Source organism: Triticum aestivum, chromosome 7B, assembly GCF_018294505.1.
Source record: "Triticum aestivum cultivar Chinese Spring chromosome 7B, IWGSC CS RefSeq v2.1, whole genome shotgun sequence".
In the NCBI taxonomy this organism is placed as follows: Eukaryota; Viridiplantae; Streptophyta; class Magnoliopsida; order Poales; family Poaceae; genus Triticum; species Triticum aestivum.
In genome coordinates this window covers 646,319,292-646,391,380 of record NC_057813.1, presented here as the reverse complement: position 1 = coordinate 646,391,380, position 72,089 = coordinate 646,319,292, and the positions used below count along the sequence as shown (strand labels likewise).

The following is a 72,089-nucleotide window of genomic DNA, read 5'->3' as shown; positions in this document are numbered from 1 at the left end:
GATTGCGGAGGAGAAGAAGAGGAAGATGGAGGAGGAGCAGAGGAAGCGGGACTATGAACGCCTTCAAGGCCTAGAAGCAAGTCAAGCGGAATTGGTAGTCAAATTCCAGCGGCAGCAGGAGCAGATCGACTCACTTACCCAGCAAAGGGGGTCTCAGCAGCTGCAGCAGCTAGCGAATGATCCAGCATTGGATAGCACCGCCCCATCCATGCCGAGAAGCAGCGTGGGTTCCGCCCCGGACGACGCAATGCTGGGTAGATACCCCGTGGATGACATCACGGAGAACACTAGCTGCGAGCTACACGTCAAAATGAAGAACATATCCATGAAGGTGGCGGACGCCGTTGCTTTTACAAATCCCCCCGAGGCAACCTTCCATTGCAACCCGATTCCAGCGGGCTATGCTCGTGTCTTGGTTGATGAGGTGGTGGACCCATATTCGGAGCTAGAGCTTGACTATCCTGGAGGTGACGACGAGCGCTTTCTCGGAGACGCCAAACATCGTATCATCCTATGGAAAAAGGATTGCATCATCTTTCGAAGGCCACCGACACCGCGTCAGCCGACTCCTCGTCGAAGTCCGCCACCGAGTCAGCAGTCTCCCGCTCCTGCAAGTCCACCAAGTCCGGCAAAGTGTCAGGCCACTCCTCCTCCAAGTCCGGCAAAGTGTCAGGCCACTCCTCCTCCTCCAAGTCCGCCACAGCGTCAGACATCCACTCCTCCTCCAAGTCCGGCACAACCTCAGGCCACTCCTCCTCCAAGTCCGGCACAGCTTCAGGCGGCCACTCCTCCTCGTCCAACTCAGCCCCGTCAGCCGTCTCCGCCGCCTCAGCAATCACAGAAGAGACACCCCGCAGCTATGGTGCGTAGCGGTACGAGTCGAGGTAGTACAGGAAGTACAGGCGGAGGCAAGCGATATAAATATGGTCCAAGCCTCACGCCTCTTCCGCAGAGGGCTTATGACAGGTCCGAGGAGGAAATCGCAGCCATATCGAAGTCCGAGGTGGAAGCCCATTTTGCACCGAAACCGCCAACGCCGCCAAGGGAGAAAGTGCCTGAGGAAACGATTGACCACTTCATTCGTATGGCTCAACCACCAGCTCCCAAGCCTGTTGACACAGACTATGAGCGCCACATCAGGAAGTTAAATCGAGCACGTCTACGTAAGGAGGCGAGCTCGGGATCGAGCAAACAAGAAGCAGCTGTCAAAAAATGCGGGAAAACCATTCCCCAGCTGGGAGAACAGGCGGCGCAATCGATCCCCTCGCTTGTTGTGCCAACAACACGTGACAGTACGCGCGCCCAATATTATTGTGGGCAAACAGTTTACGTTCCTGAGGTGGGCAATGTGGTAATAACGGAGGAGCATATAATGCAGGCTGAAGTTCTCAAAATCACTGTTGGACAACTCCTCGAGATCGAGCCCATGCCTGTGCTTAGAGAGGATGAAATAAAACGGAAATATGTCCGGGGCCAACCTTTGGTCGAGCCAGACAAGGTCAAGAACCTCCCAACGAGAATGTATGAATTGCATCAATGGTACATGAACATTACCAAGATTTCCGATCGATTGTCCCTCATGGTGAATGTCAAGGAGGAGCATTACTACCATGAGAAAGCTGTGTCCGTTGAGTATTCTGAACTGTTTCAGTTATACAATCAAGACGCACTCGACAAATCTATCGTCAGTTGCTATTGTCTGTAAGTGATTTCTTTCTGTAATTTAAGTCTCAAGCTAGCTGTAGTGATCCTTTTGATCAATCATTACCTGTAATTATCCTCACTATATTCTTTTCTGTGGTATTATATGCAGGATGAAGATGTATGAAATGAGAAAAGGTGGACGCTATGGCATTGGGTTCATTGACCCAAACACCGTTAATGAATACACATGGAAAATAGATGAACGTCATCAAAAGGCCGTAGAGGACAGCATGCTAGAGTTCTTGAAGCGCCTCAAATACAATGAAGATATACTACTTCCTTACAACTTCCAGTGAGTCACACTGTCTTGTACTACAAATTCTCTGTTTTTGCCTACTAGCTAGCTACATGTTTTTGCTTACATATGCCCGCTTAATTAAGACATGCAAACGTGTGTGCATGCAGATTTCACTGGGTCTTGTGTATCATTAAAGTTGACGCCGGAACAGTTGAAATACTGGACTCACTACTCAAAGAAAAAACTGACTATAACATCTTGTTTGGGATAGTCAACAGGTAATTTCAATCATTATTAATTATATATCTCGGCCTATTTAGTTCGTCATTTCATGATATGAACTATTTAATAACCCCTTTATTCATTTTCTTTGTCGGCGGGCAGGGCTTGGGCAAGGTTCATCAGGGTCACGGAAGGCGAATGGAAAGAAAAGCTTAAATGGGGAAGACCCAAGGTAAGTAATTAAGTAGTACTAGCTAGCTAGCTAGCTGCCATCTCTTTAATTATCATGCTTGATTAATTATTATCTGATCAAATTCCATTCTCGTAAAGGCCCTGAAGCAGGCGCAGGGGACTGATCTGTGTGCATTCTGCGTTTGCGAGAACATTCGCATGATGGCGTCCGAAAGGAGCAGATCTCAAAGACAGGAATGAGTACGCTTGTCAAAACACTATTCACAATTTTTACACCATTATCGATATCTAGTCACACAACTAATACACATGCATATTGATCTCCTTCTTAACAGTTCAGAGAGGTGCGGGCGAAGCTCCTAGAAATGGAGCGCGTAGAAGCACTTCAAGAGGAAATAGCGGGATTTTTGCTCGACCAGGTCATAAATCCGAAGGGAGAATACTATTACCCGCTACCGCCCCCATGAAAACCACTTCCAATTGTCATCGTGCTCCGAAGGCACCAATTAGGCTATAATGCCACTGGCTCCGAAGGCAACATGCATATGTAGGAGAAATTGTATATAGCTATACATGTGTGTATGTGTGAATTAATTAATATGATGGTTTGTGAGATATTGATGATATATATATGCATGATTGGTTCTACTAGAAATTATATATATATATATATATATATATATATATATATATATATATATATATATATATATATATATATATATATATATATATATATATATATATATATATATATATGCATAACGTGTACAATGTGTAGTATCGTAAAATACCAGCAAACGAAAAAGAATTAAAATGGAACCACAAAATTAAATGAAAAAGAAATCATAAAACTAAAAAAACCCCAAACCTTATAGTACCGGTTGGTCTTACCAACTGGTACTAAAGGGCTACAGGCCCCCGGAGCTGGCTCATGCCACGTGGTCTCCGTTTAGCACCGGTTCGTGCTGAATCGGTACTAAAGGGGGGGCCTTTACTGCCCACACTTTAGTGCCGGTTATGGAACCGGCACTAAAGGGCCTTACGAACCGGTGCTATTGCCCGGTTCTGCACTAGTGATATCTAAAAGAGTAGAACTAAAGCGCGAACTACGACATAATTTGCAAAAACCTTTTGACTACGTTCAAGATAATTAAGTTTATCTTATGATCTCCCACTCAGATAGACATCCCTCTAGTCATCTAAGTGATACATGATCCGAGTCAACTAGGCCGTGTCGATCATCATGTGAGACGGACTAGTCATCATCGGTGAACATCTTCATGTTGATCGTATCCACTATACGACTCATGTTCGACCTTTCGGTCTCTTGTGTTCCGAGGCCATGTCTATACATGCTAGGATCGTCAAGTCAACCTAAGTGTTTCGCCTGTGTAAATCTGGCTTACACCCGTTGTATGTGAATGTTAGAATCTATCACACCCGATCATCACGTGGTGCTTCAAAATAACGAACTTTCGCAATGGTGCACAGTTAGGGGGAACACTTTCTTGAAATTATTATGAGGGATCATCTTATTTACTACCGTCGTTCTAAGAAAATAAGATGCATAAACATGATAAACATCATATGAAATCAAATAGTGACATGATATGGCCAATATCATTTTGCTCCTTTTGATCTCCATCTTTGGGGCTCCATGACCATCATCCTCACCAGCATGACACCCTGATCTCCATCATCATGATCTCCATCATCGTGTCTCCATGAAGTTGTCCCGCCAACTTATTACTTCTACTACTATGGATAACGGTTTAGCAAAGAAGTAAAGTAATTACATGGCATTATTCAGTGACACGCGGGTCATACAATAAATTAAGACAACTCCTATGGCTCCTGCCGGTTGTCATACTCATCGACATGCAAGTCGTGATTCCTATTACAAGAACATGATCAATCTCATACATCACATATCATTCATCACATTCTTTTGGCCATATCACATCACATAGCATACCCTGCAAAAACAAGTTAGACATCCTCTAATTGTTGTTTGCATGTTTTACGTGGCTGCTATGGGTTTCTAGCAAGAACGTTTCTTACCTACGCAAAAGCCACAACATGATATGCCAATTGCTATTTACCCTTCATAAGGACCCTTTTCATTGAATCCGATCCGACTAAAGTGGGAGAGACTGGCACCCGCTAGCTGTTGAAAATATGCCCTAGAGGCAATAATAAAATTGTTATTATTATATTTCTTTGTTCATGATAACTGTCTGTTATTCATGCTATAATTGTGTTATCCGGAAATCGTAATACACGTGTGAATACATAGACCACAACATGTCCCTAGTAAGCCTCTAGTTGACTAGCTCGTTGATCAACAGATAGTCATGGTTTCCTGACTATGGGCATTGGATGTCATTGATAACGGGATCACATCATTAGGAGAATGATGTGATGGACAAGACCCAATCATAAGCGTAGCACAAAGATCGTGTAGTTCGTTTTGATAAAGCTTTCCCAAATGTCAAGTATCATTTCCTTAGACCATGAGATTGTGCAACTCTCGGATACCGTAGGAGTGCTTTGGGTGTGCCAGACGTCACAACGTAACTGGGTGACTATAAAGGTACACTACGGGTATCACTGAAAGTGTCTGTTGGGTTGGCACGAATCGAGACTGGGATTTGTCACTCCGTATGATGGAGAGGTATCTCTGGGCCCACTCGGTAATGCATCATCATAATGAGCTCAATGTGACCAAGTGTCTGGTCACGGGATCATGCATTACGGTACGAGTAAAGTGACTTGCCAGTAACGAGATTAAACGAGGTATTGGGATACTGACGATCAAATCTCGGGCATGTAACGTACCGATTGACAAAGGGAATTGTATACGGGATGCTTGAGTCCTCGACATCGTGGTTCATCCGATGAGATCATTGAGGAGCATGTGGGATCCGACATGGGTATCCAGATCCCGCTGTTGGTTATTGGCCGGAGAGGCGTCTCGGTCATGTCTGCATGTCTCCCGAACCCATAGGGTCTACACACTTAAGGTTCGGTGACACTAGGGTTGTAGAGATATAAGTATGCAGTAACCCGAAAGTTGTTCGGAGTCCCGGATGAGATCCCGGACATCATGAGGAGTTCCGGAATGGTCCGGCGGTAAAGAATTATATATAGGAAATCAGGTTCCGGCCATCGGAAAAGTTTCGGGGGTCACCGGTATTGTACCGGGACCACCGGAAGGGTCCCGGGGGTCTACCGGGTGGGGACACCTATCCCGGAGGGCCCCATGGGCTGAAGTGGGAGGGGAACCAGCCCCTGGTGGGCTGGTGCGCCCCCCCCCTTGGGCCCCTCCTGCGCCTAGGGGTGGGAAACCCTAGGGGTGGGGCGCCTCCACCTGGCTTGGGGGGCAAGTTTCCCTCCTGGCCGCCCCCCCTTGGAGATCCCATCTCCTAGGGCTAGCGCCCCCCTAGGGGGGCTATATAAAGAGGGGGGAGGGAGGGCGGCCGCACCCATGCTCTTGGCCCCTCCCTCTCCCCTTGCTACACCTCTCCCTCTCGCAGAAGCTTGGCGAAGCCCTGCCGAGATCACTGCTGCATCCACCACCCCGCCGTCGTGCTGCTGGATCTTCATCAACCTCTCCTTCCGCCTTGCTGGATCAAGAAGGAGGAGACGTCTTCCTCAACCGTACGTGTGTTGAACGCGGAGGTGCCGTCCATTCGGCGCAGGATCTCCGGTGATTTGGATCACGACGAGTACGACTCCCTCAACCCCGTTCTCTTGAACGCTTCTGCTCGCGATCTACAAGGGTATGTAGATGCACTCCTCTCTCTCGTTGCTAGATGAACTCATAGATTGATCTTGGTGAAAGCGTAGAATTTTTTTATTTTCTGCAACGTTCCCCAACAGTGGCATCATGAGCTAGGTCTATGCGTAGTTCTCTTTGCATGAGTAGAACACAAATTTGTTGTGGGTGTAGATGCTGTCAACTTTCTTGCCACTACTAGTCTTATTTTGCTTCAGCGGTATTGTGGGATGAAGCGGCCCGGACCGACCTTACACGTACGCTTACGTGTGACAGGTTCCATCGACTGACATGCACTAGTTGCATAAGGCGGCTAGCGGGTGTCTGTCTCTCCCTCTTTAGTTGGAGCGGATTCAATGAAAAGGGTCCTTATGAAGGGTAAATAGAAGTTGACAAATCACGTTGTGGCTTTCACGTAGGTAAGAAAACGTTCTTGCTAGAACCCTATTGCAGCCACGTAAAACATGCAACAACAATTAGAGGACGTCTAACTTGTTTTTGCAGCATATGATTTGTGATGTGATATGGCCAAAAAGTTGTGATGAATGATGAATGATATATATGTTATGTATGAGATCATGTTCATGTAGTAGGAATCACGACTTGCATGTTGATGAGTATGACAACCGGCAGGAGCCATAGGAGTTGTCTTAATTATTGTATGACCTGCGTGTCAATGATTTAACGCCATGTAATTACTTTACTTTATTGATAAATCGTTAGCCTTAGTAGTAGAAGTAATAGTTGGCAAGCAACTTCATGGAGACACGATGATGGAGATCATGATGATGGAGATCATGGCGTCATGACGGTGACGAAGATGATCATGGAGCCCCGAAGATGGAGATCAAAGGAGCTATATGATATTGGCCATATCATGTCACTGTTCAATTGCATGTGATGTTTATTTTGTTTATGCATCTTGTTTACTTAGAACGACGGTAGTAAATAAGATGATCCCTCATAATAATTTCAAGAAAGTGTTCCTCCTAACTGTGCACCGTTGCGAAAGTTCGTCGTTTTGAAGCACCACGTGATGATCGGGTGTGATAGATTCTAACATTCACATACAACGGGTGTAAGACAGATTTAAACATGCAAAACACTTAGGTTAACTTGAGGAGCCTAGCATGTACAGACATGGCCTCGGAACACAAGAGACCGAAAGGTCGAACATGAGTCGTATGGAAGATACGATCAACATGGAGATGTTCACCGATGATGACTAGTCCGTCTCACGTGATGATCGGACACGGCCTAGTCGACTCGGATCATGTATCACTTAGATGACTAGAGGGATGTCTGATCTGAGTGGGAGTTCATTAAATAATTTGATTAGATGAACTCAATTATCATGAACTTAGTCTAAAAACCTTTGCAAATATGTCTTGTAGATCAAATGGCCAACGCTCATGTCCACCTCAACTTCAACGCGTTCCTAGAGAAAACCAAGCTGAAAGATGATGGCAGCAACTATACGGACTGGGTCCGGAACCTGAGGATCATCCTCATAGCTGCAAAGAAAGATTATGTCTTAAAAGCACCGCTAGGTGAAGCTCCCATCCCAGAGAACCAAGACGTCATGAACGCTTGGCAGTCTTGTGCTGATGATTACTCCTCCGCTAGTAGGGAAAACCCTAGTAGTAGCGCGGGTTTTGAGGCTATCAGCAGCGCGGACACCGGCGCTACCAATAAGGCGCTACAGCTAACTGTTAGTAGTAGCGTTGTCTGTGCCCGCGCTACTACTATTGACTATATCAGCAACGCGTTTTCGGAACACGCTACTATTAGTTAGCTATAGCGATTTCCTGAGCCCGCGCTACTATTATATCTTTCACCATTTCCCCACTCCAGCTTCAATAAACTGCAATTTCCAGATACTAGGTACTACTAGATATCAATTTCATAAAGCATTATAGGTACTAGGTAGTACTCCCTCGGTTCCAAATTACTTGTCGTGGTTTCAGTTCAAATTGGAACTGAAACCACGACTAGTAATTTGGAACCGAGGGAGTACTAGATAACAATTTCATATATACTCAACATTCATCCTCAAGCAGTACAAGGTGACATCGACGACGATCATCATATGTAGTTCTAGATGATATCGACGACGATCATCATATGTAGTTCTACATGATATCAACGACGATCGTCATATGTAGTTCTAGATGATATAGCCACACACACATATGTAGTTCTAGATGATATCGACGATGATCATCATCCTCAAGCCTGGGCGGTGGGTGTTCCTGATAGTAATTAGGATGGCCTGTCCAACACGAAGATTCTTGCCAATGAGGAATCTCTTCCACCCAACCGAGTTTAAGTGTGTGCGACCGTCTGTGTCCATGCGGTAAGTACAGGTGGTGACGGAGCCCCTTGCGGTAAGGCGTAGTACAGCTGAGCCTTCTTCATCAGGCTCGATACCACAACTCACAGATAGGTTCTTTGGCAATTTCTGAATAAGAAAAACATATCAATTAATAAATAGCCTCACACATACTCTAGCAAATATATTTTTATTAAGTCTAGATTTCTAAACTATCAAATAAAGTACTTGTTACATTTCATCTAATTTCTTACCACCGCATGACGAAAACTCGGCTGGAAGTAGATGCCAAACAACTTGCCAGTTGCAAGGCTGCTGGCGCACCTTGACTTGCACAGTCGACATAGTGGTGGTGGTGGTGGCGCCATTTTCCTAAAGCAATATGAGCAAAGGATTAATGATTCACTTCACATGAAAGAAAAACAGTAGCATGTGATATTTTCCTAAAGCAATATGAGCAAAGGATTAATGATTCACTTCACATTAAAGAAAAACAGTAGCATAGTGGTGGTGGCGCCATTTTATGGACATATTAGATGACAAGGTACCACGTACCAAAGCATTTCGGTGGCACCTATTGCCGAAAAAATAACAATAAAATGGTTCATACTAAATCAACTAAATCAACTAGCATACTAATTCCACTAGCATACTAAATCAAGTAAATCAAAATGTTCTAAATCAACTAAATCAACTAGCCTACTAAATCAACTAAATCAACTAGCCTACTAAATCAACTAAATCAACTAGCCTACTAAATCAAATAAATCAGAATGTTGCATATGAACTAGCCTACTAAATCAAAATGTACTAGTGAGGAGGGAGAAGGAGGGGCGACTCGAGGAGGGAGAAGAGAGTACGATGGAGGAGGAAGGCGGAGCGAGGAGGGGCTGGTCGGCGACGAGTGGAGGGAGAATGGAGGAGGAAGGCGGAGCGAGGAGGGGTCGGCCAGCGGCGAGTGGAGGGAGAATGGAGGAGGAAGGCGAAACAAGGAGGGGTCGGCCAGCGGCGAGTGGAGGGAGGATGGAGGAGGAGGCCGGTACCGAGTCCAGCGAGGAGGATGAGGTGACGGCAGCGCAGATCGGAGGAGGGGCGACGGGGGAGGACTGGCGGCGCGGGGGTTTAGGGGGAGAGATCGAGTGTGTGTGTGTGTGTGTGACAGTGATCTGGATCGGATAGGTGAGTGGGAGATGGAATGGCTTAGCAGTAGCGTGCTATAGCAAAATGCGCTACTGCTAAACGACCTATCAGTAGCTCCTTTGGCCGAGAACGTGCTACTGCTATGTTAGACATAGACATAAAAGATACATTGATCATCAATTGTCTTTTTGTGTACAATCTGATTTGTCAATAGGAATCCTTGACGGTTGGTTTAAGAACAGGCGAGGATTCCTAATGCGGCCATAGATCCTACACATAGAGTTCAATGAAGACCAAGTGCTTGTGAAAGTTGTAGAAGTAACATATTTAAGGTGGTACAAACTCTCTTCACAGAGCGAGGTGGGACTAAATTTTTGTAGTAACCTTAGTAGTAGCGATTATTGCGTAAATGCGCTGCTGCTACGATCCGTAGCAGTAGCGCGCTTTGTATTAACGTGCTACTACTATAATTGGCAGTAGCGCGTCCTAGAGTGTGCGCGCTACTGATAAACTTATACCAGCAGCGAGTTTTGATAGCGAGCGCTACTGCTACGTAGCAGCAGCGCCTGATTTTAAAGTGTGCTGCTGGTAAAATTCTATGTATAGGCTTTTCCCTAGTAGTGCTCGTTCAGTGCGGCATGTTTTACAGCTTAGAACCGGGGCTCCAAAAGCGTTTTGAGCAACACGGAGCATATGAAATGTTCGAAGAGCTGAAAATGGTTTTCCAAGCTCATGCCCGGGTCGAGAGATATGAAGTCTCCGACAAGTTCTTCAGCTGTAAGATGGAGGAAAATAGTTCTGTCAGTGAGCACATACTCAAAATGTCTGGGTTGCACAACCGCTTGACTCAGCTAGGAGTTAATCTCCTGGATGACGCGGTTATTGACAGAATCCTTCAGTCGCTTCCACCGAGCTACAAGAGCTTTGTGATGAACTTCAATATGCAGGGGATGGAAAAGACCATTCCTGAAGTATATTCAATGCTGAAATCAGCAGAGGTAGAGATCAAAAAGGAACATCAAGTGTTGATGGTGAATAAAACCACTAAGTTCAAGAAAGGCAAGGGTAAGAAGAACTTCAAGAAGGACGGCAAGGAAGTTGCCGCGCCCGGTAAGCCAGCTGTCGGGAAGAAGTCAAAGAATGTACCCAAGCCTGAGACTGAGTGCTTTTATTGCAAAGGGAAGGGTCACTGGAAGCGGAACTGCCCCAAATACTTAGCGGACAAGAAGGCCGGCAACACTAAAGGTATATGTGATATACATGTAATTGATGTGTACCTTACCAGTGCTCGTAGTAGCTCGTGGGTATTTGATACCGGTGTCGTTGCTCATATTTGTAACTCGAAAGCAGGAGCTGCGGAATAAGCGGAGACTGGCGAAGGACGAGGTGACGATGCGCGTCGGGAATGGTTCCAGAGTCGATGTGATCGCCGTCGGCACGCTACCTCTACATTTACCTACGGGATTAGTTTTAAACCTCAATAATTGTTATTTAGTGCCAGCTTTGAGCATGAACATTGTATATGGATCTCGTTTAATACGAGATGGCTACTCATTTAAATCCGAGAATAATGGTTGTTCTATTTATATGAGAGATATGTTTTATGGTCATGCCCCGATGGTCAATGCTTTATTCTTAATGAATCTCGAACGTGATGTTACACATATTCATAGTGTGAATACCGAAAGATGTAAAGTTGATAACGATAGTCCCACATACTTGTGGCACTGCCGCCTTGGTCACATTGGTGTCAAGCGCATGAAGAAGCTCCATGCTGATGGACTTTTAGAGTCTCTCGATTATGAATCATTTGACACATGCAAACCATGCCTCATGGGCAAAATGACCAAGACTCCGTTCTCCGGAACAATGGAGCGAGCAACCAACTTACTAGAAATCATACATACTGATGTGTGCGGTCCAATGAGCGTTGAGGCTCGCGGAGGATATTGTTATGTTCTCACTCTCACTGATGACTTAAGTAGATATGGGTATGTCTACCTGATGAAACACAAGTCTGAGACCTTTGAAAAGTTCAAGGAATTTCAGAATGAGGTAGAGAATCAACGTGATCGAAAGGTAAAGTTCTTACGATCAGATCGTGGAGGAGAATATTTAAGTCACGAATTTGGTACGCACTTAAGGAAATGTGGAATCGTTTCACAACTCACGCCACCTAGAACACCTCAGCGCAATGGTGTGTCCGAACGTCATAATCATACTTTATTGGATATGGTGTGATCTATGATGTCTCTTACCGATTTACCGATATCTTTTTGGGGATACGCTCTAGAGACAGCTACATTCACTTCAAATAGGGCACCGTCTAAATCCGTTGAGACGACACCGTATGGATTATGGTTTGGGAAGAAACCTAAGCTGTCGTTTCTAAAAGTTTGGGGATGTGATGCTTATGTCAAGAAACTTCAACCTGAAAAGCTCGAACCCAAGTCGGAAAAATGCGTCTTCATAGGATACCCTAAGGAAACCATTGGGTATACCTTCTACCTTAGATCCGAAGGCAAGATCTTTGTTGCCAAGAACGGGTCCTTTCTAGAGAAAGAGTTTCTCTCGAGAGAACTAAGTGGGAGGAAAGTGGAACTTGATGAAGTACTACCTCTTGAACCGGTGAGTAGCGCACCTCAGGAAGATGTTCCTATGGTGCCAGCACCAACTGAAGAGGAAGTTAATGATGATGATCAAGGTACTTCAGATCAAGTTACTACTGAACTTCGTAGGTCCACGAGGACACGTTCCACACCAGAGTGGTATGGCAATCCTGTCCTGGAAATCATGTTGTTAGACAACGGTGAACCTTCGAACTATGAAGAAGCGATGGCGGGCCCAGATTCCAACAAATGGCTTGAAGCCATGCGACCCAAGATAGGATCCATGTATGAAAACGAAGTATGGACTTTGACAGACTTGCCCGATGATCGGCGAGAGATTGAAAACAAATGGATCTTCAAGAAGAAGACGAACGCGGATGGTAATGTTACCATCTATAAAGCTCGACTTGTCGCTAAGGGTTATCGGCAAGTTGAAGGGGTTGACTACAATGAGACATTCTCTCCCATAGCGAAGCTAAAGTCTGTCCGAATCATGTTAGCAATTGCCGCATACTATGATTATGAGATATGGCAAATGGATGTCAAAATGGCATTCTTTAACGGTCATCTTAAGGAAGAGCTGTATATGATGCAGCCAGAAGGTTTTGTCGACCCTGAGAATGCTAACAAGGTATGCAAGCTCCAGCAATCCATTTATGGGCTGGTGCAAGTATCTCAGAGTTGGAACATTCGCTTTGATGAGATGATCAAAGCGTTTGGGTTTATCCAGACTTATGGAGAAGCCTGCGTTTACAAGAAAGTGAGTGGGAGCGCTGTAGCATTTCTCATATTATATGTAGATGACATACTTTTGATGGGAAATGATATAGAACTCTTGGACAGCATTAAGGCCTACTTGAATAAGTGTTTTTCAATGAAGGACCTTGGAGAAGCTGCTTACATACTAGGCATCAAGATCTATAGGGATAGATCGAGACGCCTCATAGGTCTTTCACAAAGCACATACCTTGATAAGATATTGAAGAAGTTCAATGTGGATCAGTCCAAGAAGGGGTTCTTGCCTGTGTTACGAGGTGTGAAATTGAGCTCAGCTCAATGCCCGACCACGGTATAAGATGTAGAAGAAATGAGTGTCATCCCCTATGCCTCAGCCATAGGGTCTATTATGTATGCCATGTTGTGTACCAGACCTGATGTAAGCCTTGCCGTAAGTTTGGTAGGAAAGTACCAAAGTAATCCCGGCAAGAAACACTGGACAGCGGTCAAGAATTTCCTGAAGTACTTGAAGAGGACTAAGGATATGTTTCTTGTTTTTGGAGGTGACGAAGAGCTCATCGTAAAGGGTTACGTCGACGCTAGCTTCGACACAGATCTGGATGACTCTAAGTCACAAACCGGATACGTGTATATTTTGAATGGTGGGGCAGTAAGCTGATGCAGTTGCAAGCAAAGCATCGTGGCGAGATCTACATGTGAAGCAGAATACATGGCAGCCTCGGAGGCAGCGCCATGAAGCAATCTGGGTGAAGGAGTTCATCACCGACCTAGGAGTCATACCCAATGCGTCGGGGCCGATCGCACTCTTCTGTGACAACACTGGAGCTATTGCACTTGCCAAGGAGCCCAGGTTTCACAAGAAGACCAGGCACATCAAGCGTCGCTTCAACTCCATTCGTGAAAATGTTCAAGATGGAGACATAGATATTTGTAAAGTACACACGGACCTGAATGTAGTAGATCCATTGACTAAACCTCTCCCTAGGGCAAAACATGATCAACACCAGAACTCTATGGGTGTTCGATTCATCACAATGTAACTAGATGATTGACTCTAGTGCAAGTGGGAGACTGTTGGAAATATGCCCTAGAGGCAATAATAAAATGGTTATTATTATATTTCTTTGTTCATGATAATTGTCTGTCATTCATGCTATAATTGTGTTATCCGGAAATCGTAATACACGTGTGAATACATAGACCACAACATGTCCCTAGTAAGCCTCTAGTTGACTAGCTCGTTGATCAACAGATAGTCATGGTTTCCTGACTATGGGCATTGGATGTCATTGATAACGGGATCACATCATTAGGCGAATGATGTGATGGACAAGACCCAATTTTAAGCGTAGCACAAAGATCGTGTAGTTCGTTTTTCTAAAGCTTTTCCAAATGTCAAGTATCATTTCCTTAGACCATGAGATTGTGCAACTCCTAGATACCGTAGGAGTGCTTTGGTTGTGCCAAACGTCACAACGTAACTGGGTGACTATAAAGGTACACTACGGGTATCTCCGAAAGTGTCTGTTGGGTTGGCACGAATCGAGACTGGGATTTGTCACTCCGTATGACGGAGAGGTATCTCTGGGCCCACTCAGTAATGCATCATCATAATGAGCTCAATGTGACCAAGTGTCTGGTCACGGGATCATGCATTACGGTACGAGTAAAGTGACTTGCCGATAACGAGACTAAACGAGGTATTGGGATACCGACGATCGAATCTCGGTGTAACGTACCAATTGACAAAGGGAATTGTATACGGGGTTGCTTGAGTCCTCCACATCGTGGTCCATCCGATGAGATCATCGAGGAGCATGTGGGAGCCAACATGGGTATCCAGATCCCGCTGTTGGTTATTGACCGGAGAGGCGTCTCGGTCATGTCTGCATGTCTCCCGAACCCGTAGGGTCGACACACTTAAGGTTCGGTGACGCTAGGGTTGTAGAGATATAAGTATGCAGTAACCCGAAAGTTGTTCGGAGTCCTGGATGGGATCCCGGACGTCATGAGGAGTTCCAGAATGGTCCGGAGGTAAAGAATTATATATAGGAAGTCAGGTTTCGACCATCGGGAAAGTTTCGGGGGTCACCGGTATTGTACCGGGACCACCGGAAGGGTCCCGGGGGTCCACCAGGTGGGGCCACCTATCCCGGAGGGCCCCATGGGCTGAAGTGGGAGGGGAACAAGCCCCTGGTGGGCTGGTGCGCCCCCCCCGTTGGGCCCCCCTGCGCCTAGGGTTGGGAAACCCTAGGGGTGGGGCGCCTCCACCTGGCTTGGGGGGCAAGTTTCCCCCCTGGCCGCCCCCCCCCTTGGGGATCCCATCTCCTAGGGCCGGCGCCCCCCTTAGGGGGCCTATATAAAGAGGGGGGAGGAGGATAACCGCACCCATGCTCTTGGCGCCTCCCTCTCCCCTTGCTACACCTCTCCCTCTCGCAGAAGTTTGGCGAAGCCCTGCCGAGATCACTGCTGCATCGACCACCACGCCGTCGTGCTACTGGTTCTTCATCAACATCTCCTTCCCCCTTGCTGGATCAAGAAGGAGGAGACATCTTCCTCAACCGTACGTGTGTTGAACGCGGAGGTGCCGTCCGTTCGGTGCTAGGATCTCCGTTGATTTGGATCATGACGAGTACGACTCCCTCAACCCCGTTCTCTTGAACGCTTCTGCTCGCGATCTACAAGGGTATGTAGATGCACTCCTCTCTCTCGTTGGTAGATGAACTCATAGATTGATCTTGGTGAAAGCGTAGAAATTTTTTATTTTCTGCAATGTTCCCCAACACTAGCCACCTTATGCAACAAGTGCATGGTAGTCGGTGCAACTTGTCTCACGTAAGTGTATGTGTATGGTCGGTCCGGGCAGCTTCATCCCACGATACCGTCGAAACAAGATAGGACTAGTAACGTTAAGCATATTGAACAAAATCAACGCCCACAACAACTTGTGTTCTACTCGTGTATAGAATCTACGCAATAGACCTAGCTCATGATGCCACTGTTGGGGAACATAGAAGAAATTTAAAATTTTCCTACGAGTCACCAAGATCTATCTATGGAGAGACTAGCAACGAGAGAGAGGAGTGCATCTACATACCCTTGTAGATCGCGAGCGGAAGCGTTCAAGAGAACGGGGTTGAGGGAGTCGTACTCGTCATGATCCAAATCACCGAAGATCCTAGTGCCGAACGGACGGCACCTCCGCGTTCAACACACGTGCAACCCGGTGAAGTCTCCCGTGCCTTGATCCAGCAAGGAGAGAGGGAGAGGTTCGGGAAGACTCCATCCAGCAACAGCACAACGACGTGGTGGTGATGGAGGAGCGTGGCACTCCAGCAGGGCTTCGCCAAGCACTGCGAGAGACGAGGAGGGAGAGGGGTAGGGCTGCACCAGGGAGAGGAAAAACTCATGCTCTTGGCAGCCCCAAAACCCCCACTATATATAGGGGAAGGGGAGAGGGGGTCGGCCCCCTCCAGATCCCATCTAGAGGGGAGGGGCGGCGGCCAGGAGGGGGGGACTTGCCCCCCAAGCAAGGTGGAGGCGCCCCCTCCCCTAGGGTTTTCAACCCTAGGCGCCTTGGGCCCTGGTGGGGGGCGCACCAGCCCACCTGGGGCTGGTCCCCTCCCACACTTGGCCCATGCAGCCCTCTGGGGCCAGTGGCCCCACCTGGTGGACCCCCGGGACCCTCCCTATGGTCCCGGTACGTTACCGATAGCACCCGAAACTTTTCCGGTGACCAAAACAGGATTTCCCATATATAAATCTTTACCTCTGGACCATTCCTGAACTCCTCGTGACGTCCGGGATCTCATCCGGGACTCCAAACAACATTCGGTAACCACATACAAACTTCCTTTTTAACCCTAGCGTCATCGAACCTTAAGTGTGTAGACCCTACGGGTTCGGGAACCATGCAGATATGACCGAGACAACTCTCCGGCCAATAACCAACAGCGGGATCCGGATAACCATGTTGGCTCCCACATGTTCCACGATGATCTCATCGGATGAACCACGATGTCAAGGATTCAATCAATCCCGTATACAATTCCCTTTGTCTAGCGGTATAGTACTTGCCCGAGATTCGATCGTCGGTATGCTGATACCTTGTTCAATCTTGTTACCGGCAAGTCTCTTTACTCGTTCCGTAACACATCATCCCGTGATCAACTCCTTGATCACATTGTGCACATTATGATGATGTACTACCGAGTGGGCCCAGAGATACCTCTCCGTCACACGGAGTGACAAATCCCAGTCTCGATTCGTGCCAACCCAACAGACACTTTCGGAGATACCCGTGGTACACCTTTATAGCCACCCAGTTACATTGTGACGTTTGGCACACCCAAAGCATTCCTACGATATCCGGGAGTTTCACAATCTCATTGTCTAAGGAAAAGATACTTGACATTAGAAAAGCTTTAGCATACGAACTACACGATCTTGTGCTAGGCTTAGGATTGGGTCTTGTCCATCACATCATTCTCCTAATGATGTGATCCCGTTATCAATGACATCCAATGTCCATGGTCAGGAAACCATGACCATCTGTTGATCAACGAGCTAGTCAACTAGAGGCTCACTAGGGACATGTTGTGGTCTATGTATTCACACATGTATTGCGGTTTCCGGTCAATACAATTATAGCATGAATAATAGACAATTATCGTGAACAAGGAAATACAATAATAACCATTTTATTATTGCCTCTAGGTCATATTTCCAACAACAAGGTGAATATATATCCTTGAGTATTTTAGATGTTGATATTTTTAATATAAATTTGATCCAAATTTATAAGTTTGACCATCGATAAATTTTCCTATATATGCAAGGAAAAAAGATAGGATAACCGAGGGACTACTGAATTCAAGATTTTTTTTGAAGTTACCTTGGAGCTTTTTCAAACAAAAGTGTTTGCTGGACAGTCAGCCATGAGGCTGCTAACCAGAAAACTTGGAGTTTCAGAGAGCCAGCTCTTGGTTACAGACTCGTTACATGCCCGCTGCGCACAGAGGTGTGCTGGACCGTTCGCTAATCTGCTTACATGATTTATTACAAAAGAATCAAAACTAGCAGAAAGCTCCTCGATTTCATAGAAGACTGGTGCCACAACAGAACGACTGTTGAGGCGAGTGTTCCAGAGATTAACGATCTCTAGACAGTCGGTTTCCATCATCACCTGAGCATAGCCCCGTAGATTTGCAAAGATAACACCATCCCGCAAAGCTAGTGCCTCGGCAATCATCGGGTCGGTGACCCCATGCAAGGGTTTGCACCATGCGCCTAGGAGCGCACTTTGAGAGTGAGCTACACCCCCTGCACCGCTCATCTCAGCCGAGTGCCGAATAGCGGCATCGGTGTTGATCTTCACTTGGCCAAATTCAGGTGGTCTCCAATCATGGCCTGGCAGTAAGAATGCCTGCTGTTTGGGAACATCGAGCAAAGCCAGGGCCTCTCTGGTAAGTCTAATTGAGATCACCTGGTCATACTTTTCGCTGTCGTGAGTCCACCTGTTGTGAGAGCTCCAGATAGACCATATGATGGTGATTATTGTTGCGCGTTCCTTTCCATTGAATATGGAACCACATAAAATGTCACTTGCCCAAGAGGATGGATGAAGCCTTGGCAGTTTGATATCTAAGGCCAATCTCGCTTCTTCCCAGAATTGTCGAGCATGTGTACAGTGTATCAGCGCATGCTCGAGATCTTCCTCTTTTGCTTGACATACTTTGCATAAACTGACATCTCTGATGTGTCTATATTGCAGCGTCTTCTCGTCAGGTAGGATGCCCGGAAGGAGTCGCCACCAGAATACACGCACCTTTGGGACAACTTTGAGAGACCATAATGCTTTCCGCAAATGTGTTTGATCCACTGAAGCTCCTCTACCCTGCCCCTCACCTAGAGATAAATGCTTGTTGCGGTTCATAAGAGCTCGGTACGCTGTTTTCACACTATAATTGCCTGATTTCTCATATGCACATGCTAGAAAATCTGCGCCACCACCTCGCCGCAATGGAATATTTAGTATAGCTTCGGCATCTGGTGTAATGAAGGTTTCCCTGACCAACTCCCTCTTCCAGGTCCAGTTGGCAGTGTCAATGAGATCGCTAACCCATTCCACATTAGTATTTGGAGGTTTTAGCATCGAGGTTCTGGGAGCCGTGGTGTGTATCCACTTATCCGTCCAAGCGTTGATGGTGGTTCCATCACCCACCAGCTGGACTAAGACTGTACTGAGAGCCTCGCGCCCAGCCACTATTGCACGCCATATTGCCGAGGCAAAATGGGGTATATTGGCATGCATGAAATCAGTGTCTGGGAAATATCTTCCCTTCAAAACTCTAGCACATAGGGAGTTCGGATTTGTCATAAACCTCCAGACATGCTTTCCCAGTAATGCGAAGTTATAAAGATGGTAGTCAAGAAAGCTCATGCCACCTTTGCATTTTGGTACTGTGAGTCCTTTCCATGATATCCAGTGAAGAGACCTTCTATTTATAGAACTGCTCCACCAATATTTGGCCATACTGGAAGTCAAACTGTTGCACACTTTCTTTGTCACTAAGAAACAACTCATACTGAATGTGGGAATCGCCTGGAGTATGGATTTCAATAACGTTTCTCTTCCCGCGCATGCAAAGAGCCTTTCAGACCAGCCCTCCATCTTGCCCTTTCATCGGTCCCCAATATGCTCGAATGTACCGCTTGTAATCCTTCCAACGGCAGTTGGGAGACCAAGGTATCTCTCGCAAAATTCAAGATTGATTGGTGGTTTTCCTGTTACTGATTGTATTGTACTCCTACCCGCAAAAGAAGATTGTATTGTACTCCAAGAAACGAGAGACAATCGTCAGAACGGACGGAAACACCGGAAAAAGGAGGCTTTGGTCGTATCTCCGGCAGGTCTTTTTTAACATTCCTTTTGTGGCCCTGGGTTAGACCCCCGGGACACGTTTTTGGTCCTGTATAAGTAAGCATACCTTCACCGGAGCAAAATAAAACGCGACGAGTCCCCCAATTTGATATTGATATTTCCCCCACGAAATCCTTCTGAGCAGATCCAATCCAACTCGATCGACCTTACAGCCCGAGGCAAGATCGATCGCGACCCCAGAAGACCAAAATACAGGCTCACCGTTCACGTGCGATCGACACGCGCGACAATGAGCGTCGCCGGCTCACCAGACGCCGCCGGCACGCGGACCGTGTACATGGCGCTCAAGATCCCGGCGACGACGGCCAGCGGGGACAGGAACCAGGCCTACACCATGGCGCGGAGGTTCCAGTGCTCGGCTACGAGTGGCAGATCGACTACCACCCCGACAGCCACTACCCCTACCACCGCCGTAAAAGCTGGGTGAAGCTCCGCATCAGCCTCGTTCGCACTCCCTCCCCGGACGCCGGCGCAGTCACGGCCTCCTTCACCTTCTGCCTGGTCGATCCCAGCCAGATGCTCAAGCCCTTCCGGGAGGTGGCGGCCCATTGCCCTAGGTTCCGTCAAGGGACATCCCAGGAGGTCCTGCTTGTGTCCCGGGCCGCGCTGGAGGCGTCGGGCTACCTCGCCCGCGACGGCAACTGCTTCGTGCAGTGCGAGGCCGTGCTCTCCCGCGAGACGTACACGTATGGCGGCGACGGAGCCGAGATCGCCGCCCATCTCCGTGACCTGGGCCATGACCTCGGCGACCTCCTGCGGAGCCAGAAGGGCGCGGACGTCACCTTGTTCATCGGCGCCGAGTCGTTCCGCGCGCACAGGTGCGTGCTCGCCGCGCGGTCGCCCGTGTTCGCGGCCGAGCTCGCCGGAAGCCTGATGAACGAGGCGCAGGAGGTAAAGGACACGGACGCGGACACCTTCCGGGCCCTGCTTCGCTTCATCTACACGGACACGCTGCCGCCACAGCTCGAGAAGATGGGCCGCTGGCCGGAGACCGGGAAGGAGGATAAGGAGGCGCTGTCGATGGCGCGGCGTCTGCTCGAGGCCGCCGACCGGTACGGCGTGGAACGGCTCAAGGTTATCTGCGAGGAGAAGGTGTGCGACAGCATCGGCGTGGGCACCGTCGCGAGGGATCTGGTCTTGGCAGAACGGCGTGGATACAAGAAGCTCAACGACAGGTGCATGGAGTTCCTGGTGGCCGGCCCGGCGGACATACTCGCGGTGGCGGCGGCCGGGGGTTGCAAGCTTCTCGAGGCGACATGCCCCTCGGTTTTGACTGAGATGCTCACGGCTGTCGCCGCTAGGAGCTGCCAACTCGCACTGGGAGGTGGTGCACTTGTATTGGGTGCAAATTGTGAGAGCATGGGGGAGGAGGTGTCTGTTTTCTATGAGCACTAGTAGATGTCTTGAATAATTACACGGAGCAATTTTGTCTGTTTTTTCCTCTATCCCTTTTTTTCATATAAGTGGTGTTTGACGTGTTTGTGCCCCTTGTGATGTAGACTTTATTGCGTTTGTAGTATTTTCAGCCTTTTCCTGTTTAATTATTTATTTAATCTTTTTATTCCTTTTTGTAAACTATTTTTTGCTAATGGCATGCTTAATTTTTGCTATTCTTTTTCTCAAATGATAAGTGGCACTAAGCAATTCGCACCGAATGCGTCAATCGCCGTCCATCGCAAGTCATGATTTTTAAAGCAGTGAGACAGTGCCACGTCACTTTTTCTAGCGTTTGGGCCGAACGGTCTCACAACTGAACGAGTTATACAGTCCCACATACTTTTTCGCCGCTCACTTTCTCTCCCCTCCATCTCGACGCCTCCGCTCCTTCCACCGGACCCAACATGGGGTGTCGTGTGGATCCCCGGTGATTTCCTGAGGAGGGCCCGCAAATCCTCGGTGATTCCGGTGAGGTCCAGGTCTCGAGGCCCATGAGATGCACGATGACGCCGGCAAGGGTAGCAACTTTTGCCAATTAGGTCCGGGGGCCACTCTCCGCTTGGTGCAAGGGTGCAACGCCGCCAGAGACGGCGATAGTGGGATACTGTGGGGCAAGGAACTGCCGACGGCCAACGGAGCAGGCCAAGCGGGGAGAAGAGGTGGCGGAGCCAGTTCAGGAGAAGGAAGGATGCGAGCGCTTGCGTGTGAGGTTGTGGTGCCAGTACGTCGCAGGGGCACCCTCCCATGCCCCTGCCCCGAACAACAACTTCTGCTATAGGATGGCAAGGCTACAGTAAGGAGATAGTCGTGTCAGAAATCAGATTAGTTAGCTAGTTTGCTATTTACTGAAGATAGTTCAGTTCATGTGTACCCAAGGTTCGACTCAAAATGAATTATTAATTGTAACTACAATAGTTACCATTGTATTAGATATATATTTGCCATTTTATTTAGCAAAATATTCTTCCAGAATAGACACACAACTAATATACATCTTGTTCAGTATAGAAATCTGTAAACTGAACTAACTTCAGTAAACTGCCATGTCAATTACTATGTTCTCTTGCCATGGCACCTCGTACTTATTTTTGCCATGTTACATAGTCGTGATTTTCCGGAGACAAATTTCACCCAATTTTACAATCTGTAAACTGCCATGTCAATTAGTCACGATTTGTCATCATGAGACTTGTGATTGGATTAGTTGCCAGGAGTATCAATACAGTTCACGCATCATCATGGAAAATTTTAGAAATCTTGATAGTTACACGGCAAATTCACGGAAATTTTTTTCACTCACGGCAAATTACTCACCTAAAACACGGAAGTTTTAATTAAAATACAATGGCAGGTTTTGTTACGAATGTGCCATGGCAATTTTTCTTTTTCATACTTTGCTTTTCAACCTTTTGTGTCTTATTCACACTCGGCAATTTCCTCATTCAGAACATGGCAATTTAATTTAAAATACCATAGCAATTTTGATATGAATCTGCCATTGCAATTTTCTCATTTTCGTACTTGATTTTCACCTTTTTGTGTTTTTTTCACGGACGGCAAATTCCTTATGCAAAACACGACAATTCTTTATATGAATCTGCCATGGCAATTTTCTTGTTTTCATAATCGATTTTCAACTTCTTTGTGTTTTTTCTCACAAACGGCAAATTCCTCACTCAGAACACAACAAATTTGATTAAAATACCATAGTAATTTTTTATATGAATCAGCCATGGCAAATTTCTTGTTTTCATACTTGATTTTTAACTTTTTGCTTTTTTTCGCACACGCCAATTTTATTACCCAAAGAATGTCATTTTTTATAAAAATAGCATGGCAAATTTTGAATGTCCATTTGCCATGGCATCTTTGAATCATTTGGTTTTGCGTTTCAATCACATACATGGCAAGTTTTACCCAAAAGATGCCAATTTTAATAAAAATAATATGGCAAAACTGGAACACGCATTTTTCATGGCAATTTTGAATCATATGTTTTTTTGGTTATTATTCACATACATGGCAATTTTATTTCCCCAAAGATGGGAACTTTTATTAAAATAATAGAAATAGCATGGCAAATTTGAATATGCATTTTCCATGGCAATTTTGAATCATTTGTTTTTTTTGTTATTACTCCAATACATGGCAATTTTATTATCCAAAAGATGTCATTTTTATAAAAGTAGCATGGAAAATTTGAATATGCATTTGCCATGGCAATTTTGATTCATTTGTTTTTTTTGTTATTACTCACATACATGCCAATTTTATTACCCAAAAGATGGCAATTTTTTTAAAATTAGCATGGCAAATTTGAAACTTTTTGGTTGAAAATACCATGGCAAAATTGAACATGTACTTTTTGCCATGGCAATTTTTGATCAACTTTTTTAGTACTTCACATTCCTCACAATTGTTCTTTCATAAAGCATGGCAAATTTGATAAAAAGTACCACGACATTTCTGAATATGCACTTGCCATGGCAATTTTGATTTTTTTGTTGAATATGCACTTGCCCAGATTTTTCAAAGTTCATTTGCATTGCCACTTCTTCTTTGGTGTTTTTCAACATGTTGCTGCCATGGAAAATTTCAGTCCAAACAAAAATTATTAGATTTTCAACATCATTCTCCATTAGCACATCATGCCATGTGTTTCTTCTGCATGGTGTATATATATGCATGGCAATTCATATTTAAGTGCCATGGCAAATCTGCCATGTAGTTATCCATTCATCGCACTTTTTACTATACAAAGCATGACACTTATAATTAAAACAGCATGGTAAATTTTAATGTGCATTTTTTTTGCCATGGCAATTATGTTCATAATATGTGCTACTTCACATACATGGCAAATTCCTCACACACAAACATCACAATTTTTATTTGAAATAACATGTAATTTTTCTTGTTCGTAGTTTCAATTTCAACCTTTTGTATTTTCTCACACATGGCGATTTTCGCATATATTATATGGAAACTTGATTAAAATACCATGGCAATTTAATATATTTTTTGTATGATGGGAATTGCCATATTCTAGTTTCTTTTGGGTCAACAAAAAAAATTCACCCACGGAAAATTTTCTGCTTTTTATAGTTGATCGCATTTTTTTCATATCATAGCAAAAATTGGGCTTTAATATTTCAAGAAAAATGGGACTTTTATTTTGTTTTGTTACTGGGCTTTTTTTTTCTTTTTCGTGATACAGGGAAACAACCTATAGGGGCGACCGGGATGCCGTTCAGGCGTGGGTCTGCTCGTACCGAACGAGATCGTTAGGTAGGAGGCACTGCTCGTTCCGAACGAAGCGTTCGGTCGGCACCTGCCACACATGACGCACTACTAGGAAAAGGGCTATAGATGGGATTGACACTAATGGCGCACCAGAAAGATGGTGCGCCATTAGTATATACTAATGGCGCACCACAATCTGATGCGCCATTAGAGTTTAAACTACTAATGGCGCACCATGCTACGGGTGCGCCATTAGTATCAATTTTTTTTAACTAGTGCGCCTGTCCAAACATACTAATGGCGCATCCGGGCAAAGTGCGCCATTAGTAGTTGTAACTACTAATGGCGCACCAGGCAGCAGGTGCGCCATTAGTATAGAATTTTTTTTTGAACTAGTGCGCCTATCCAAACATACTAATGGCGCATCCTGCCCAAGTGCGCCATTAGTAGTTGTAACTACTAATGGCGCACCAGGCAGTGGGTGCGCCATTAGTATAGAATTTTTTTTTGAACTAGTGCGCCTATCCAAACATACTAATGGCGCATCCTGCTTAAGTGCGCCATTAGTAGTTGTAACTACTAATGGCGCACCATGCAAGAGGTGCGCCATTAGTAAGTGGGCAGCAACAAGATATTTGGGACAGCCTCTCCTACCCACACACTCACTTTCTCCCCACTTCATTCTCTCCACCTCCTCCTTGTCTCGGGTGCCTCCTCTTTTTCACCTCATTTCCACCATAGATTCATTCAAATTAAGTGGTTAAATTACCTTGTTTTAATAGGTAAGTAAGGGGGGAAGCTATATTTAGGTTGTTCTCCTTACAACAATGTGCACATGCACTTTTTACGGCCTAGCTAGATCTATGTATGTTCGTGGTGTTGCATATGTTTGTGGTGTTGCATATGTGTTTGTGTTTGGAGGTGTACCGGTATTTGATATGCGATAGTTGCCAATATTTTGCCGGAATGTTGATTCATTTCCGTTTCGGCGAGAATTTTGGCATTAAGCATTCTTTTTGGTCCTATTTTTAGGGAAAGTCATGCCAAATTTTTGTTTGGTTCTAAAATATCGTTTTGCTCTACCCCGCAGGCGACCATGGTCCGCACGATGACCGAAGGCATCGTGAATAGGTTTTTGAGGTCCGCGAAGGCCGAGATGCTTCAAAAGAACGAGACGGAGATAAGATGTCCGTGTCGAAGATGCAAGCTGAAGAGCCTTATTGCGGACCCGGATTCCGGGCAGGTGCGGGACCACCTGCTGTTGCGTGGTTTCATGGATGGCTATCGGTGGCAAGGTGATGAAGATGACTACGAAGTCGTCCATGCGGGCCGGGCAAGAAATGAGGAAGGGCAGCAAGACAACCACCGCGGCTCGGGCGGGCGAGAAGACGAAGAATCCCCAGGAGATGATCACGACTGTGATGCTGTACACAGTCATCATGTAGAAGATGCAGGACATGATGATGAGGAAGATGCCGGAGCAGGCGACGGGCATGATCATGAAGATGATGATGCCGGCGGAGCAGACGACGCTGGACCATCGATGGGCTGGGTGCAGGACCCTCATATTCAAGAGCTGCTTCTCAAGCAGACGGATAACGCAAGAGCTGCCGCCCGAGAGAAAGCCAAGATGGATCAACTTGAGTTAGACGCGGTTACTCCATTGTATGAAGGATGCAGGCCCGAGGATACCCGCCTGAAAGTAACGCTCATGGCCCTGGAGATGAAGGTAAAACACAAAATGACCGACGCATGCTTCGACGAGAACATGTCATTCTGGCACGAACGTCTTCCCAAGGGGAACAAGTGCCCGACCAGTTTGGAGGAGGCGAAGAAAATCGTGTGTCCTCTGGATTTACCGCACGTGAAATACCATGTGTGCATGAACAATTGCATCATTTATCGGGACGAGCACGCGGAGTCTACAATATGTCCGGTGTGCGGTGTCACTCGATACAAGAAGAGGAAGAAAGCTCCTCGAAAAGTGGTGTGGTACTTTCCGATCACTCCTCGTCTGCAGCGGTATTTCGCGGATCCTAAGGTAGCAAAGCTCCTGCGTTGGCACGCGGATAGGGAGGAGAAGAAGCGAGAAGATGACGCAAATGATCCGGAGATAGATAAAAAAGACAAGATGCTGAGTCACCCTAAGGATGCGAGCCAGTGGCAAGCATTGAACTTCGAATACCCAGAATTTGGGAACGATCCAAGGAACATCGTGCTGGGCGCGAGCACCGATGGAGTCAATCCGTTTGGCAGCCAGAGAAGCACACATAGCACCTGGCCTGTGTTTGTGTGGATGTACAACCTTCCCCCCTGGTTGTGCATGAAGAGGAAGTACATTCACATGAGTATGCTAATTGAAGGGCCGAAACAACCAGGGAACGACATCAATCTGTATCTGGGGCTGCTGAAAGAGGAGCTTGACACGCTGTGGAAAACGCCAGCCAATACGTGGGACGCCGCAGAGAAAGAATATTTCCCTATGAGAGCCGCACTGCTCACGACGGTGCACGACTATCTCGGTTACGGATATCTTGCGGGGCAGGTAGTCCACGGATTTTCTGGATGCGTAAGGTGCATGGATGACACAACGTATCGCCAGCTAGATAGAGATCCCGGGTCTTCGAAAACCGTGTTCATGGGACATCGAAGGTGGCTTCGCGACGATGACCCGTGGAGGAAACGCAAGGATCTGTTCGATGGTGAAACCGAACCCCGAAAACGCCCGTGTACGAGGAGCGGCGAGGAAATAGACAAGCTGTTGAAAAATTGGAAAGACTGCCCACTGCCGGGAAAGAAGCAAAAGGCGCCAGAGCCGGGAAAGAAGCGAAAGGCGCCAGAGCCGCTGCTGAAGGTATGGAAAACGAGGTCTGTTTTCTGGGACTTGCCGTACTGGAAGATCCACCGTGTGCCTCACAGCCTTGATGTCATGCATATCACGAAGAACGTGTGCGAGAGTCTGCTTGGTACCCTGCTCAACATGCCAGAGAGGACCAAAGATGGGCCGAAAGCAAGGGCAGACTTGAAATCAATGGGCATCAGGCAGGAGCTTCACGCTATATATGATGATGATGATGATGATGATGATGATGATGATGATGATGATGATGATGATGATGAGGCGAAGCAGGACACAGAAAGTCGTCGCAAAGGCAAAAAGGCCAAGAAGACCGGAAATGACTACCCTCCCGCGTGCTTCACTCTAAGTCAGGAGGAGATCGAGCAGTTTTTCACCTGCCTCCTAGGAGTAAAACTTCCTTACGGTTACGCGGGGAAGATAAGCAGATACCTAGACCCAGCGAAGCAGAAGTTCAGCGGGATGAAGTCTCACGACTGTCACGTGCTGATGACGCAGATACTTCCAGTTGCAATCCGTGGGATCATGGACGCGCACGTCCGTGAAACGCTATTTGGCCTATGCAACTTCTTCGACGTCATCTCTCGGAAGTCGATTGGCGTGAGGCAACTCAGAAGGCTACAGGAAGAGATCGTGGTGATACTATGCGAGCTTGAGATGTACTTCCCGCCCGCATTCTTCGACGTTATGGTGCATCTGCTGGTCCATATAGTGGAGGATATCATCCAACTCGGGCCGACGTTCCTGCACAGCATGATGCCGTTCGAAAGGATGAATGGTGTCATCAAAGGATACGTTCGCAACATGTCACGTCCAGAAGGAAGCATAGCCAGGGGCTTTCTGACCGAAGAGTGCATCTCCTACTGCACGAATTATCTAGGCATCGAGAACCCCGTTGGTCTGCCCGTCAACAGGCACCTCGGCAGGCTCGCTGGATGGGGTCACCGTGAGGGTCGCCGCGAAATGCATGTCGACTTCGAGGGTCGACTCGCCGACTTTGAAAGAGCAAACCTAGTCGCGCTACAACACATAGACGTGGTCGATCCTTGGGTGGTAGAGCACAAAACCTTTATTAAAAAGACGTACAATGACCGAGGCCAACAGAGGACGGACGGAGATACACTCAAAGAGCACAACTCATGTTTCACGCGTTGGTTCAAGCATAAGCTTCTGTCGTACCCTTTACATGAGGATTCTTCCGCGGAAGAACAACTCATATTCGCCTTGTCACAGGGCGCCGAGCACAACCTGATGACCTATGAGGCGTACGATATCAATGGCTACACATTCTACACCGAGGCCAAGGACATGAAGAGCGATGGTTATCAGAACTCCGGGGTAACGATGGAATCCTACACCGGTAACGACAAGGACAGATACTACGGAAGGATCGAGGAGATCTGGGAGCTGAGCTACGCTGGAGAGAAGGTCCCGATGTTCCGTGTCAGATGGGCCAAGAACGTCATAAAAGAAGACCGGTATTTCACCACCATGGTTATACCCGAAGCCAAATCCAAGACCGCGGGCGCAAACGTCACCGCGAAAAATGAGCCATGGGTACTGGCTTCCCAAGTGGACCAATGCTTCTTCATTACCGACCCGCCAAAGCCCAGTCGTGTTGTCGTGAGGAGAGGCAAAAGGAAGATCATCGGAATGGATGGAGTAGCCAATGAGCAAGACTTCGACAAGTACGGCGACCCGAGGATCGAACATGACGACGATGATGAAGTAGCAGCATACACCACAAGAAGAAGCAGGACCACCCTACCTAAAGGACGTCCGTTCCACAGAAGAACTCCATTTGCGAAAAAGAAGGGCAAGAAGATTGTGAACAGATAGCTAGCTAAGATCGATTGTATTTAAATTGTAGCCTTCATTTCTCGATTGTATTTCATGGGTACTTTTTGAACTATCATGAATATTTTTAAATTTCATGGACACTCGATCTCGATCCCCCTCCATCTCGATCGCTATCCCACCTCGCCAGATCCGGCCCCCCTCGCCGCCGAGCACCCCCCAGTCCACCGGCCGCCGCCGCCGACCCCCCGCACCCTCGATTCCCCTACCCAACCGCCGCCGCCGACCCCCCGCACCCCGCGCACCGTCTTATAAAAAAAATTAGTATCAAACAGCTTTTTAAATGCTACTGTCTTATAAAAAAATATTACTGTTATTATTTAAACAAGTTTGAACATATTTAAACACAAATAAGTATCAAACAGCTTTTTAAATGCTAAAAAAAAATTTGTGGAGCCCACCTCGATCCCCCTCCATCTCGACCGCTATCCCACCTCGCCAGATCCGGTCCCCCTCGGCGCCGAGCACCCCCCAAGTCCACCGGCCGCCGCCGCCGACCCACCGCACCCTCGATTCCCCTACTCAACCGCCGCCGCCGACCCCCCGCACCGCGCGCACCGTCTTATAAAAAAAATAAGTATGAAACAGCTTTTTAAATGCTACTGTCTTATAAAAAAATATTACTGTTATTATTTAAACAAGTTTGAACATATTTAAACATAAATAAGTATCAAACAGCTTTTTAAATGATAAAAAAAATTTGTGGAGCCTGGGAGTCGAACCCAGGACCTCCTGGTGTGAGAACTGGCTGCTGACCAGTCGAGCTAGTAGAGTGGGCTTGACGTGGATAGGTTCTGGTAGTACATAACCTTTTGGCTCGAGTTGAAATAAAAAAAATACTAATGGCGCAACACGGTGAGGTGCGCCATTAGTATGGACATGCTAATGGCGCACCACAGTGAGGTGCGCCATTAGTATTGTGGCCCGATCCCCCTTCGCCCGATCCCCCCTTCGCCCGATCCCCCCTTCCCTCTCCCCCTCGCCAGTTCTCTCCCTCTCGATCCACCGCCGCCGCCGCCGCTGCCCTCGCCCTCGCCCTCGCCCTCTCCCTCCCTCGCCCTCTCCTCGCCTTCCCTCTCCCTCGCCCCGCCTCCCTCGACGCCACCGTCCCCGCCACCTCGACGCTGCCCCGCCGCCTCGACGCGACCCCCGCCGCCCGGACGCCCGCGCCCGACGCCGCCTCGACGGGACCCCGCCGCCCCGACTCCGCCTCGACGCTGCCCCGCCGCCCCGACGCCGCCTCGACCCCGCCCCGACGCCGCTGCCCCACCTCGACCCCGCCCCGTCCAAACCACCGTCGCCGGGGCACCCGTCCTCCCTCCGCGGCCTCTCCGGCTGCTACGAGTGCCGCGCCATCAACGTCGAGCCCGTCTCAAGGTCTGCCGCCTGCCTGCCTAGCTAACCCCTCTCATTACTCATTAGCCATCAACCAGCTCCATGGATGTTAACCATGGTTAGTCTTCGCCATTAGTACTAATCATCGTGTTAATTGGCCATCAACCAGCTCCATGGATGTTAACCATGGTTAATCTTCGACACATGACAGTGCTTTCGCTCGTGTACGTAATTCAGTACAGTTCTTTATGAATAATAAACGAATTATTAGTTTGCTCTGCAATTCTCTGTTTCTTCCATGGGATGACACATGACAGTGCTTTAGTTCATGTACTCCCTGCATAAAGAAATATTAGAATGTTTAGATCGCGTAAAGAAATATAAGAGTATTTAGATCACTAAAGGGGAGTATATAATTAAGGGTCGGTTCTCTTTGGGCTAGATCACGTCAAGAAATATGAGAATGTTTAGATCACTAAAGGAGGGAGTATATATTAAGGGTCAGTTCTCTTTGGGCCTCTGGATGGATATAAGTTGGGTAGAGCCAGTTCTTTCAGGGTTATTGGGTGATTGTCAAAATAAACTTAACTACTTTTTCTGTTTTATTTACTCTGCATATTAGTTTGACCTAAGTCAAATTTTATGAAGCTTCGCCATTAGTCTTCGATATTTTTGTGGGATTATATAGAATTTTTGCAAAACATATATAGGAGATCAACATTATATATGCATGTGGTGAAGATTTTTCTGGTGCAAATCATGTAATAAAGAACTGAAAGGGAGTCAGTTAGTATGGCCACCTAAAGTTCGGTCCAGGATGGACGAAGCTCCAAAAGTTTGAATTTGAGATCGAGGGAGAACTTCTGGGGTTCTGTTGTGGGTTATGATTCCTCGTACAACGCTCACAACCTGAATAGATATGATTTTCTGTTGTGAGAAGTTGAAGGATTTGAGGTTGGCTCCTGTTGAAACTTGGCTAGAGATACAACTTTGTTTTGTCATTGGGAAGTGTAAAGCATTGGAGAAGATTTATTGTTGATGCTCACACCTCCAGAATATTTAGTTAAAACCTTCTGCTGAACTCATTAAGTTGTTGACTGCGCATTATGGAGAAAATTGTATTTCTGCAACCAGATTCAGCTACTGTCGTTACAACACTGTCTTTTGAGTAAATTGAGACTCCACATCATCACTGACATCGCAGGGCCATTTCTGTCAGATCCGTTGTCGAACTCCTCTAACTTGGAAACTTGGGTTATGTGTTACTCTTTCTTCTGAAGTTGTGCTTCTGTGTTATAAATCTCTGAAGTTGTGGTTCTGCAAAAATCGTGCCGCTGAAGTTGTTTGTTAGTGCTTCAAGTTATTTATCTTCTTTTAGGTTATTTATCACTTGTGTTATTATTATACATCTTGTGCTTCTGGGACAGTTAGAGTATCCATCGATCATATTTGAACCTAATACCAATTCATTCATCTCCATACCACTGCAGACACAACAGAACAGAGGCACTTCATCACCCACGGCTGAGAAAGCAAGGTAGAATCACCACTGCATACATACTATTTCTCTTTTTTTTCTGTTCTTTTCAGATCAATATTGTTGTGATCTTTCATGTCTTTTATAACAGGGAAAATGGTTGTATATGATAGACATCGAACCGTTTCTGTAAACTGAGTACTAACTGAGTTCCCTAAAAAAAGAACCTTAGTACTAACTGAAATATGATGGAACAGAAAATACAATGAAATCAATACGGAACATGCTAGATAAATATTGCCATGAAACCAGATGACACTGATAATTTTAGTGGAAAACAAAGGACTCTTCTGTTATTTTTAGTGAAAAGTTGGTCCACCGACCACTCACATATCCAATTTCCATGATCCTCAACGGAAGTCAGAAACACAACATATCCATGGACTTCTCATTGTTCAAAATCTTCTCTTAGGATTAACCACAACAGCATATCGGGGGTTCAGGAATCAAAATATCAGTTACATCAAGAGTTAGCAATGACCAAACTGGCATGTAACAGAGACACTATAAAAGATAGCCAACATCCAGTTAGGCCAACATAACAGTGAACAAAACTACTGTCAATCAGCTCAGTTCTAGTGCTGTTGGATTTTTCTCGATTGTATTCTTGCAGTTTTGAAAATTCAGTTTATTCGGTTACTGAAAATTCAGTTAATTCAGTTAGGCACACAAATTTCAGAACTTTTGTGTGCCCTAGTACTTGGTGTTTGTAGAAAACCAGGAGTGTCAATGGGACTAGAATTCACTTGTTCTTATATGGGTTTGTAAAACTTGTTCATGTACTGAACTACTAATGCCTTGTGATGCTCTGAATTACTTGTGATGCCTCTGAATTACTTGTGATCACATTGAGAAAGACTTGTAAAGATGATGATCATCTTTAACAGAAAACAATTTGTGATGATTTTGCTAGTTTGCTGGGTTTTGTCTCCGACCATCGTGTCGTGATGATTTTGCAGGTACCCCGAGAGGCCCTTGAGTTTGCCGGAATGTCGATTAACTTCCGTTCCGGCAAATTCGGGTACTCCATATGTCCTATTTTCAGCAAAGGTCATGCTGAAATTTTCCGTGAATTTTAGCATGACTTTGCTAAAAATAGGACATATGGGGTACTTGTGACTAATGCATGGGCCGGGGTATCTTAGTAGTTAATTAAGTAGGATCAAGTGCCCCGGCGTACTTGTGACTAATGCATGGCTTTTAGGGTGCCTCGGTGTCGATAAAAACCGAAATGATGAAAAGTTAGGCTTTTAGGGTGCCTTGGCGTCGAAAAACCCTCAATGATAAAAGCTTAGATTTTAGGATGCCTCGGTGTCGACAAACCCTAAATGATGAGACCATGATCTTGTTCCTTGACAATAACCAACTTTTTGACCAAACTTTGTTTCTATTTAGAGAGAAACATGGCCCACAACGATGAGGCCGGGGGTTCGGGCGGCAAGGCATTCTGGGAGCTGTCCCAGGAGATGGAGGAACAACCTCACTTGTATGAGGCCGCCGCCTTCCCCACCGATCCTGAGACCACGGATGGTGCCGCCGAGGATGACCACACTGATGCCACCACTGATGGTGCCGCCGAGGATGCCACCACTGATGATGGCGGCGCACGCACAGATAGCAGCCAGCCGAAGAGGCAACGGAAGGACCGGCGCCCGATCGTGCTCCGCACCCTCAAGGAGGAAGTTACTGAAGTGGACTCCAACGGGAATCCAACGGCGCCCGAACGAATAGTCAAGGGGTACTCGCTTCAGCTCGGGTGCATTGTCCGGAGCACCGTCTCGATCAACACCGAGAACCTGAGGCATCCTGACCGGGGGAATTTGCGCCACCTCCTCTTCACGAAGCTGCACGAACGATACAAGTTCCCCGCTGAATTCGAAAACACAAGCCTCAAAGGGAATAAAGTGAACAATGCTGCCCTCACGAAGATGAGCAAGGCCCTGTCTACTTGGAAAAGCAATGTGAAGAGAATGATCGAGAAAGGTGAGAGTTATGAGAAGATCAAGGAGAAAAATCCTTCGATCACCGAAGATGACTACAACGACTTCAAGATCAATTGCTCGAGCACCGCAAGCTCCCAATCAAGTGAGTGGGGGAAACAAATGCGGGAGCTGAACATAGGGGAACACACACTCGGTCCCGGCGGTTACAGAGTGGCGGAGCCTATATGGGACAAGGAGGAGGCGGACCGTGCCGAGCAAGGCCTACCGCCCCTCTTCGATAAATACGGTGACAAGCAGACCAGGAACTTTGTCAGGGCCCGGTACAAGAAGGACCCGAAAACAAAGGAGCTTACCACGGATCCGAAGACCAGGCGGCTTGAGCTTGTTCTGGTAAGGAATACACCCCCGCGTAATTAGCTCCATATGGTTGCATTCTAATTAATGAAGCCGAATTTCTAAATGGTTCACATTCCTTCCGCAGGCGACTGAAAGCAGTAGCGCGGGGTCGACTCAGAGCAACCCTTGGGACACCACTCTAAATAGGGGGTTGAATATAATGAAGAACAAGGATAAGCTCAGTAAGCCGACGTCAGCTGGTCGTGTGGCCGGCAAAGGCTTGTCGACAAAATGGGGGTCATACTATACCGCTGGTGTGCGGAAGGAGAAAAAGACCAGCTCGGAAAGCCAGGCGCGAGAGGTTCAAGAACTCAAGGCACAGGTGGCGCGGATTCCGGAGATTGTCCAAGAGCAAGTGGAACAACGACTCGGAGCGACGATCACCGCCCTTGTGCCTACCTTGATCTCGGGGTTGAGTGCGTGGATTGCGGGCGGCCAACAGGGGCCGCCCCCGATTCCTAGCTTCACGGCCAGCAACTCGCATAATGCGATGGCGGGGCCATTGGTGCCTCCGGCGGAGGCGGCATTGGTGTCTCCGACGCCGGCACGGGAGCTTAATGCACCCGGGTGTACGCCGGCCGGCACCTCTTCAGCAAGCGGCCGCTCCGTCAACTGCACGCCCGCCGTTGGCGGTGCCTCGACATTAGCCGAGCTCGACGCCATCATCACGGTAACTAATTAAGCCTCTCTCGGCCGAGGACTTCATCTCCTTGCCTTTGACTGGGCATCCCTGACGCCCTACATGTTTTCGCAGGGCGCCGCCGACGTTCCGTGCACTCTCCTCCACTTCGTGAACAACGAGTTGGTCGATGTCGCCAAGGGCAAAATCGTTCAACCGGGCAACCCCTTGTTCCACGGTACCCAGATGCCACCCAACTTGTTTAGGGTTCAACTGGTTCGGGTGCTGCCAGGCTGCGACGACTTGTTACCTCCGATTCGACCCGTCGGGGCCGACGATGATGACGTGATGACCCTCAGCGCCTGCCTGAGCTGGCCCCTGCTTTGGCCGAAGAGCCAGATTCGTTTGGGGGCGGGGGACACCACCCCAAAGACAACACCGCCAGTCGTGCCGGCGCCAAGTCGGCCCCATGGCAAGACCGCCGTAACGGTGCCGGACATCCCTATGCCACTGGATCCAAACATGCATATGGCACAGGATCAGAACGACGACGACGACGATGATGATACATTTGGCAACGTCGATCAGTACTTTGCCGAGCATGGGTACGATGGCGACTTCATGGGGCCTCCTTCTCAAGAACCAAACCCAACAAAAGACGTGTGCGATCTAGCTCGTACCGCGGAGAAGCCAAGTTGCAACAGGCGCCGTCTGGCGTTCAGCTCTCAGGAGACGCCTCCAGCTGCCGACTTCACCGAGCCTCAGATAGGCGAGGTGCGAAATATTATCAGCCCCAACACACTCAAGAAGGCGGTCTGTGAGCAGAACTCGGTCCCATTACAGGAGAAGAAGAAGGCACGCAAAAGAAAGACTAAGAAGGGTGCGAGCCAGCCGGCACCGAGTACGATCCGTGCTCAGGACGGGCCACCTTCACCGCAGGATATCTCGAGGAGGGTGCATGTGGCGGGTAGGGCGATGCTACCACCAAATATGCTCAATGCTGCAACCGGTGCTATGCGGAGTCTGCACGACAGTGTTCTTTCTTTGGAGAAGCGGCGTCTCAGAGAGAAGGATGTGGCATACCCGGTTTTCGTGGCCAAGGTGCCAGAGGGCAAGGGCTTTGTGGATGGCGACATCGGGGGTACGATCGTCCTGCGGTTTGATGACATCTTTGCTATGTTTAACCTTCATCCGCTGCACTACACCTTCGTTCGGCTATTTTCGCTGAGTATGGAGATGCGGATCATTCGCGACAAGACCCCGGACATCGTGATAGTCGACCCCTTCTACATGCGTGCCAAGATCTTGGGCAGCGCTGGGGACCGGCAAGTCGCGAGTTCTTACCTCGAAGGCGTCATTCTGGCAAACCAAGATAAGGATAACTTCCTCGTGCCTTACTTTCCCGAGTAAGTCCTCCCCTCAACCGGCCCGTAACATATGAATTCTTACTTTTCGATCGTTTTTCTTTTAACATTCCGTGTTTTCTGCAGTGACACACGTTGCACGCTCATCCTCCTAAGCCCCAAATATTCCATGGCCACGTATTTCGACCCGGACCGTCAGTCGAACGTAGACTACACAAATGTCAAGAAGGTTCTTGATGATGTTCTCCCCGGCTACGCCCAATCTGGAGGCACCTTCACCAGGCCTATTCGTAAGTACGGCAAGCACGTGTTCTCCCACAATACGACGTTCTGCTGCGTCAAGCAGCCGCCTGGCGGTCAGAAGGGTGCCTACTACGCCATCCATCACATGCGGGCGATCGTACGGGACCATCATCAACTTCTGCTACCGAGTAAACTCCAAGATTGGGCCGCGAGCGTGTCGGCAATCCAGGACGCGGACCTCCGACAAGAATTCTTTCGCATCCAGTCGGAGTTTGCGGAAATCATCCATCAAGATGTCCTTCGTACCTCGGGGCAGTTCTACCTCAGAAATCAACCGTCCAACAGTGACATCGACACAATGCTACAAATGCAGGATGACAACGCCCGTTCTTTCATGACTCCCACGATAGACGGCGGCTTCATCCACGCTCCGGTCCCTTGAGTCGAGTTGTCTAGTTCTGAAACATCGATTGGCTCATGTTGTAATTAAACTTTAATGAACTTGTAGTATGTCTCTTTGGTTTCGAGAGTCGTTCAACTTAGATGTAATCGATGCTATTAATGTCTTGCTTTTCTCTTCCGATCGTTCTGTTGCATAATTATATATTGCTTATGTATTGTCTGTGAATTGGTACTAACGTTTCGTTTGGCTAGTGCATAGCGATGCCGACGTATGTCGTGTACAAGGGTAAGGTTCCCGGAGTCTACGATGACTGGGAGGAGTGTCGGAGACAGGTTCACCGATTCAGCGGTAACAGTTACAAAGGGTACACCACTAGGGCCGAGGCCGAATCTAGATACGCCCGCTATCTAGCGGGAGAGGGGAGGGAGCGTTGGAGGAACCGGATGAAGACGAGTTTCATCGTGATGATGCTCATCGTGATGACCGCAGCTCTCTTCTATGTGATGGTAGTTTAGATGATCGATATCGACTTGTAATGCGAAGACAAACTCGCTACTCGCGGTCTCGAGACTTGTAATATAATGTTCTATCTTTGTTCGGTCTTTTTAATTCGGAGACTAATATGATGAATTGTATTCGGAGACTAATATGATGAATTGTATTCAAAGACTAATCTTCTATTGTATTTGATGAATCTATTGTTGATGTGTGCTGTCTATATTTTGTCAAATTATACATTTTGTAACCTGTGCAAAAAACAGAAAATAAAAAAATAAAAAAAACCTAATATTCATACTAATGGCGCATCACACGACAGTGCGCCATTAGTATGACAGTGCATACTAATGGCGCATCACCGGGTAGTGCGCCATTAGTATGCTGCGGTTACTAATGGCGCATCCAGAGGTGGTGCGCCATTAGTATGCCAAAGCACCTGGGTATACATGCCCCCTGGGAGGCATACTAATGGCGCACCCTCGCATATACTAATGGCGCACCAGGTGGTGCGCCATTAGTATACCAGATACTAATGGCGCACCAGGTGGTGCGCCATTAGTAAAAATTACTAATGGCGTGCTATCAATGGCGCACCAGTGATGCGCCATTAATGGCCATATTAGGTGCGCCATTAGTAGTGGTATTTCTAGTAGTGACGTTTGGCGGTTATCCGCATCCTTTTTTATATTAAAATCAACTTTATTTAAAAAAAATTAGAAACCATCTCCCCCCCCCTCTCTCTCTCTCAGGTTGTGCTCCCATTCCCCTTATTTCTCCCGTCATTTTTAATTTTATAAGAGATACTTGTGCCTCAGATAGATATAAGCAAACACTAGTAGAAAAGGGGGCATTGGTCCAGGCCGGGTCAGCCCATTAGTCCCGGTTCAATCCAGAACCGGGACCAATGGTGGCATTGGACCCGGTTCGTGAGCCCCGTGGGCCGGCCGGGCCACGTAGGCCATTGGTCCCGGTTCGTCTGGACCTTTTGGTCCCGGTTGGTGGGACGAACCGGGACCAATGGGCCTCGCTCCTAGCCCACCACCAGTGGTCCCGGTTGGTGCCACGAACCGGGACCAAAGGCTGCCCTTTAGTCCCGGTTGGTCCCACGAACCGGGACTAACGGGTTGGTCCTCGTTACGGTCAAAGTTTAGTCCCACCTCGCCAACCGAAGGGCGCTCACACCCGTTTATAAGCCCCTCCCTCTCTGCCTTGTTGTGCTCCTCTCAAAGTGAAAATAGATGCCCTTATATAGGGAATTTGACCTAAATTCATATTGAATTTCTCTGAAGTTAGTAAAAATTTATTATGAATTTAGGTCTAATTCTCTCTATAAGCGCAACTATGCTCATTTTTTTAGTAAAGTAAATCACAACTATTTTTTCTTCTATTTATTTCTGAGTAGTTTTTATATAGTTTTTTTCTTTTCAGCTATATATATTTTTTTCTATTTATTTCTGAGTTGTAATAAGTCTTTAAAAATAAAAAAGAGGCACAATGCTCGTTAACTAGCTTTAAGCCTTTTGGAATAGTGTAAACTGCACTGCACATAGCTCTGTGCAATCTACCCTATTCCTCAAGGTTTAAAGCTAAGCAACGTGCAGGTTAGCATTGAACCTCTTCTGCATCTCTCTGCACTCGGGGCTTATAAACCGCTGCGAGTGCCTCTCGCTTGGCGAGGTGGGACTAAAAAACAGCTGCAGAAAGAATCAACTACAAATCACTTTTACCGGTTCATGTCACGAACCGGTACTTAAAGGTGCTCGTGGGGCACCAGCCTTAAAACATGTACCAAATAAAATGCCTTTGTAACAGCCTTAGAACTGGTACTGAAGGAATCAACTAAAAAGCTTTTATAAACCTCTAGTACTATTGAAACTAAAATTATATAGAATTTTGTTACAAACTTTAATAGCAAAAAGGATTATCATAAAAGAAAATAAATAAGTAATTAGAATTCTGTTCAAAACATTAAAAGCAAAAAGAATTATCATAAAAGAAAATAAATAAGTAATTAGAATTCTGTTCAAAACATTAAAAACAAAAAGAATTATCATAAAGAACATAAATAAGTAATTAGAATTTTGTTACAAACTTTAATAGCCAAAAAAATATCATAAAAGAAAATAAATAAGTAATTAGAAAGATTATAATTAATCTGAGCTAAAAGAAAAAAATAAAAAAAAGCAAAAATCAAAAGAAAATAAATAATTCAAAGAAAAAAATAAAATAAGTAAAATAAAAAAAGTGCCACCTAAAGGGCTACCACGGCCTGAATACGACTAGAAACCCAATAATGGGCAGGATTCAGGCCCGTAATAGGCCCAATAGGCCCACAGGCACATATAGTGAGTTTAGGCCCGTAAGCCTACATTTGAGAGGAGTTCGAGAGGGCAGCGGGACTGGGGCTTATAAACCACTCTCGAGCTCCCTCAGCTAGCGAGGTGGGACTAAACTTTCGTGTCGCGACGCGGGCAGCACAGGGCCTTTAGTCCCGGTTGGTGGCACCAACCGAAACTAAAGGGGTGCATTAGTACCGGTTCGTGGCACCAACCGGTACCAATGCCCTCCTTTAGTCCCGGTTGGTGCCACCAACCGGGACCAAAGGCCTCTGCTTCCCGCCCTTTGAGCTGCTGAAAAGAGGCATTTTGTCCCGGTTGGAGGAGCCAACCGGGACTAAAGGGGTGCATTGGTCCCGGTTGGTGCCACAAACCGGGACCAAAGCCTTTGCTGTATAAGTAGCACTTAGGAAAATTTAAGAACCGCCCATCCCCAGTTCAATCTCTTCTCCGTCCCGCGCCACCCCGTCGTCGCCGCCGCGCCGCCCCGTCGCCGTCTCCGTGCCGCCCCGTCGCCGTCTCCGCGCCGCCCCGGCCCGCGCCGCCCCGACGCCGTCGCCGCCCCGCCCGCCCCGCGCCGCACCTCGCTGTCGCCGTCGCCGTCGCCGTAAGTTAGATTCTTTTGTAGTTTATAGATTTTTTTGTTAGATGTGTAGTAACTTAGATGTGTAGTAATTTAGATGTGTAATAATTTTGTTAGATGTGTAGTAATTTAGATGTGTAATAACTTTTTTGTTAGATGTGTAGTAATTTAGATGCGTAGTAATTTTGTTAGATTTTTTTCAGATTGTGTAATTAATTTGTTCATATTGTGTTAGATTTTTTTATGATTTTTTCTGTTGTAATTTAGATGTCAAATTTTTATGATTTGTTTCTGTTGTAATTTAGATGTCATTTTTTTTCATATTGTGTAAGTAATTTAGATGTCAAATTTTTATGATTTTTTTTGTTCATAGAATTTTAATGATTTTTTTTGTAGTTCATTGATTTTTTTTGTTAGATGTGTAGTAATTTAGATGTGTAGTTCATAGATTTTTCTGTTAGATTTTTTAATGATTTTTTTGTAATTTAGATGTCAAATTTTTATGATTTTTTTCTGTTGTAATTTAGATGTCAATTTTTTTTCATATTGTGTAAGTAATTTAGATGTCAAATTTTTTAATGATTTTTTTCTGTTCATAGAATTTGTATGATTTTTTCTGTTCTAATTTTGTTCATAGAATTTTAATAATTTTTTTGTTCATAGTATTTTCTTTGTCAATTTATTGTGTATGTATAGTAAAATTAGTTAGAAAAATAATATAACTATAGTTAAACCGGTTTATTTTTAGTAAGTAGTACTTAATAAAAGTAGTTTATTTTTAATAAGTACTACTTTATTTATTTATAGTATGTGCTTAGTAGTTGAACTAGTTGATTTAATTAATAAAAACTACTTTATTTAACTATATATAGAAGTAGTTACCGCATCGACGTCGATGATGCCTATCCCGCATCCTCGTCGTCGTCGACTCGGCGGTGGTGGAGGCCTGCTTGATCAGGGCCTTGTTTGGGACTGGGCTCCGCCGGGCTGGTATTGGTAGGTGCTACCTTCTGGGGGATGTAGGTTGGTGAGTAGGCAGCCCGTTGTTGACCCGATTCTTGTTTGGTGGCGGTCGCGTGAGCCAGTGACGGTGCCGACGCTTCCGAACACCGCGGAGGTGGTACATCACCGTGTTAGCGAGGAGGACGAGCACGTATGTCGCTACATGGTTGCGTTGGAGGGCAGGTTCGACAATACCTGGCAAGTTCTTCAGGGGTCTCACTGGAGCTATAATCCTGTGATCGTTCCTTATCTTTGGGTGTCCACCGCCCGCGACGATACCCGTCGGGCGCTACGGTTCTAGCTGTATTAATTAGTGATGCTATATGTATGATAGTATTCGAAGAGTATTCGACGATATACGGACACAAGAGTTGATGTACTTTTGGTTATAATTGAATGCATGCTAATTTGAATACTACTTTATTTTACGATTTGGTTTTGCTTATTGAATGCTCATATTGGAAAAGTACTCCTACTTTGAATGCTAAAATTGAAGAGCACTCTATATGCACAAATCTAGGAGCCCCCTCCATCATCCACGCCGTCGTGGGGGTAGTTTCTCCTTCATTCCCGTGTGCTAGACAATTTGTTGTAATAATGCACTCGGGAATGAAAGGAGGAGCTACGTACCATCACCGATAGTCAATCCCTGATTAATAATAATGATCTAATTTAGGTTTTTTAATACATATATTTAATATTTGAATTATGAACTTAGGCCGGAAATGTCGTACTCGGACGACGAAAACCGTCCGGGGGAGTGCGACTGGTGCCACGACGACCGAGGTATGTGCGACAAGTTAATTGAGCTGGACGAAGATCGGCGCTTCAGCATTAAGCTCGAGGAGACCTTCGATGTTCATACGGTACACAACGACGACAATAGTTTTTTTCGTAATTAAGCACGACTTCAACTATTTTAACGTGTATTTTTCCTCTTTTCCAATTCGTCTAGCTTATCCCATGCTATGCAAGACGCTATGTCTTGGCGATGATGGATTTTGAAGACCATGAAAGTATGGAAACCAAAAAAATTCTCCTAAGGACCCATCATGGTGTGGATTTTCAAGTAAAGCTGTACAATGCTGAGAGTGTAACCCATTTTGGTTTCAAAAATTGGGAAGCACTTTGCAAGATGTATTGTTTTGATAAGGGTATGCTTGTCACCATGGATCTTGGTGATCCTAAAATCCAGCAAGACAATATGGGCATTTGGGTCCTTGTGGATACACCTCCAATTCTTCCCCCATGTGAGCTTAACATAGTTATTAAGTAATTTATATTGTTTATTTCAAAATAGTTGAAAACTTGTTTCCATTGACAGCTTATTTTCATTCTTCAATGAATGTGCGGAAAATGATAGACAAAACCCACTACACCGATGGCTCCAAATTAACTTATAAGGAGAAAAATTATCTGATCGCATTTTGTATTGATCTTGAGAATTACAATGTCTACAATCGAACTCCTCAACATTATGGTCAATACGTGCCACTAGTGCACGTGTTGAACTACGGTAACTACCATGGAGATACCCTGGTAAGATTTTTTACTATTACGACATCATTGCATCTTTTTTTAAATACTTCTAAAACTAGTACATCATTGCTAACTACGAAGTTATTACTATGTTTTTCAACAGATAATCCCGAATGATTGTGTGCCTCATCTGATGTATACGCACGGTCGCCTTGATGTTTTGAACATAGAACCAGGTCATCCTACGAATCTCAATTGTCCATACCGGATTTCTAAAATAAGTGGAGACATGACAATCAAAGAATGGAAAAAATGTATGGACAGTCGTAAGGAGCTTCTTGCAAGCAAAAGGAGGCGAAGCGCAAGAATTGGAGACAGGATGATCTCCATTCTTCATAATGGAGACTCAGGGTCTATATTGTTTTATGCTATTTTACCTTAAGGGTGTTTAGGTCCTACCTGATACTGATGATCATGTGCTAAGAACAGTTATGTAGGGTTAGGTTCGATGACTATGAGGATGATGATCGTATGACTTGTTATTAATAACGAGTAGAAGTTGTATGATGATGCATGATTAGTAGGACTTGTTATTATATATGATGATGTATGATGCGAGCATGCATAGTTATTATATATCAGCGGGTGAAATGAACATAGCAGTATAAGAGAGGACACTTGTCTCTATTAGCTAGCTAATAACAACCTAAAATTAACCCCCAAAACCCCTAAACCAGCCACTTTTTTTTAAAAGAAAAATCTCAGCTGCTGACACGTGGAAGCCTTTTGGTCCCGGTTCAAGTCACCAACCGGGACCAAAGGCCCCCTTGCCTGGGATGCTCGCAGTGGCCACGTGGAGGGCATTTAGTCCCGGTTCGTGTTAGAACCGGGACTAAAGGATGGAGGCATTAGTCACGGCCCTTTAGTCCCAGTTCAAGAACCGGGACTAAAGGCCCTTACGAATCGGGATTGATGCCCCCTTTTCTACTAGTGAAAGTAGAGCATGATGTTTGCTTGTTGGTGTATGCACACAAGGTGTTTGATGAAATGCTTCAAGTATTTAACTTACTTTGGTCGCCTTGTTTGATGGAATGCTTGTTGATATGTTGGCCTTCAGTGGTTAGTCTCGGCAATTAGGATGTCAGCCAGACGCGGCGACAATGATACGAGGGCGTTCATCTTTTCATGATGACCTTGTTGCGGAAATTACTTGTTATATTTTATTCATATCTTGTAAGGAGACTAACGTGGTTGCCTATGTTTTGTACTTCATTTGTTGATGTTTGTCCTCATTGTCTTACATCAACTATAATAAAAGTGTCCGTGTGCATCACAATGATGCAGAGGTAGGGGGATCCTACCCAGAAAATTGTCACAAGGATCCCATATGACAAGTATGATGGCGACCCTAATGTTAGGTTTAGCATGATGCTTACATATAATGGCCACCACACTTACAAATTTGGATGAATCAGTTAGGTAGATCCTTGGAATGTCGTAGCAACGCAGTTGAGGACGACCCTAAAGAAAGACTGGCGTCGTCGGTGTTGACCAAAGAAGAGTGAACACAACTAGAGCTCGAGGTTCTCGCAAAAAAAAAAACTAGAGCTCGAGGTCGAGCTATCAATGGAGAAGGCCTCATATGGGCCAGAGGATGATGTGGGGTCTCACACAATCCACATGTCCAGCGCGAGTGCTGGTAGCCTCACCTCGTCGGACTGCAGGACGTGCATGGCCTGGGCAACAGATGGCCGCTTGCTCCGGTCCAGGTGCGCGCACCAGAGCCCAACAACGAGCACCAGCACCATCCACCGGTCGTTGGCCTCATCACCCCTCAGCCACTCATCCACCGCGTCGAGGATCACGTCCCTGCCGTACAGGCCCCACACCCACCTTACCAGTGTGAAGGATTTCCCCACAGTCTCCATCACTAGCCGCCGGCCGGATACGATCTCCTGGAGGACAACACCAAAGCTGTACACGTCCGACTCGGTGCACGGCCGACGCGTGTTGACGAACTCCGGGTCGATGTAGCCGACGGTGCCGAGCACGGCCTTGGTAGTCTGCAGAAACCCCGTGTCGTGGTCCACGAGCCGGGCTAACCCGAAGTCACCGAGCTTGGTGCTCATGGACGAGTCAAGGATGATGTTGCTGGGCTTAATGTTGCCGTGCACGATGCACTGCTCCCACTCTCCATGGAGGTAGTGTAGCGCCGATCCCAAGCCAAGGATTATCTTGTACCTCTGTGGCCATGTCAGATACCTACCGTCCTTGCTGTAGAGGTGCCTGTCTAGGCTGCCCTCTCTGACGAGCTCGTAGACGAGCAGAAGACCCTTGCGGCTGTCGCACCAACCCAACAGTTGCACAAGGTTCCGATGCTTCAGTCTGCTGATGATCCTCACCTCAGCCTCAAACTCCTTCCTCCCCTGCGCCGACAGCTCCGCCGACAACATCTTTACCGCCACCGCACTATGGTCGGCGGTTGAGGGTGTGAGCGTGAGGTGACCCCGGTAAACGCTACCGAAGCCGCCTTGCCCGAGCTTCTCCTCCTCGGCGAAGTGTTTCATTGCCGCAACCAGCTCTTGGTAGGTGTACCGTTTGGGACCGCCGGCAGCCACACCTCTCTCGAGGTCAGCTCTGTTGACACACCGTTCTTGGCTGTCCTTATTTGTTCTCATTTTCTTGTGGCGCCGCCATAGCACCACGGCCGCACACACTAATAAAAGGAGAAATGGGACTAGTACGGATAGTAGGATAATTACTAACTTTTTGTGGTTGTTCCTAGTCGGAAGAGGAGGTAGAGTGGAGCTAAATGACCATGACAATATTTGGTGCAGCTCGGAGGCGTCCCCGGTCGCGGCGGAGAAGCCGACAGCAACCTCCTCCGGTAAGCATCTGCTGAGATCGATGGTTGCATTGACCTGGTACAAGGCATCGTCGATGTTAGACTGTATTTACATGTGTATATTGTAACGTTGTATACCACCTCATTATATATATATGTGATAGGCCACCCCTAGAGGGTTGTGCCGGTTTCCCCCAAAGCCTATTGTCTTACATGGTATCACGCTAGGTTACGTCCGCTTCCGCCTAAAAACCCTAAACCGCCGCCGCCGCCGCCGCGCCTGCCGTCGTCGTCGCCCGACTGCTATGACGTCCGCCGCTGCGTCCGGCTCCACCGCCACCGGTTTTCTGCCGGCCTCCCTCGCGGCACTTCTCTCGAGGCCGCTGGATGCCGCCTCCCTTCAGGCGCCGATCGGGACACGGAGCGTCGGCTCCCTCTTCGCGCTCCCGCCGGCTGCTACTTCGCCCGGGCAGGCGCTTGTGGCCCACACCGCCGCCGCCCCGTCAACCGCGGCTGTCGCGCCCTCGGCCACTGCGCCGCTGGTGGCGGAGGACGTCGCGCTGGCAGGCTTCGCGGCGTCAACCGCGGCCATCGCGCCCTCTGTCACCGCGCCGGCTGCCCCTCTGACTGTCTCCACGGTGGTCTCACCTCAGCCAGTCTCCTCGATGGGATCGCAGCCGCCGCCGCCATTTCACTTCGGCCATCTCATCACCATCAAGTTGTCGTCCGACAATTACATGTTCTGGCGCGCGCAGGTTCTTCCGCTTCTTGGGAGTCACTATCTGCTTGGCTATGTCGACGGCTCTCTCCCTTGCCCTCCTGCGCTGGTTGACAGCGTGCACGGTCCGGTCTATAATCCGGCTCACCGTGTCTGGACAGGGCAGGATCAGGCGAACCTCTCCTCCATCCAGGGGTCGCTCTCTCCGGCCGTTGCTGGGCTTGTTGTCTTCGCCAAGACGTCCCACGAGGCATGGACTATTCTTGAGCGCTCGTTTGCGGCACAGTCGCAGGCTCGTGTATTTGGGCTCCGTCGCCAACTTGGGGAGTGTCAGAAGCTTGACTCCACCGCCACTGAGTTCTACAACAAAGTCAAGAGTCTCGCCGACACGCTGGCCTCCATTGGACAGCCCCTCACCGACTCCGAGTTCAACTCGTTTATTGTCAATGGTCTTGATGAGGAGTATGACGCCCTAGTCGAGATCATCAATGAGAGGGGCAACTCCACGCCCATGCCAGCACACGAGGTCTTTTCACGCCTCCTGCTTACTGAGCAACGAGTCGAGACGCGCCGATCCAGGGGCAACGGCGCCCTCTCGGCAAACGCCGCCACCAAGGGTGGTCGCTCCTCTGCTTCATCCAGGGCTCCTTCGGGGCAGTCACCACCACCCGCCTCGGCCCCTCCTCCTACTGCGACGCTACCAGGGCTGGCGGTCCATGTGTGTGCCAGCTTTGTGGTCGCGATGGGCACTGGGCCTCGAAGTGTCACAAGAGCTTCCAGCGGGGTTTTCTTGCTCTCGGCAATGACGGGAAGGATACACGCAACTTTGCTCGTCAGGTCGCCATGGCTAATCGTCCGCCGCCGCAGAAGCCACAGGGACACACTCAGTCCTACTCCATTGATCCCCACTGGTACATGGACTCTGGGGCGACAGAGCACCTGACCAGTGAGATGGGGAAGCTTCACACTCGTGAACCCTACCATGGCTCCGACAAGATCCACACCGCCAATGGAGCAGGTATGCACATCTCTCATATTGGTCAAGCATCACTTCTCACTAGACATGTCAATAGGAGTCTTCAACTTCGCAATGTTCTTCGAGTTCCATCTGTGACACGTAATCTTCTTTCCGTTCCTAAACTCACTCGTGATAATAATGTGCTTTGTGAATTTCATCCTTTTGATCTTTTTATTAAGGATCGGGGCACGAGGGACATTCTTCTTAGTGGGCGGCTCTGCCAAGGTCTCTATCGTCTGGAGCATCCTGGCGTCGCTCGCGTCTTCAGTGGAGTTTGGGTATCTCCGTCACAGTGGCATGCTCGTCTTGGTCACCCGGCCACACCTATTGTCCGGCATGTTTTGCGTCGTCATGAGCTTCCTAGTGTGTCTAGTAATAAAGATGTAGCAGTGTGTGATGCTTGTCAGCAGGGGAAGAGTCATCAACTTCCTTTTTCGGAGTCCAGTCGTGAGGTGAAACATCCTTTAGAACTTGTGTTTTCAGATGTATGGGGTCCTGCTCAGACTTCTGTTAGTGGTCATAATTACTATATCAGTTTTGTTGATGCTTACAGCCGCTTTACCTGGCTTTATCTTATCAAACATAAATCTGATGTGTTTGACATTTTTGTTCAGTTCCAAAAACATGTTGAACGCCTTCTCAAGCACAAAATTGTTCATGTTCAGTCGGACTGGGGTGGCGAGTATCGCAACCTCAACTCCTTCTTTCAGTCGCTTGGGATCACTCACCGTTTAGCATGTCCATATACACATCAGCAGAATGGTTCAATAGAACGTAAGCATCGTCACATTGTTGAAGCTGGTCTGACTCTTTTGGCCCATGCATCTATTCCGTTTCGTTTTTGGAGTGATGCTTTCACCACTGCATGTTTTCTCATCAATCGTACTCCCACTCGTGTTTTGAATATGAAGACTCCCATTGAAGTTCTCCTTAATGAACAACCGGACTACACCTTTCTCAAGGTGTTTGGGTGTGCTTGCTGGCCCCATCTCCGTCCATATAACAAGCGTAAGCTCGAGTTTCGTTCCAAGAAGTGTGTTTTTCTTGGTTATAGCTCTCTTCATAAAGGATACAAATGTCTTCATGTGCCCACTAATCGTGTCTACATCTCTCGGGATGTTGTGTTTGATGAGCATGTTTTTCCCTTTGCCAAACTCCCTGTGTCCACTACCGAGCCACCTGTCATGCATTCATCCTCTGTTGCTTCTGACCAATTTGATGATGTTGCATATTCTCCTCTATTGTTGCCTAACCATGGTGCAGGCACTGGTCGTGGGGCTCGTTTGGAGATTCTGGAAGTGCCATCTTCCTCTTCGTCGCCATCGCCTTCATCCTCGGCACCTTCTGTTGTGCCTGAGGAGCACATGGCGCCCCTGCATGGCCTCGGTTTCCGTGCTCATGCACGGCCGATCGACGTCCTGGCTCGGTCGCCTCTGGCTTCTGGGCTGCCTTCGCCATCATCGCGCCCTGCAACCCCGCCGACTGGGCTGGCCTCCTCGGTCCCCGTCTCGCCCAGGGTGTCGGGGCAGTCATCACCAGGCCTGGCCTCGCCCGCCCCTGCCTCGCCCAGGGTGTCTGGGCCCTTCTCACCAGGGCCGGCCTCGCCTGCTCTCGCCTCGCCAAGGCCGTCTGGGCCGGTGTCACCGGAGCTGGCCTCGCCCACTCTCGGTTCTCCCATGGCCTCTGAGCCCCTGTCGTCGGGCCAGTCTTCACCATGCATCCCGGAGTCGTCTGTCCCGAGCTCGCCTGAGGTGATTCCTGCATCTCCGGCGACCGTCACGTCTCCGTCACCTTCGCCTCCGCCGGCTCCTGCTGCTGCTCTACGTCCACATACGCGCAGTCGGAGTGGCATTTTTCAGCCTAAGCAACGTCACGATGGCACAGTTGCTTGGTTAGCGGTGTGCATGTCTGCTGCTCTCGCAGATCCATCCTCTGAGCCACGCACGTATCAAGCTGCTATGCGCATTCCTCATTGGAGAGAGGCCATGGAGCAGGAGTATCAAGCGCTTCTTCGCAATCAGACATGGACTCTTGTTCCTCCACAATCACGGGTAAATGTCATTGATTCCAAATGGGTTTTCAAAGTGAAGAGGCATTCTGATGGGTCCATTGAGCGCTATAAGGCTCGTCTGGTTGCTCGTGGGTTTCGACAGCGTTTTGGACTTGACTATGAAGACACCTTCAGTCCAGTGGTCAAGCCTACTACCATCAGACTTCTTCTCTCTCTGGCTGTTACTCGAGGTTGGTTTCTTCGTCAGCTTGATGTTCAAAATGCTTTTCTTCATGGTGTCTTGGCGGAGGAGGTTTACATGCGCCAGCCTCCGGGTTTCTCTGATCCGGATCGCCCTGATCATATCTGTCGTCTGTCCAAGGTAATTTATGGTCTGAAGCAGGCTCCTCGTGCTTGGCATGCTCGTCTTGCAATGGCTCTTCGTGCTCATGGTTTTGCATCATCAACTGCTGACTCCTCATTGTTTCTTCTTCAAAGGCCTGAGGTTACTATGTACTTGTTGGTCTATGTAGATGATATCATTTTGGTCAGCTCCTCTCAGTCGGCTGCTACTGCGCTTGTTCGCTCACTTGGTGCTGATTTTGCGGTCAAGGACCTTGGGAAGCTTCATTACTTTCTTGGTGTGGAGGTTACTTCTCGTGCTGCTGGCCTTGTTATGACGCAGAAGAAGTACTCTCTGGATTTGTTGCAGCAAGCTGGGATGCTTAAGTGCAAACCGACGACTACACCCATGTCTACCATTGATAAGCTCAATGCTGTTGATGGTGTGCTTCTTTCTTCTTCTGATGCGACAGAGTACAGGAGTATTGTTGGTGGGCTCCAGTACTTGACGATCACGCGACCAGACATTTCCTATGCTGTTAACCGAGTCTGCCAGTATCTGCAGTCACCCCGTGACACTCATTGGTCTGCTGTTAAGCGGATTTTGCGCTATATTCGTTTCACGGTGGCTCATGGTTTGCATATTCGGCCGTCTGACTCTGGTTGTCTTTCAGCATATTCTGATGCAGACTGGGCTGGCAATCCGGATGACAGGCGATCCACGGGGGGTTATGCTGTCTTCTTTGGCTCTAACCTGATTGCCTGGAGTGCTCGGAAACAGGCTACTGTCTCGCGTAGCAGTACTGAGGCTGAGTATAAGGCTGTGGCCAATGCCACATCAGAGATCATCTGGGTACAGTCCTTGCTTCAGGAGTTAAGTATACCCCAATCACAGCCTCCTGTTCTTTGGTGTGATAACATCTGTGCTACATACCTTTCTGCAAATCCGGTATTCCATGCCCGAACGAAACACATTGAAGTTGACTATCACTTTGTGCGTGAACGTGTCTCTCAGAAGCAACTACAGATCAAGTTTATTTCTTCCAAGGATCAACTTGCTGACATCTTCACCAAGCCATTGCCTTTGCCACAGTTTGAGACTTGTAGGCGCAGTCTTACCCTTCTAGATTCATTAGAAAGTGGCTAAGATTGAGGGAGGGTGTTAGACTGTATTTACATGTGTATATTGTAACGTTGTATACCACCTCATTATATATATATGTGATAGGCCACCCCTAGAGGGTTGTGCCGGTTCCCCCCAAAGCCTATTGTCTTACAGTCGATGAGGAGATCAACGGCCAGCATCCGGGACTCGTTATGGTACCTCACACTGGCCACCATAACATAGGACGACGTGAGGTTCCTGCCCGGCCTCGTCGTCGTGTCCGTGGACGCCACGGAGGTGACGGAGCTGACGTTGATGCCGACATGGTTGCCGTTAATGGCATAGTGCAAGTTGCGGAGAGTGTCGAACTCCACGGCCACGACCCGGGTGCGGCCCGTCCCGTTGGTGAAGGACGGGAGGAGGCCGAGGCCGCCGCCTTTGCTGCTGGGCGGGATCTCCGAAGGGAAATGCACAAGGAAGAAGGCCATCCCGTCGCCTCCTGTCCCATTCAGGCCGGCCTTCTCCGGCATGATTCGGAAGGAGAAGTTGGTGGCAAAGCTGGCCATCTCGCCGATGGCGCCGTTCCACAGCGGCACTTTGTGTCGGAACGATGCCCGGCCGATGCTGCTCAGGACGTTTTTCGTCAGCTCGAGCCTTGGCGAAGCGATGAATGCATCGCCGTCCAGGTCGACCCACGAGCCGGCGCTGGGGTCGGAGAAGTTGAGGTTGAAGGAGAGCGAGAAGGCCCAGCGCGGCGCGTAGTAGAGGTGTAGCAGCAGTACCAGGACTAGGGTGGTAGGAGTAGGAGACGGCGGGAGCTCATGGCTTGTCCTTGGTACGGTGCTTGCTTCGCAGCTTGGGAAGGAGGAAGCTCGAGGAGCATTAGTGCACCGCGCGAAACGACGCGCGCGCGGGGTAAACGCAGCTTTTAGCGCGCGCGGGGCGTTTTGCCGCGCTCCAGCGGTGGCGGGATAATCGCGCGCGCAGGAACCGTTTGCGCGCGCGCGAAAAGGCGCCAGCTCGCGCCTCATTTTTTGCGCACCGCTTCCGGCGTGCCTATAAAGTGCGGCGCGCGCCACGCGCCTCTCCATGCCTTCTCTTCTCTTCTTCCACTCCCTCTCTGCCACGCGCCGCTCCAGCGCCCCGCCACCGACGCGCCTCCACCGCCCCGCCATGCCGCCGCGCCGCCGAGGAGCGTCCGGCTACCGCGGCGTTCGCCTGCGCCCCAACGGCGGTTACTACGCGGAGATACGCTCCGGCGATCTCCGGCTCGGCCTCGGCACGTACAGGGCGGCGCGCGAGGCCGCCCGCGCGTACGACGCGGCGGCGTGGCGCCTGCGCCGGCCGCGTGGCCAGATGAACTTCCAAGACGTGTACACGCTCCAGCAGGCGCTCGACGCCGCCCCGCCGCCTCGTCTGAACACGGCACAAGACCGTGCGGAGCACGCCGAGCGGCAGCGCCGCCTCCTCGTCGCCCAGGAGGACGAGCGGGTCATGGCGGAGTGGCGCCGCCGCCACCCGGAGGACGTCGCCTACGAGCAAGGCTACTGGGCAAGGCGTCGCGAGGAGGACACGCGAAGGCACCGCGAGGCGCGGTTGGACAGGTATTGGTGGAAGGCGTTGGCGAACGCGGAGACCGATCTCGTTGCAGCATGTGGGAGGTCGTTCTTCACGTAGAACGATGATCGTTGGTTGGACATATGGCTATCAACCTCGGACGACACCGCCGAGGATGATAACGGTGATGATGATGATAGCGACTTAGAGTAGTTTTTTATGCTATCTATTTAGTTTTTTATCGTTTGTCGTTTTTAAATTATGCAATCTATGTTTCCAATGTAAAATTTGTATCGTTTAAAATCCTATGCAACCTATCTAGTTTCTATGCTTTCAATGCCTATATCCTAGTTTGTAGAATGAGCGCGCGCTGCAATTTTTGCGCGCCTGCTGGAGCGGCGCGCACGCGCTGCATTTTAGTGCGGCGACTGGAGCTGGCGCTGTGCGTCGCACCAAACCAGCCGAAGCGCGTGCGGCAAACAGGTTTTTTGCGCGCGGCGCGTTCAGCGGCTGTTGGAGATGCTCTTATAAAGTAATAGTGGGAAGTGTATATCCCATCGACATTTCAAATTCAAACCGGCGACCGACGACGCAGAGAGTTCAATGGAGACAAGAGTGAGTAGCTTGGACCTGTGAACGTCATGGAATTCCCCCGCAAAAAAAACGTCATGGAATTCGTTAGTAGTTGTCACGGTCAATTTTGAACTGGTCGAAAGCAAGAAAAAAATCTAGAGATCGAGCCAACAGTGTCGTTGTTGTTGAAATTTTCTAGCCATGCTCCTCTGACTGAGCTGCAGCTGCGTCTGGAGTTTAACGGTCGTCCACACAAACCAGTTGGGTACAGCTTCGAGAGCGAGAAAATTTGACGACTTCGCTGGATTCTCGCGACTGTTGGGGCGATGAGGAGGGTGACGCGATCAGGGAGGCCACTTCGCCGGAGTTTCGAACCTCACGTCCCAAGCAGACAGTTCTGGTTTCTTTCGGACGACGATTGGGAGCCAGACGGAGAGCACGTGGGCGGCGATATTTCATCGGCCTCTGGCGGACAAGGCAACTGTGGTCAGATCTGGCCACCAGTGCTACCGGTGGCGCATGCGTCGCTGCCATCTCTCTCCCATGGCTGCATCGGGCTTGAACGACAGCAATGGCCGCCACGGGACGTGCTCTCCCTGCCTAAAGTGACACCTCCGTCGAAAGGAGGGGAGTCGCCACGCGGGAGTCCGGCAGTACCGACGGTCTAAATCCCGTAAACCACACGGATGAGCATGCGAGGAGGGTTGCAGCTCCACCTCGTACCGCCGGTGCCGACACTGAAGCCGCACGTGGCAGCGTGCGCTATGGGCTAGCCGCCACCGCTCATAACAGGCTCCAGGAGTACGACACAGCCAGCATGACTGGAGAAAGAGACCACGGGAGGATGATGTGATTGCCGGTGGTCGTGCAGCTGACGGATAGGAGACACTTTAGGTACCGTAGCTTGTTCAAACCAAAAGTATTGAGAAAAGTCCATTTTTCGTCCCTCGATTCTTCGATCTGGTCACTTTTGGTCTCTCAACTCTAAAATCGGATAGGTTGCACCACAAACTCTCCAAACTAGTCATATTTCGTCCCTCCGCAGACGCGACGCGGTTTCGCTGCTGACTCAACCCGGGTTTGACAAGTCTTTGCCAACGTGGCGCAACTCTCTCTCTCTCTGTCCAGTCAGCTAAAAGACTTGACTGAACCGGTTTGACGGGCCATTCGATCCCCTTCTTCGGCCCGTGCCCGAACCCTAGCTAGCTCTGGCGGCGGCTGTGGCGACGCGGGCGGCAGCAGCGGTCAGCGGCGGCGGCGGGCGGCGGTCGGCGGCGGTGGTGGCGGGCGGTGGTCGATGGCTGCTGCGCACCAAAGATCTGCTATCTTCTGCTGCTGCGGAGCTCCGGCTAGAGTAGAGTGGCGGCTGGAGACAAGAAGAAGCTCCAAATCGAGGTCAGTCGGTGGATTACTAGGTTGATTTTTGATCCGTGGTCGGTTAGTTGTAGTAGATGGCCAGTTTGTGGATTACTAGGTTGATTTTCGATTTGCTTAATGTAGGGATGTGAGATGGATCCTCTGGACTTTCTTCCTATACGATTTCATTTTGGTGGGCACTTTGTGAACGATGGCCAGTATGTACACTATGTTGATGGCGCTGTTGGAATGTTGCATTTGGAGCGAGACAAAGTGTCACTTCCAGAGATAGTTGGTGGCTATATCCTGAGAAAGAACTACATGATGGGCTTGGTTTGTTGCATGATGATGCGTCCTGTTTGAGCATGGTTTCTGCAATTGAAGAGGGAGGAGTAGCTGAAGTATATGTAGAGAACATTGCCGAATATCATATATTGGCACGCGCTCTGCCATCAGATGTAGAAGAGGTGGAAAATGAGCAGGGACAGATTGTCCCGAAGGAGAAAGTAACAACAGAAGTGGTACAGGCATCCGCACCGGCAACCGAAGATGATACAGAAGAAGAAGATAGTGACTATGTTCTTGGAGATGAGAGTCCTTCGGAAGAAGATGAAGAAGGAATTGAGATAAACAAGAAATATGTAGAATACAAGAAGAAGATGAAGCAAGGCCAGATACAAGTGCTGGATGATGTATATCTTCTACAGCCTAGACACTACTAGAAAAAGGGTCAAATCTGAGACACATTAGTACCGGTTTGCATATGAGCCGGCATTAATGTGTCCATTAGTGCCGGTTCAAATGACTAGGCCGGAGGAGATCTTTAATACTGGTTCAATGCGAATATTTAGTACCGGTTCGTGCCACGAACCGGTACTAAAGGTGCTGGCCGGGCAGCAGCATTTTTAGTACCGGTTCGTGGCAGGGCTATTTTTAGTCCCACCTAGCTTTCCTAGCAAGATTTTGACCACCTTAAATATGTTACTTTTCAAACTATCACAAGCATTTGGTCTTCATTGAACTCTATGTGTAGGATCTGTGGCTGCAATAGGAGTCTTCGCCTGTTCTTAAATTGGTGGTAGATTCCTATTGACAAATTAGATTCTATACAAAAAGATCATTGATGATCAATTTATTTTTTATGTACTTCTTTGTAGCAGTAGCGCGTTTTGGCTGAAAGGCGGTACTGATCAATGTATTTTTTTTGCGTTCAGATGCACAATTTAAATATGTTACTTCTCAAACTATCACAAGCATTTGGTCTTCATTGAACTCTATGTGTATAATTTGTGGACTCAATATGAGTCTTCACCGGTTTCTAAACCGTTGAGGACTCATATTGACAATTTAGATTGTACACAAAAAGATCATTGATAATTAATGTATTTGTGATGTATATTTTTACATGTTTACGCCCTCACTCTCTCCACTCACTCGGTCTCCCCCTCAATCCCCCGTGACGCCATCAATTTTCAACACGTTCTGATATCATTTGCCATTTTTCACTAACCGATTTGTTTAGATCAGAGCTAAATAACCGTGAAACTAAAAATCACTGCAAAAAAACTACTCAGAAATAAAGCAGAAAAGAAAAAACTATATAAAACAATTACTGCAAAATAAATCAAAGAAAATAAATAATGCAGAAAAGAAAAAAACTATATAAAGCAAAAATATTCACAAACAAACTAAATACAACAAAAAATCTACCCAGAAATAAATAGAATAAAATAAATAATGCAGAAAAGAAAAAAACTATATAAAGCAAAAATATTCACAAAGAAACTAAATACAACAAAGAAAACTACTCAGTAATAAATAGAAGAAAAAAATAAAGCAGAATAGAAAAAACTATATAAAAAATTACTCCAAAATAAATAGAAGAAAATGAATAATGCAGAAAAGAAAAAAAACTATATAAAAAAGAGTTGGGACACTGCCCGGTGGGCCTGCCAGACCTAGGGTCTGCAAATTCAGACCCAGAAGGGCCGGCAGACTCACAGGGCAGCGCGCCCTAGTTAGGCCTAGAAGCCTGCTATATAGAGGAGTTCGAAAGAGCAGCCGCGGCTGAGTTTATAAACCAGTGCGGCTGTCCTTCGCTTGGCGAGGTGGGAGTAAACATAGTGCATCGCGGGTGGCAGCGCACAACCATTAGTACCGGTTAGTGGCTCCAACAGATACTAATGGATTGTCCTTTAGTACCGGTTAGACACACCTACCGGTACTAAAGGCCCTCGTTTCCCGCCGCTTGGTCTGGCCAAAATTGGCCTTTAGTACCCGTTGGTGGCTCCAACCGGTACTAAAGGCCCCTCCTATATATATGGCACTTACGAAAAATCAGTTCCATCGACACTTCTTCTCCACTTCTCTCGCGCGACATCTATCGCCGACGCCGACGCGCCGTTGCGCCATCGCCCCCGCCACCCTCGATCGCCGCCCCCGCCGCACGTTGTCGTCGTCCCCGCCGCCCCCGTCGTCGCTGCCCCCGCCGCCCGTCGTCGCCGCCCCCGCCGCCCGTACGCCCGCTCGATCGTACCCACACACACACACACATACACACACACACTACACATACATGTACATACACACATACACACACAGTACTATACACACATATTTTTTACTTATTTACTTATTTTCTATTGTTTAGATGAATTAATTAATATAACTAGTTTATATTTAGAATGTTAGAATGTTAATGTTAGATGAATTGGAACTAGTTTATTTTTAGTAAGAAAATTTAGGTATATGAGATTATTTGAACTAGTTGAATTAATATAACTAGTTTATTTTTAGTAAATGCTTAGTTGAACTAGTTGAATTAATAGAACTAGTTTATTTTTAGTAAGAAAATTTAGGTATATGAGATTATTTACTAGTTGAATTAATAGAACTAGTTTATTTTTAGTATGAAAAATTTAGGTATATGAGATTATTTGAACTAGTTGAATTAATAGAACTAGTTTATTTTTAGTAAATGCTTAGTTGAACTAGTTGAATTAATAGAACTAGTTTATTTTTAGTAAGAAAATTTAGGTATATGAGATTATTTGAACTAGTTGAATTAATATAACTAGTTTATTTTTAGTAAGAAAATTTAGATATATGAGATTATTTGAACTAGTTGAATTAATATAACTAGTTTATTTTTAGTAAATGCTTAGTTGAACTAGTTGAATTAATAGAACTAGTCTATTTTTAGTAAGAAAATTTAGGTATATGAGACTATTTGAACTAGTTAAAATTTAGGTATATGAGATTTTAATAGAACTAGTTTATTTTAGTAAGAAAATTAATAGAACAATTTTTTTTAGTAAATGCTTAGTTGAATTAGTTGAATTAACAGAACTAGTTGAATTAATAGAAGTAGTTGAATTAGTTGAATTAATTGAATTAGTAAGTGTTTAATGTTTCGCCTATATGAACATAGGAAATGTCGTCTGACGACGAAAAAGATTTCATTATGTGCGAATACTATGAAGACTAGCAGGGCCTGTGCGTCAGAAATTTCCTTGTTGATGATAGGCTCAGCAGCAAGCTGGATGAGACCTTCGAATTCGATACAGTAAGTCACAACGACAAGTCTGTTTTCGTAATTAAGCATGACTTATATATGCTTCATTTTCCTAACTTATAATTTTTAATTTTTATTATTCTACTAACGCATCCCCTGCCATGCAAGAATTTTTGTCTTGAATAAGATAGGTTTCAATGCTATGAAAACTATGGAGGTAAAGAGAGTTTACCTGAAAACTGAGCATGGTTATACTTTCAACGTCAAAGTATACAATGCAAACACGTACACCTATTTTGAATGCAAAACTTGGCAAGCACTATGCAAGGCTTATGCATTTGAGTCTGATATGGTTATCACCTTTGATATTCGTCCAGAAGATGATATTGAAGGTAATAGAGACATATGGGTCGATGTGTAGACGCCTCCAGTTCTACCATTATGTGTGTTCTTCTCAACTATATTTTTGTCTTTGATATTGCTTATTCAAAAATAATTGACAGCTAATTTCTATTGACAGCTTATTTCCATTCAAGCACTACAAAAAAATATACTTCCGTGATGATACGTGTTTGTCATAGTAGGTCGCGTTTTTTGTCATGCATGTACATCCATGACGATTTTATGACAGAATCAAGATAGTCATACCTGTGCTGTCGTAGAAGTGTTCCATGTCATTACCAAAATTATCATCACGGAAGTGTCCACTTCCATGACGATAAATCGCGCGTCACAGAAGTGCTTTCGTCAAGGGTGACCGACACGTGGCATCCACCATAATGGAACACCGTTAAGCTATCGGGTCGGGTTTTGGATCCGATAACCCGTTAACACCCCCGACCACTGGGATTTTCCACGTGTAAAATCATCATTGGCTGGAGGAAACACGTGTTGGCTCATCATTGGGACATATGTCATCCACTCACTGGACAGAAGGCGCCTATGATCCGTCGACACGTGGCATGGCCCAACAGTGGCCCATTCCTGTGAAAAGGCCGGCCCGTTTGACTTGGTCAAAAGCTGGCGGGCCGGCCCATGGAAAGCCTGTCAACGGCTTGTTAGCATACATCCCACTAACCCAAGGCCCTTTACGCCCTATGCGAATTAGGCCCAGTAGCTTCATCTGGGCCATCCAATATGATTCCAGCCCGTTTTCACTTCTGGCCCATGTATGGCCCATGACGTCTTTCAGCCCATATGAGGCCCTTTGTAACTCTTGGCCCATTAGCGGCCCCTGCTGAAACTAGCCCGTAATGAACAGTGTATTACTTTACACCCATTAACGGCCCGTGGTGAAACTGGCCCGTAATGAACAGTGTAACACTTTATACCCATTAACGGGCGGTTATTCCGTTGGGCCGTTTCCAGCCCAAGTTATCTTTCAGCCTTCTGAAGGCCCATTTATTCTTGGGCTCATTTGCAGCATTCGGTTACTTACGGCCCGTTACTGTCATTTTCTGCTTGTGGGCCAAATTCCGCCCGTCGTTACAGTTGGCCCGTTTGTGGTCCGTTAGTCTGTTGGGCCATTTTCATAGCATCACCAAATACGGCCTATTAACGGCCCATTATGGTCAGCCCATAAAACGTATTATTTCCATTATAGGCCCGTCTACGGCCCATTAAAGGCCCGTACAAGACCCATAAATGAGTCGGCAGCCCATGGATCCTACGTGACGTAGAAGGCCCATGGATCCCGCGAGACATAGAAGGCCCATGGATCCTGCGAGACGTAGAAGGCCCATGGATCCTGCGAGACGTATAAGGCCCATGGATCCGACGGCCCGTGAAGGGCCATGGTCGAGCGAGTTGGGCCCCGTTTGAACGATATAGCATATTCAAAGAATTATCCTACTCAATACTATCACCTCTAAAAAGCATCACACTATACAACAAAGAGATCAAGGCATAGAAAGGTAGAATACTCGTACACTATACAATAAAGAAATTACAGCCGATTATACCCACTAGGCATTATGGTTCGGCACAGGTGATAATAAAGCATACACAAACAGCAAATTACATACACTGGGCAAATACAGCTCATACATCATGGACGCGCATCAACTTAACTCCATTTGAACTATAATCTCTTCAGAAAATAGGATTGGTCGGATTCAGATAGCACAATTTTCAGTCTGCAAAATCTCCAATTCCTTCATGGTTACCTCGGTGTCTTGTTTCATTTTTTTGACTCCTGCATCTAATACCTGCATGTCCAGTCTCAACTTGTTAATTATACGTTGACAATCATGTACACATTGTCTTGCCACCTCTAGTTGATGCTCGAGAATATCAGCACATTCCAATTCCAATCCATAATCATTCAGTAACGGCCATGCCGCACTGCTTGCAGATTTTCGTGTTGATGTCACTTCATCCTGAAATGTTTCTGTAAGTACACATGACTAGGGCAAAAATATAGTTACAAGAGTGAAGCGAACAAGACACTATTTTGTACTACATGGCAAAACATGACTAACAATAATGTTACGCGTCAATTTTACAAAAAAAATGTTACACATCATGAAGCATAAGCAGGTGATATTTTAAAAATTATAAAAAAGATAGTCTGTGCAGCCTGCATACAGAAATCCCTCTTAGCTCACCAGAGGAGCATGATGTTGGGGCTCAATCGAAAACACAGACAAGTTACAAATTTAGACAACACGTTGCGTATAAGTAAGCAAGCAGTTGGCCATTCTGTACCTCAATTAAAGTCTTAGGGAGCATAATGAACAGCAGAGGGTTTCATACAAACATACTACAGTAGGCAAAACTATGCAATCATTAGCGTAGTATAAACTAGATTGTGAGCCTCATGCAATAATAGTTGGTTAATAGACTTCAAAGCTTCAGGCATACTTCGGCAGAGTAATTAAATGGTAACACCTTTAATTATTTCAACTAATAGTGATACAAGTACCAGACATCAAGCATAATTATTTGGGCATCTCATTAAGTGGGGACAAATAAAGCAATTGAAAAGAGAAAATTAACTATGCCTGAAACAAACAAGGAATTGAACTGTTGAGTTGCATACAGTGACTTACCTTAGCAGGTTGAAGAGGCTCAGCGCAGCTCCTACTTCTCTTGCAAGGCTCCTTCCTAACATCTTGTACTTGGAAATCCTCAATCTTATCTTCATTGCACCCCCTCTGCAAGGTGACACAAACTAGTTACTTGTCTCCTTGGAAGATAAATATGCATACTTTCCAGTCTGTGAACACAAAAGGATGAGATTATAACAAAACAACACCACATAATGAAACATGCCGCATCTTCTGCACTTGCACACAATGAAATGATCATTTACTATGTCTACACTATGTAAAAACTAGGCATACCTTCGAACTGGATCTCCAGGTACTCTTGGAGAGCCTGCTGTAGTGTAGAGCCAAACCGTTATGTCACCTATGAGTTAGACAAGGCCCCCCTACAACAGCCCTTAGTGTTTTAATCGTTGACAAGCTCTGTTAGAGTGTTAGGTCAAGAACAACAAGTAATCAAAGCAAACAGTCCTAGTATGGCTGGCTGATGCAAACAAGCAATTGAACAGATGTGTGAGCAAATCTTACATATCAAGAAAAGAAGCAAAGAAGGAGGCTTAAAGACCATCACTTGACTGACCAGATTTAAGGGGCATTTAAACATCATGTGCAACGTATGAACTAACATAAACATTCCATATTCCAGATTCTACAATGGAATGCACATGTATTAGGTTATGCCATGTATGATGATGCCTAAATGTACAGATAGCAGGTAGGAGTGATTCATCATTGCACGCACAATTGAATTGCAGGTTAAGGGCCAGTTCGATTCCGCCTTTTCAGGGCATATTGTCAAAATAAGCCATAAAAGATGTAAAGAAGTCATTTTTGAGTTATGGGCTTGGGCTTAACTAATTTCGCTTTGGAGGGGGGTGTTTCGGGTAGAACCTCACTAAAAATTGAAGGGAAGGGGAATAGTGAAATGACTCTGTTGTCTGCCTATATTACACTCAAAATGCAACTGCTGACGCCCGTGTCACACCTGACCCTCAAGTAAAAACAAACACGCAAGCATTCATTGCCCTGCCTGCTTGCATCTCCTCTCCCCTTTCCCTCTACCTCGATCCCCTGCCTGCAGCACTAGGATTCCTCCAGCGAGCTGTCGCCACTGGTCCCATATGGCCTGGTCCTCGATGATGCTATGTCCAGCTAGGCTACATGGCCGGCGGATAGGGGAAAATCTCCCTGGCTGCTCCTCCCTCTGGCGCCGCCCCTCATTCTCATGGTCTCCAGCAGCTGCTCCATTGTGGTTCGTCCAATGCACTACTCCGGCGGGCGCTGCACAACTACGGCTGATGCCACACTGCGGCAGAAGGCACCTTATTCCCCCAGCCCTCCTCCCAGGCCATGGCCTTGAGGTGATGTTGAAGGATGAGCTCATCCAACAAGGTGAGGATCTCCTCTGATTTTTTTGCCAAATTTACATTCTGATCCACTATACGATGAATTGCTATGAGTTGCTTCTGTTGCTGCTATATGATGCATTGCTATGAGCTGCTCCTGCTGCTTCTATATGATGAATTGCTATGAGCTGCTGCTGCTGTATGATGAGTTGCTATGAGCTGCGGCTGCTGCTATATGATGAATTGCTATGAGCTGCTGCTGCTGCTATATGATGAGTTGCTACAAGCTGCTCCTGCTGCTGCTATATGATGAATTGCTATGAGTTGCTCCTGCTGCTGCTATATGATGAATTGCTATGAGCTGCTCCTGCTGCTGCTATATGATGAATTTCTATGAGCTGCTCCTGGTATATGATGAATTGCAGACTACTACTGCTGTATGATGAGTAGCTATGAGCTGCTGCTGCTGCTATATGATGCTTTCAGGTGGTGCTGCTATATGATAATAACCAGCCACTTGGACCATTGAATTTAAATAAATAATTGTTCTTCTTTTAAATGTGGGTCATGCGTTCTTCGTTTAAATTAGGCAATGGGATCTCTATGGAAAACATTGACCAAAGTAGATTGTGCCAAGTAGATGGTATCTTTGTATTTGCATTTTGAGCAAATAGTGATGGTCTATTTTCCTATCATATTAATTACTGCACTGGGTTCAATTTGTGATGTTTGCAAGTCAAATTAATTTCCATATGGGCAGCAAAATGAAAAATATATAATGCAATCTAGACTTTCCACTGATCATACCAAAGATAAGCTGAAAACGCAATGAAAAGAATTGGTTGGCGTATTACATGGAGCTTATATTCACATGTGCTTATTTTCTTAGGATAACTCATAATAATTGTCCCTAAGAAACTTGGCTAATAGAACTGGCATACAAATAACATGTCACGATGATTGCAATGGAGGAGTGACATACCATAGCACACTGTATAGGCTCACCGCTGCCTCTCCTTTTTTTGCGATGTTCCATGAAATTGCCACATACATCTTGTACTTTTTCATTGTGTAACCCTATCTGCAAGTTGATACGGCTAATTTCAGACATCTCTACATGATACTACATTGCATATCCCTTGCGCATATTTAAACCACCAACTAACGATTGTGTGCATACCATACACTAGCCATGACTCTGTATACTGGACTAGCAGGCACTCTAAGGGAGCCTAATGTAGTGCACTGGAATTCCTACATGCCACCTATGATTTTGTGTAATGTACTGTCCCTGTTCCTAAATATATGTCTTTGTAGAGATTCCAGTATGGACCACATACAGATGTATATAGATGCATTTTCGAGTGTAGATTCACTCATTTTGCTCCGTATGTAGCCTATAGTGGAATCTCTAAAAGACTTATATTTAGGAACGGAGGTACGAGGTAGTATCATGTATGACATCTACATATCTAATTTAGCAGCCAATAGTAGAAATCATTGTCTGCACAAAGGGATTACTGGTCGAAAATCCTAGCAAAGCACGCTGGCAGGCACAGAACAATACAAGAGAGAGAGAGAGACGCGCTTACAAGATCATAGCAATGCCTCAGTCCAGGATCTTGGTTGGCCAAGCTGTTAGATCCAGAAGAAACATCGTCCTTGTAGTTTTTGCCAGCTGCATAACAGGTAACAGCGACGGGTTAGTATATTTGAAGTGCATCGGGCAGGTGATGCTGGACGGGTTTAAAGGTGACATGTACCTAGGTCGTGGTGGGTTCTTTGCATCTCTCCAGACGGTGGGAATCATGTTAGAAACATCAAGGGTGATGACACTGCGCTGGCTGTCGGGGTCTGGTATGGAGATCTAGAACCGTCGAGTAGGGTGTTTGTGGAGCGGCTCTGGTAGGGTGGAGTACGGTGTGGGCAAAGCGGATCTATGGCCGTGGACGAGGGCGTAGGTGAAGCTGCTCCGATGGTTGGGTTAAGGATGGTGTCGACGACGCAGATCTGCGGCCATGGATGGGGCGTCTGAAGCTGCTGCGGTGGTTGGGTTAAGGATGGTGTCGACGATGCGGATCTGCGACCATGGACGGGGCGTCAGAAGCTGTTCCGGTGGTTGGGTTAAGGGTGGTGTCGACGATGCGGATCTGCGGCCGTGGACGGGGCGTCAGAAGCTGCTCCGGTAGGTTGGATGAGGGCGCGAGGAAGCGGATCTGAGGCCGTGGACTTGTGAGTTGTCAAAGCGGCCCCGTGGAGTTAGTCGTTTTTTCGGGAGGGGGAGAGGAAATGGGGGTGCCGTGTAGTCGGGGGAACCGGAAGTTACCAAAGCAGCCCCGACCTATCATGTAGATGAGGGTGGTATTGTAACTGTTGGTCTCGCGCACCAAGGACAAAAGGGGGATTTCGCATGCTAAAGACTAAGGTGGCAGAAATTTTAGAAGGAGGCGGGAGATTTTGCCGCCCGCGGGATCGTTCGTATCCAGTTTCAACTAATTTTGGACCGTGCTAGCGGGAAGGTCATGCTAGACTGTGTACACGGGGCAAGCGTCAGCAGTTAATAACTGGTGTGAAGTCCACCCTAGAAAAAAAGACAATAACTCGGGATGATGCGCCGATAACTTGGACGTTCACACGGGCGCGGCCAATCGTACGGGTGTAGTGGCGCGTTCTAAAAAAAGGGATCAAACGCTCAGCCTATGTATTTCTCGTGTAAATAGATAATTTGGTGCCATTGGTTATTTACTTTAAACATAATGCATTGACGTGTTAGTGTAGAGGCGCACAAAAAGAAATGGATATTGTAGTTGGCTACTTAAAAGTGTTACCTCATATGATTGCATAACCTCCATTTCATAAATTGCGTACCCGTTGAATTCATATATGAGTATTACATATATTACTTCAAAATAGAAACTTAAATCATCCAAGACTAATGAATTTGAATGCAAGAGTAACAATGGTGCATGTGCATGATAGCTACATTGGTTGTTTGAAGAAACATTACTGTAACTTTGGCATGCACAACTGAAAAGGTTTATTTAAATAGAAAAAAATGTGATATGTGAGTGTCCAATCTTTACAGCGTTGAATCGATATTGTACCTTTGGCCACGATACGAAGTAGATATTGACTTATGTTCAAGCGATGCACGTCCACGATCGCTAGATAGTGATACGTGAACGAATTGTGCAATCTCTCTCACACGCATACATATCTCATTTCCCTGTGGGCATTGGAACCACACACGCGCACTTCGTGTATTTCTCTCCCTCCGTCAGGGTTAAATTCGTCTTTCTACCCCGTCCTACAAGTCTCTCACACAGAAACACACATGCTCTCTATGTCTAACAAGCCCACCCCTTTAGTTCCGCCCACCCGCAGCCACTAATGTCTCAATGTATAATAATGTCTCTCACACATACGCTATCTACCTATCCCTTAATATAGCTAGATATGTGTCACACAAACTCCTTCTCCCTATTAGCAAGATGCCCATGCATTGCACGGAACATCAAGATGCATTTGTATGAGAAGTTTATCTTGTGGGAGAAAAGGATGAACGAGGGAATGCCTTATTTGCAAATGCGGAGAGGGGTGTGGGTATCTTTTTGCAAAATTACCATATTTTCCTTCCTGTCCGTCGGATATAAATCAGATGGCCTATATTGCAGGATGGCAGGAACACCATCATCACCAACTTTGTTTTTTATAAGAGTAGTATGTGAGTGTCACTGCCCCCCCCCACACACACAACACACCCACACTTCCCAACACCGACGGATTAGGGTGACACCTCGATCTTGATACTAATCTATGGCTTCTCTCTCAAACATACACACACACAACCCGCACCGAAGGAGTAGGGTGACACCTCGATCTTGATACTAATCTATCGACTGGATTCTCTCTCAAACATATACACAAACACACACACTACCCGGCACCGAAGGAGTAGGGTTGCACATCGATCTTGATAATAATCTATCTACTCCTCTTTCAAACACACACACACACACACACACACACACACTCGCTAGTTGTGCCTCTGTGCCTACCGCGCACAATCTCAATACGTCTTTCTCTCCCTCCCCCCCCCCAACAATGACAGCAGAAGGGTGAAAACTCGATCTGATCATAATCTGTCAATTGGTTTCTCTCTCAAACATTGTGTCTCGGTGCCTCACTCGGTAGCCCCCTCGATATGTAGACTTCTCTCGCGCGCACAGCTGTAGTGACGATGACACTGAACCCCGTTTTCTGTTAATTAACAAGGCAACCTTTTCTTTGTTACTACTAGTGAATCTGAAATCATTCGGGGTAGACATAAAATATATCACTTCAACCCAATTATCGCAGCAACTATTTTAAAAGAAATTAGCTAGCTTCCCGTGTGTTGCACGGAACATCAAGATGCATTTGTATGAGTAGTTTATCTTGTGAGAGAAAAGGCTGAACGAGGGAAGGCCTTATTTGCGAACATGGAGAGACGTGTGGGTATATTTTTGCAAAATTGCCATAGTTTCTTTCCTATCCGTTAGATATAAATCCAACGGCCTATATTGCAGGATGGCACGTACACCATCATCACCAACTCTGTTTTCTACTCCCTCCGTCCGAAAATACTTTTCATCAAAATGGATAAAAATAGATGTATCTAAAACTAAAATACGTCTAGATATATTTCCTTTTATCCATTTTGATGACAAGTATTTCCGGACGGAGGGAGTATTTGTTTTTTTTAGAGATTTCAACAAGTGACTATGACCGGACCTTACCAACATAATCAAAAAAGTAGTCCATAATTTTGAAGTTACCCTCTTTTCTTGGCGGTGCAGTGCCATCTGGATACCTCATAAATAAATCAAGGACAAATCTGACCACTTCCTGAAAAGACATACGTAGAAAAATGAGTGAATCTACACTCTAAAATATGTCTACATATACATCCGTATGTGGTCGTCCATTTGAAATCTGAAAAAGACAAATATTTAGGAATGAATGGAGTATATATAAGAGTAGAGATGGAGATATATCTCCAGCATGGTCTAGAACAAAAATGTGCTGGGCTGGTTAGCGCCGGATGCTCGCAACGCGATGACATGAGTTTGAATTCTGTCTTTTAACTTTAGTTTTTTATATTATATATTACTCTACTTATTTAATATATACTTCTTTCTCTACTGTACTGACAGTGGAATCCACAGAGTACTTTGAATATTAAGGATGGACTTGTTTCTTTTTAACTTTTTGTACGAAGTTGTAGCCACCCTGCAAGTCACGTGTACACTGTACATGCAATTAACTTTTTATAGAGGGACAATCATACAGGCAATTAACTCAAATGGATTGGATGTCACTCTATTATTTCCAGCATAAATAGCATCTCCAACGGCAGCCGGCAAATTTCCTCCCGCTTCCTTCCGCGAAGGACAACATCAAACGCCAGCGGCATACATTTTTACAACTCTAACCAACCAGATGAAATTCGTGCAAACACGGACTGATTTTATATAAGCATGAAGGATTTCATATAAAAAAGGCGGATCTTCATATAAACATGATGGATTTCATTACATTTACATGAACTAAGAGGTGCCAATCCGGCTCTCTTGTATAATTAATACTCCCTCCATTCGGAAATACTTGTCCTAGAAATGGATATATCTAGACTTATTTTAGTTTAATGGCCGCCCATGGATCCCTTTGTCTTCCTCATATCCGTCAGATACTTGCGGGGTCGACGAAGGTCCTCGGAAGAGACGAAGCAGCAAAGAAATCACCTGAATCCGCGGTCGTCGCCTCGGCGGTGGCCTTCATGGGTCCCAAGTGGCGGCGGCCTCCCGTGTTCTACTTCTCCTCGATGATGGCGGCGGACACGGAGAAGCTGGCCACCGACTCGTCGCTCTCCACGCCCCCGGATTCTGCCTCTGCCTGCATGGCGCTGTCGGAGGCACGGGAGGCGCGCCCACAGACACGGGTGGCGCGGCCACCGTAGACACTGGTGGCACGGTACAATGTGGCAGCGATGTTGCCCGTATCGGTGTGCTCACCACCGTGCTGGCGTGGAGCAACTCGCCACTCCTCATCGAGCTGAACTGGAGCGGCGAGTTGCTGAACCACACGCCTGCTTGGGGCGGCAACTGGCTCCATCGGGCCAAGCGAGGTTGGTGAAGCACCGAGCGGCCTCGCCCGTATCCGGAGGGCTCGGCGGGCCACCCAGCCGGGTAATATGCCGGAGAACGGCTCATCGGAAGCCATCGTAAGGTTGGAGAAAATGGTGAAGTAGGAGATGGGGGCGCGACAGAGGGGTGCGATTCTTGCCCGCTGTCTCTCTGGCCTCGTGTAAATAGAGTGCGGATGGTAGGAGCTTGGCCGGCGTCTGGCCTCGTTTAAACTGAGGCGGACGGGAGGAGCTCGTCCGGTGTTGCATTTAATTCTGGCCCGCTCATGAACGAACGTGTGGCCGGAGTAGGATTCTCGGTTTGCATGCGGGTTTGACAGAGGGATTTAATGGAGGCGCCGGGCGTGCAGCGGGCAGCGCAGTGCTATTCGATTTGATAGCATTAATGAGCCGTCAAATCACAAAGGCCCTCGCCTCTCGTGAAACCGACCGAGCTAGACTGCCCCGCCCTCTAGCCTTTTAAAAAATGTATATACTCCACTTTTGTATAGTAGTAGTATCGATGGATTGTGCCATGGAGCAAAACTTGAAATTAAAAAAAAGGTGGTACATATAGAGAGCGCTCGTGAACTATGTGTCATGTACATGGCAATAAATAAAGTACTACAAGATACTAAGGCTGGTCGTAATGGGACTATCATAGGTAGTATCATGCATGCCAACTAAGCAATTTGGATGAGGTGTCGTTGAATTAAATGAGGAAAGAGGAGCTTGAGTATCATATACTACTTTGTGTCATGCATTGCAATAAATGTAGTCCTATATGATACCAACATATGATACCATGCATTACGGATGTAGTATCATACACTAGTATCATATGCATACAAGCCCCGCATCTCTTCTTGGTTGATTCCTCTATTTATGTCAAAAAATAAGAAACAACGTGAGAGTTAATGAACCACGCCTATGTGTTTACTAGTAGGAGTATTTAGTTTTCTTAAGATGACTTAATACTCACCTACTACCTCCGTCCTAGTTTATTGGTCCTCATTGTAATCTGTGCCAAATTTTGACCATAAATTTAACTAACAAAATGCTCATGCATGTCACAAAAAATTATATATTTGAAAACTATGTTCGAATATGAACCCAGCGTTATAATTTTTGTTAACATGCACTAACATTTTGTCAGTTAAATCTTTGGTCAAAATTTAGCACAAACTACATAGGGGACTAATAAACCAGGACGGAGGTAGTAGACGGAGGGAGTATTCGATTTGACAGCGGGCGGCGCAGTTCTCGATACGGCTTTAATGCAGACGAGGGAGAGAGTAGCAGTTCCCGATATGTTGAACGGCCAATGCATCCTCCTTCAATTAATGCATGAGGGAAGTAATGGGAGGAGGTCCGGGAAAAGAGGTTGCACGATGTGAATGCAACACAGTTTGCCCTAATTGCCCTCATGTAAAGGCGCCCCTCCATTCCAATGCATCTACCACATCTTACGCACCTAAGCATTTGCCTAAGCACCTACACTAAGCGCAAAAGAGCTTGCTCCAGACCCATGGGGGCGATGCGCGTGAGCGGCCAGCGGCTACGCCAGATGGTCCACGACGCCGGCCTGCGGCATGGCGCCGAGGATCGTCTCCAGACAGTGTTGGAGACCGGCTGGTGGATGGCTGCCGTCGACGCCAACTACGACTCACAGTTGGACCAAATGATCGTTGCCACCAGCAACAAGTTCACCGTCCTCAAGAAGCTCATGGACGACATCGCCGTACTCCTCCAGCCCGCGCGCCCAGGCTCCTCATTGCCTGCCACCCTAATCGGCCTCCATGGCCGGAACCTCTTTCAAGCACTGGTGGCCCTGCAACTGCCCGCCGACGCCACAAAGAATGTCCACCTAGAGGTCGCGCTCGCCGCGAGGCGCCTCGCCCTGCAAGAATTCGTCGACCTACACATCCACGCGTACGAGCAAATCATGTACATATGTATCGACAAGGCCAGTGAGGACGCTACGACGTTAGCCTTCCTCAACCGGCTGGAAGCCTTGGATGCCTTTGTTGAGAAGCACCTCGACCTCCCCACAAAAGCCGCCGCTCCTTAGCCGCCGGTCGGTGGCCCAGCGCACTAAGTTGAGGAGGAGGAGGTCGTACGTTCGTGGATCCATCTTTCTTCTTGCCTTCTTTAACCACCACTGCGATCGCATCATCGTGGCCTTAATTCTTATTGTGCTGTTGCATTCTCGTTCCAGTCAATACCGACATGTGCGATCCCGTTGCTTAATTATATGCATCACTGTAACTAGTACTCCATCCGTCAATTTATAAGTTGTGCTTACCTTTTCCATCAACTTCGTGCAATGCACGGGCATCTTGCTAGAAACACTAGAATATGTCTATATAATCCGTATGTGATAGTCCATTTGAAATCTCAAAAAAGACAAATATTTAGGTAAGGAGGGAGTAATATATTAGGAGTATATCAAAACAATAGTGATTTCTTCCAAGTTTGTGAAAAAATACTACTATTCTACTACTTTGGATCCGTCGCAATGCACGAACACATTGCTAGTAAAAGGAAAAGGCCTGCCGCGTTCGCGTTGCACCCCCACACGCCCGGGAATCGGGAGTACAACACGACCCGTCCGGCACGACACATAGCTTAGGGAAGGCGTGTTTCCTGCCTAGCATTTTCACTTTCATGTGGGACCGCCGTTGAGCAAACCGACACCCAGCCCGCCGCCGGGTTGGAAAACAGAAACAAGGGGAAGATCTAACTGTAGCACGGAAGCCAAGAAATTTTGTGTCAGACGGGGCTTGTTGATAGAGTAGGAACATTTTGTACTAGTACTACTCCTACTAGTACTACCAAGTTTGTACTCCTAATACTATATTACTAGTACTACCACGATACAACTACTAGTAGATACGAGCACGGCACAACATCGTAGGAACAAAAAACGGGAAGATCTTGTTTTGGGTTATTTATCTTTTTTTCACTCAACGTAGTATGAATAATATGATGTGGGGGGCACCCATGAAGCTTATGTGGCTTGGTTGCATGGCTACGGAAGGTTAGAGAAACATAAATAGATAATGTGTTTAGAGTGCACTCCACTAAATAGATATACTTTGGATCCATTGCAACGGACCGGCACATCTATATCTATACCCCCTATATAGTGTGTGAAAAACTTTGAAAGTTGGTCGTTGGATGAAGCCAATCCGATGATACAAAGATGGCAAATCCGAGCACTACTGGCCGTTAGATATCATCCACCAGATTCTGCCACATGTATAATCTAGAAGACTCCATGGTTGAACTTAATTCATGACTAACTTTGCCACAACTAAGCTTAGGCAGAGTTATTAGTTCTTCAAAATGAGAGCCACAAGTTGGCAAGCCTAAGGGAATCTTTCCACATTTTTTGTGTGTATGTCATGTGGGGCCTTAGTGTGGCTTGCCTAAGGTGTGGCTTGAACCAAACACTCACCTAAGTTAATCAAACTTGCCTAAC

General features: G+C 46.9%; 2 pseudogenes; one reads left to right on the top strand and one right to left on the bottom strand.

The window, feature by feature from the left end:
* The first annotated feature begins 19,982 nt into the window (after positions 1 to 19,982).
* On the top strand, positions 19,983 to 21,294 carry LOC123158343 (BTB/POZ and MATH domain-containing protein 1-like; annotated as a pseudogene).
* Positions 21,295 to 44,502: 23,208 nt separating this feature from the next.
* On the bottom strand, positions 44,503 to 52,140 carry LOC123158342 (L-type lectin-domain containing receptor kinase IX.1-like; annotated as a pseudogene).
* Positions 52,141 to 72,089: the final 19,949 nt, after the last annotated feature.